The sequence below is a fragment of the Salvia miltiorrhiza genome, chromosome 7 (genome assembly GCF_028751815.1).
Source record: "Salvia miltiorrhiza cultivar Shanhuang (shh) chromosome 7, IMPLAD_Smil_shh, whole genome shotgun sequence".
Taxonomy (NCBI): Eukaryota; Viridiplantae; Streptophyta; class Magnoliopsida; order Lamiales; family Lamiaceae; genus Salvia; species Salvia miltiorrhiza.
This window is the reverse complement of record NC_080393.1, coordinates 34,128,909-34,189,856: the sequence shown is the minus strand read 5'-3', so window position 1 is coordinate 34,189,856 and position 60,948 is coordinate 34,128,909. Positions and strand designations below refer to the sequence as shown.

Below are 60,948 nucleotides of genomic sequence, written 5' to 3'. Positions count from 1 at the left end.
ATGTATGTATGTATGGTTGAGATCTGGTATATCCTTTCTATTTGATAGTATATATAGATCCAAATTTAGATCACACATTGTGTTTATGCGGACACATAATAATACGACACGTGGCAGAGGCCTTCCAATTTTTTTTAAAAATAATGAAAGGGTATTATTGTCCCCTTTAAAATATAATATTTTAGAGTTTTTATCATTTTTTAAAAATTAGCTCGTTTTTAATATGCATAATGTTGAATATAACTATACACGATATTGCATACAAATATGTATAATGTTGCTTGCAAATGTACATGGATAATATTTTTTAATCTATTATCCTAATTTATTGTATATCTCCACTCTTTCTCCTGCGATAATCAATGCGGCGAGCAGCGGCAATGTCACGACCGGCCTTAATTAAGGATAATTAATCCGGGAAAACCATGACTGGGGAAGGGAAATTAAGAAGCGGGTTTAGAAAGGGGTGCATAAAAGAATACTCAAAGAGCTTGAATACGCGTGAAATATTCCTTAAAAAGGAAAAAGGCATAGTTCGCATAAAAAGGGTACTCAAAGAACTTGTATACGCGTTATATTCCTTAAAAAGGAAAAAGGCATCGTTAGGGGCTTGGCTAAAACATTATCAGAGTTTGCAACGGAAGGTGTAACTGAAATAATCAGTGTTTACAGCGGAATGCATAACTGAGATACATGTATGAAGACATGTATCCTTTCTGAGCCTACTTTAAGTTCGACAAAAACTCTACTCAGCAACAACACTTCATCGCCCATCACAGCTCAACCTGCACAAACATAAACATCGAAAGGCTAAGTACAAGAGTACTTAGTGGGCAGTTGCCAAGCATATAACATAACATCATTAACAATTTCACAACATCGCATAAGAGGCATAAGTTTCTTTCAAATCCTTTGCTCATTAAACATTTCCAAATTCATAAATAGCATGAGCGCATTCTTCATCATCAATAATCATAAACACGCATCGTGTCGTGGAGAAGGCCTTCCCCAACGAACACGGGCATCGCGCCGTGAAGGGGGCCTCCCTCAGCGGTCACGGCATCGTACTATTGAGGGAGGCCTCCCCCAATAGACGCTGTAACACTGGCATACTGGCATCGCGCCGCGAGAGAGGCCTCTCTCAGCGGACACGGGCATCGCGCCGTGAGGAAGGCCCTCCTCAGCGGACACGGCATCGTACTGTTGAGGGAGGCCTCCCCCAACAGACGCAAGCATCAAACATAAGCATAAACTTATCAGCGTAAAGCATTCAAGCGTAAATAAGCGTAATCATTTAATGTGCATCATAATAAAGCTTAACTCATTTAAGCGTAATAAAGCATACCATACTTGAAGATCCAATTTGCATTTTAAAGCATAACACTTGCATAGCATTTTATTTACGCGTAAGAAATTGCCCACCTCAATTGTTCTTAAAGCTGGCGTGGAGTCGTTTCTTCTTCGGCTTCACTTTCTGTCGCCCGGACCTTCATTGATGAAGAGTCGATAAGTTCGTGAAGTAATTGTCATAAGACAAAGTCTAATTCTACGTGCCTAGGGTATCTTTTAGTGTTTTAGGGTTCTAGCATCCATAATTCGTTACATCATTACTAGCGTAACCTCAAATAATTAATAGGCTCAAAAGAGAGTAGCCAATTAATTAAATAAACCAGTGGCTTTAAAGAAATAAATGATAATAGTTCGCTTTAAAGTCCGAAGTCCAAAAACATCATTAAAACATGCTCTGTTTTTACACTGACTCAACTTCAAAATTTAATCTGTTCTGACTCCGACATCTCCTGGACTCGAGACTCATACTGAAAGAAAGATCTTCGAATCTAGTTTCATATAAAAAAAAGTAGAGTCGAAAACTCCAAGTGGTTTGAGAGATATGACGTTTTTACCACGATCTACCATGTTCGGCAGTTTTGAACAATCGAAAACTTGGATTTTTTAAAAATAGTAAACGTTGTCAAACTGGGCTCAACTTTGGTGGATATCTAGCTAACACAATAAGGTGAATACCATAAAAATTTGGAAAGCTAGATCACACAGGAAGCTACTGAAATAAATGACTCTTTCATCTGTTTTCTGAAATTCTCGGTAGTAATGTGCAGTTTAGGTTTTGCATTTTAAAGAAGTATCAAACGAAGTTGGAATGGCTTGAAATTTTACCAGGGTACTCAAGACTCATGTCAGGACTTGCTATAAAATTTTCAAAGCTATTAGACATCGACAAACCGTCGATCACAGTAGGTCAGTAGGCCTACGAAATTCATATTTATAAGTCCTTAAAAAAATAATTTATATAAATCAAGAAATAAGAGTTTAATCCCAAAAATATTCATTAAAAGTCCATCATAATTTAAATAAAGAACGGACCTCATTTAAAATAAATAGTCCCAAACTTGTTACGCACATATACGAAATCTTTCATGAAACATCCTTTAAAATAAACTTTGATACATAGAAAATAATTCAACAACTTGAGCTCTTAAGGGGTTGTTTTGCAACAGACACCAAATCTGCCTCGGATCTCCAAATGATGCTCCAAAATACATTCTGGAAACTAGACATTTCAAGGATCATTCTCCAATTTGAATCGAATGAAAAACAATTCAAACGAGCAAGATATGCCCTCTCAAAGATGGGTATTTAACAAGCAAAAATCTGAAAATTTCAGATTTCCAGATTACAACCAAGTCAGTGGGCTTTCTTTAAAAATTCATATCTCCCTTTACAAAACTCCACTGGGAACCCCAAGGGTCAATCTGGAAACTAGGGAGAGATCATAACACTCTCCAGTTGGATTTACTCTAAGAACATTCATGGTTTAGAAGATATGACTGTCTAAAGTTCAGTGCACAAAAAGCGTTCAAGTTTGGCAGATTCATAACATAAATCAGAAAACCAACTTTAGGCTTCACCAAAAATTCTAAAACTAAGCAAGTAAGTTCCCAACATGTCATTGAATATTCAGTAGAAAGCTAGGCTTGAGAATCAAAGATTTAAGTCGGGCTTTGCCACCTCAAAGTCGTAGGTTTGTAAAATCTACTGGATGGTACATGGAATAAGAACTAGATTTCAAGAATTTATACCGGTTGTTTCCCTTATTCAAAAATGGTGAGGCCGATGTCAAAAGAAAGATACGGGAGTCTAGAGTGACATATTCAAGTTTCAAAGGTTTTCACCGATTGAAACTTTACTTATGGCCTCCCAAAGATTGTTTACCAAAAATGTATTCCAGATGGGCAGTGATGTTTACAAATTCATAAATAAATCATAAGAGCTTCAAACCTTCTGAAATTTTGCCAAAGTATAGAAAACATATGAAAGATGATACACAATTAATTTGGGAATTTTTGGGAACCTTTTGGATGGCTGGAATCGCCTTGCAAAACACTGCCGGAGCAGTGTGCTTATGGCAGAACTCGTGGCTGCTCTTCGGTTCCTTAGTGAAGAATGAAGATGATGAAAAGATTGTTGCCTGTATAATGGAATGTTAGATGCATTCTTGCGTGTGGTGGGGAAGGGAGTAGGTGGAAAGTTTGGTGTAGTGGAATTAGTGGAGTGGAAAGGGTGGTGAGAAAAAATGTAGTGGAAGAAAGCAAAAGGTGGTGGAGATAGTTGGTGGAGTGGAGAAGTGGAGATTATGCGTGTATAGTGTAGGAGACATTAGGGAGTGGAAAAAAATAATGATGATTGTATGCTTACATATATGTCTAACATATTCATGTATCTACTTCATAGCATTGATAGGTGAAACTGTAATTGGTTATAAGAGTTTGTAAAGTATGAGAATGAGATTGATGAATAAATGAATTATATCCTCATGCCTTGGTGATGCTAATACAGTAATATGAATCTAGATTAAATCCGTAGATTAAATTTGCGTTGCAGTCGGAATAATTTCTCGACTTCTAGTAGCACTAATAAAATATAACTGCTTCTGTTTCTCGATTAATAAATAACATGACTTTGCTAAGTCAGTTATAACTTGGAAATAATAATTATTGATTGCTCAATAATCCTCGTCGCGTTTTTTTTTTTTTTTTTTTTTTTTCATACGTTATAAAAATATAACGCTAGAATAATAACTCTGCCTCTGATAAAAAAAATCAGAACCATAAACTGGATTCATTTATAAAAAATTGCATTTACTAGTTTTTATCATAAATAAAAGAGCGGGCTACTACATACTACCCCTCTTAACAAAAATTTCGTCCCGAAATTTGCATATCTCTGCTAAAACAATTCGGGGTATTTTTCCTTCATCTTGTTTTCAAGCTCCCACGTAGCTTTTCTTGTCTGCGGTGTCTCCATAAGATTTTCACTGATGTGATTGAGGCTGATTTCGCAAGTGTCCACGTATTGCTGGCAAGGGGGTGCGGGTGTTCCCAACTGCTGAACCTCGTTGTCTATTGGGGCATTGCGTGGAGTAGTGACCTTTTTGGCCACAATTGTAACAACCGTTAGTTCCAGCCCGACAAATACCCCTATGCATCTTACCACAATTTGGGCAAGGTAAAACTCCTTTCTGACCTTGGTTACCCCCAGTTCGCTCGAGGTTAGTCTGTGCCTCGTGCCTTGGTTGAATAAACTGTTCGGCCCGTTCATATTCTTGCCACACTTTCTTACTAGTCTGATTGATATTGTCTTCGTTGTTGTCCCACTTGCGCTTCCCTTTGAGAGTATGTGAGGCTACTGGTGGATCATTTGGCGTTGAGATCAACAATGGGGCTGACTTGTCCGACGGCATTGCAGCTTCAACGTCAAGTGCCCTGTTCAGAGACTCCGTGTATGAGAGTCCTCCGTGGCTTGCTAGAGCCATCTTAATTTCGTACCGTAGACCGGCACAAAATTTCTCTGCCATCTTCTCATCTGTGTCCACTTGTTGCGGAGCAAACCTAGACAGGTTGCAGAATTCCTTGTCGTATTCAACCACAGATTTATTTCCTTGCTTCAACTCGTAGAACTCAGCTTCTTTCTTCTTCCTATAGCTTTTCGGAATATATTTATCATATAATCCCGTCTTAAAATCTTCCCAAGTATAACTTGCCCATTGTTCAGGTGTCAGAATTTTTCGACGTGCTTCCCACCAGAAGTCAGCTGATCCTGTTAGTTGGAAAGAGACGCAAGATAGGCGCTCCTCATCAGTACAACGTAGAAAGTTGAAAATGCGTTCCATTGCACGCACCCAAATCTCAGCTTCAGCCGGTTCACTCGTTCCGTCAAACGTAGGTGGATTTTGCCTTAAAAAGAGTTCTTCGACTCTCCTAGTCGGAGGCGGAGAGGATGGGTTATGTCCTCGAGCATCTTGTGGTTCTTCGGGTACAGCGTTACGGTTTCTGCGATTGTTATTGTTTTTCGCAGGGCGTCCTCTCTTAGGCGGCATTCTGATAGCAAAGATGTGCCAATTAGTACACTCTAGCATAATCTAATACAAGCCTCATAAGAATTCTTGTAAATGTCAACTTAATATAACTTGTAAACAAGTCATGACTCCAATGACATCATTGATCATTGATGTAGTAAGCTTTAAGGGTCCTTAGCATCTCAAATCTATGAGTCATAACAATCCTTAAGCATATATTATCACATCATCTAAACTGGATACTTAAGCATAAGTCATGGAGATTTATAGTGGCTATAATATCATCAGCTTAAGAAATTTTTTTTTTCTATACGTATCACTTATCTTGCTTCCTTCACTATAGCCACCAAAAGATACAATCTAATTTTTTTCTATGTTTGCTTCTATGTTCTGTCGTAGTGGTGATCTCATATCTTAATAGCTCTATGTTCATAGGGATTCATTCCATAGGCATACTTAATCGCGCTTGCGTAAATCATTTCATTCAATAACAACATAACATAGTTATTAACAGTTACTCACTTTGCTATTACGATAATTTTCACTTTTTGTAAACATTAACTCAAAACTTGGAAGAGCATACCATTCTGCTTCGTTGAGTGTGATACGATGAAGTGCTGAGCTTTGTCGATTGAACTCTAGACACTTTAGTGATCCATTCTAAGTTTGGCTTAAATAAACTCTTAGGCTCAGAGCAAACGATCTGCTCTGATACCACTCTGTCACGACCGGCCTTAATTAAGGATAATTAATCCGGGAAAACCATGACTGGGGAAGGGAAATTAAGAAGCGGGTTTAGAAAGGGGTGCATAAAAGAATACTCAAAGAGCTTGAATACGCGTGAAATATTCCTTAAAAAGGAAAAAGGCATAGTTCGCATAAAAAGGGTACTCAAAGAACTTGTATACGCGTTATATTCCTTAAAAAGGAAAAAGGCATCGTTAGGGGCTTGGCTAAAACATTATCAGAGTTTGCAACGGAAGGTGTAACTGAAATAATCAGTGTTTACAGCGGAATGCATAACTGAGATACATGTATGAAGACATGTATCCTTTCTGAGCCTACTTTAAGTTCGACAAAAACTCTACTCAGCAACAACACTTCATCGCCCATCACAGCTCAACCTGCACAAACATAAACATCGAAAGGCTAAGTACAAGAGTACTTAGTGGGCAGTTGCCAAGCATATAACATAACATCATTAACAATTTCACAACATCGCATAAGAGGCATAAGTTTCTTTCAAATCCTTTGCTCATTAAACATTTCCAAATTCATAAATAGCATGAGCGCATTCTTCATCATCAATAATCATAAACACGCATCGTGTCGTGGAGAAGGCCTTCCCCAACGAACACGGGCATCGCGCCGTGAAGGGGGCCTCCCTCAGCGGTCACGGCATCGTACTATTGAGGGAGGCCTCCCCCAATAGACGCTGTAACACTGGCATACTGGCATCGCGCCGCGAGAGAGGCCTCTCTCAGCGGACACGGGCATCGCGCCGTGAGGAAGGCCCTCCTCAGCGGACACGGCATCGTACTGTTGAGGGAGGCCTCCCCCAACAGACGCAAGCATCAAACATAAGCATAAACTTATCAGCGTAAAGCATTCAAGCGTAAATAAGCGTAATCATTTAATGTGCATCATAATAAAGCTTAACTCATTTAAGCGTAATAAAGCATACCATACTTGAAGATCCAATTTGCATTTTAAAGCATAACACTTGCATAGCATTTTATTTACGCGTAAGAAATTGCCCACCTCAATTGTTCTTAAAGCTGGCGTGGAGTCGTTTCTTCTTCGGCTTCACTTTCTGTCGCCCGGACCTTCATTGATGAAGAGTCGATAAGTTCGTGAAGTAATTGTCATAAGACAAAGTCTAATTCTACGTGCCTAGGGTATCTTTTAGTGTTTTAGGGTTCTAGCATCCATAATTCGTTACATCATTACTAGCGTAACCTCAAATAATTAATAGGCTCAAAAGAGAGTAGCCAATTAATTAAATAAACCAGTGGCTTTAAAGAAATAAATGATAATAGTTCGCTTTAAAGTCCGAAGTCCAAAAACATCATTAAAACATGCTCTGTTTTTACACTGACTCAACTTCAAAATTTAATCTGTTCTGACTCCGACATCTCCTGGACTCGAGACTCATACTGAAAGAAAGATCTTCGAATCTAGTTTCATATAAAAAAAAGTAGAGTCGAAAACTCCAAGTGGTTTGAGAGATATGACGTTTTTACCACGATCTACCATGTTCGGCAGTTTTGAACAATCGAAAACTTGGATTTTTTAAAAATAGTAAACGTTGTCAAACTGGGCTCAACTTTGGTGGATATCTAGCTAACACAATAAGGTGAATACCATAAAAATTTGGAAAGCTAGATCACACAGGAAGCTACTGAAATAAATGACTCTTTCATCTGTTTTCTGAAATTCTCGGTAGTAATGTGCAGTTTAGGTTTTGCATTTTAAAGAAGTATCAAACGAAGTTGGAATGGCTTGAAATTTTACCAGGGTACTCAAGACTCATGTCAGGACTTGCTATAAAATTTTCAAAGCTATTAGACATCGACAAACCGTCGATCACAGTAGGTCAGTAGGCCTACGAAATTCATATTTATAAGTCCTTAAAAAAATAATTTATATAAATCAAGAAATAAGAGTTTAATCCCAAAAATATTCATTAAAAGTCCATCATAATTTAAATAAAGAACGGACCTCATTTAAAATAAATAGTCCCAAACTTGTTACGCACATATACGAAATCTTTCATGAAACATCCTTTAAAATAAACTTTGATACATAGAAAATAATTCAACAACTTGAGCTCTTAAGGGGTTGTTTTGCAACAGACACCAAATCTGCCTCGGATCTCCAAATGATGCTCCAAAATACATTCTGGAAACTAGACATTTCAAGGATCATTCTCCAATTTGAATCGAATGAAAAACAATTCAAACGAGCAAGATATGCCCTCTCAAAGATGGGTATTTAACAAGCAAAAATCTGAAAATTTCAGATTTCCAGATTACAACCAAGTCAGTGGGCTTTCTTTAAAAATTCATATCTCCCTTTACAAAACTCCACTGGGAACCCCAAGGGTCAATCTGGAAACTAGGGAGAGATCATAACACTCTCCAGTTGGATTTACTCTAAGAACATTCATGGTTTAGAAGATATGACTGTCTAAAGTTCAGTGCACAAAAAGCGTTCAAGTTTGGCAGATTCATAACATAAATCAGAAAACCAACTTTAGGCTTCACCAAAAATTCTAAAACTAAGCAAGTAAGTTCCCAACATGTCATTGAATATTCAGTAGAAAGCTAGGCTTGAGAATCAAAGATTTAAGTCGGGCTTTGCCACCTCAAAGTCGTAGGTTTGTAAAATCTACTGGATGGTACATGGAATAAGAACTAGATTTCAAGAATTTATACCGGTTGTTTCCCTTATTCAAAAATGGTGAGGCCGATGTCAAAAGAAAGATACGGGAGTCTAGAGTGACATATTCAAGTTTCAAAGGTTTTCACCGATTGAAACTTTACTTATGGCCTCCCAAAGATTGTTTACCAAAAATGTATTCCAGATGGGCAGTGATGTTTACAAATTCATAAATAAATCATAAGAGCTTCAAACCTTCTGAAATTTTGCCAAAGTATAGAAAACATATGAAAGATGATACACAATTAATTTGGGAATTTTTGGGAACCTTTTGGATGGCTGGAATCGCCTTGCAAAACACTGCCGGAGCAGTGTGCTTATGGCAGAACTCGTGGCTGCTCTTCGGTTCCTTAGTGAAGAATGAAGATGATGAAAAGATTGTTGCCTGTATAATGGAATGTTAGATGCATTCTTGCGTGTGGTGGGGAAGGGAGTAGGTGGAAAGTTTGGTGTAGTGGAATTAGTGGAGTGGAAAGGGTGGTGAGAAAAAAATGTAGTGGAAGAAAGCAAAAGGTGGTGGAGATAGTTGGTGGAGTGGAGAAGTGGAGATTATGCGTGTATAGTGTAGGAGACATTAGGGAGTGGAAAAAAATAATGATGATTGTATGCTTACATATATGTCTAACATATTCATGTATCTACTTCATAGCATTGATAGGTGAAACTGTAATTGGTTATAAGAGTTTGTAAAGTATGAGAATGAGATTGATGAATAAATGAATTATATCCTCATGCCTTGGTGATGCTAATACAGTAATATGAATCTAGATTAAATCCGTAGATTAAATTTGCGTTGCAGTCGGAATAATTTCTCGACTTCTAGTAGCACTAATAAAATATAACTGCTTCTGTTTCTCGATTAATAAATAACATGACTTTGCTAAGTCAGTTATAACTTGGAAATAATAATTATTGATTGCTCAATAATCCTCGTCGCGTTTTTTTTTTTTTTTTTTTTTTTCATACGTTATAAAAATATAACGCTAGAATAATAACTCTGCCTCTGATAAAAAAAATCAGAACCATAAACTGGATTCATTTATAAAAAATTGCATTTACTAGTTTTTATCATAAATAAAAGAGCGGGCTACTACAGGCAAGACGGGTCGCATAGTGTAATACTTTTTGTGTACAATGGTATGCATATTTGTGTTCAATTATATGCATTGTATGCCACCGAGTAAAAATAAAAAATTTAAAATATATATGTATATATTTTTTAATGTCTAATATTTTATTCTCATTTTACTCATGCGTGTATTTTTTGCTTTGAAAATCCTTGGAAGCCCTCTGCCACATGCACTGTCGCGTTCTTAGTGCGCCACATATATGCAATGTGTGGTTCAGATTTGATATTACATACTACCTAAGGACGCGGTACTGCCGAAACTCAATGCTATATATATATATATATATATATATATATATACATATATATATAGGGAATGGATCAAAAAAGAAGGCTACATATAGGGAGAATGAAGAATGCATATAATCCGTTGGATTTGAGAAATCTAACGGTGATTAGGAGTTGTTTTAATTAATGCGTAAATATTAATAAAGGCTAACAAGGTAATTATCCTTTTCTTATAACCGTCCCATTCATTATATCCATTGACCATATCTCGTTAATTTCGGAAGTTAGATTCCACATCTTTAGTTGTGCTAATATTTTTAATATTTTTTCCTTTTATATTATTAAACAATTTCGTTTGCGTATCAGTGCGTGTGGAAGATATTACTAGGTTTGATGTTTAATTTATCATAAGAATAAATAAATAGGAAGATTTTTATCCAAAATTAAAATGAAATCCATTCCTTAGAATTAGGATTACGTAATACCATAGGAGAGAAGGGAATCAGTAATACCGTAAATAAGGGATTAGTAATTCCCATGGGAATAGCTATTCCCAACTGAATTAAATCACCAGCCGTAAGTTTAGGAATTAATAAAGGAATGGGTATTCCATTCCCACCTCATTACTAGTTACCAGCCGTCCCCTAAGTGTATTCACTATTCCTCACCACCCGTTTGGTTACTTTCCAAATGTTCTAAAAAAAATTGGAAATTAAAATTGATTTATTTATTGTTAAATTATTTAATGTCTTCTATTAAAATGCTGCCGGTAGTGATATTTGTTAATAATTTTTTTTTTGTATTTTATAAATTATTCGTTAAATGCAGAAAAGTATCTTGCAAATGTAGACAGATTACTATCATAAATAAATTAAATATTTTATTTAGATGTTCGCTATTTTTTTATGCTTATTCGTATTTTTTAATGTTAAATATTTTATGTCAGTAAAAAAAAATTGAATATTTTATTTAAATGTTTGTAATTTTATTACGATTGTTCGAAATATTCTATGTTAAATATTTCATATCATCAAGAAAGACTTGAATATGTTATTCAAATATTCATAATTTTTTACCTAATTTATATGAATAAATAATAGAATCTTCACCTAATTTATATTTTTATTAGTCCAGTAATTAATTATTCATAATTTAACTCTTAATCGCTTAAATAAAATTAGTAATTCATGTAGCATTTTATTTTTTTCATTATTTCAAAACCTGTACATATTAATTTGGTTCTTTGTGTGATAATAAATAATTATATTGTATTTGAATATTGTTCAAAACGTACCCAAATAAGAATTATATTTTTGCGAATAGGAATACTAATTTGCAGAAAAACGTAACTGTTACTCATAAATTGTGAGTAAAGAAAATATTTTGTTGAATAAAGTAACGTTATTCATGAATATATCGTATTCGAATATTGTTAATGACGTACTGAATAAAAATCATATTTATGCGAATAAGGATAATTGTTTGCTGAATAATTTATATGATACTCATAAATTGTGAATAAGGAAACTATTTTGTTGAATAAAGTAGCATTTTTCATGATAAATCGTATCTGAATATTGTGCAACATTTACCGAATAAACATCATATTTATGTGAATAAGGAATCAATCGCCTACAAATGTGTAAATATGGACGAAAACATCACATAAGCTAACTGCATAATTCACTAAAATTATAGAGAATAATATTGAAAATTCATCGAATACCACTTTGTTATAAACCGAATAAGTAAAACAAGAAACTGAATAAATTAACTAATACTCTTGTTGTTATATATGCTTATTATTATTTTGAATAAGTCATGAAACTTAATGAATATATTTTAAGTTTAATTGAATATTACAACACGAGAACGAGTCAATAACAATACTTGAACTTTCACCCGAACTTTCTTCCCCAGACGATCGTTCAACACCCCCTCAATCATGTTTGAGTTCCTCTGCAAACCTCCTCAATCAGTAAACTTCCCCCATTATATCATAATCACTCACCCAATTTCTAACATAACCAAACACAATAATTCAATCTTCATTAATGGTACAAGAATGCTCTAACACAGCAAAAGTCGAGAACAACCAAATAGAAGCAAAAGTTCTTGAATCTCCACATTCTTCACCCTATTTCACTGCACCCAAACATCAACGAGGTCAATTAGTGTCGACTCGAGCAGGCAGCAGAACAGAGCGGCAGGGTGCGCCGTGCTCGTGCACCACCAAATGTGGCCGACGACCGATCCGAACCAGATGTAGTCGGGCCAGAGGCGTTGTGGAGCACATGTTGTCCTTACTGCGGAGAAATCCGACGAAAACTGGAGGGTGGCGCCGCTGCCCACTTTCGATTCCCTGCGGCATCGCCACCACTTTGCTCAAGGACAATCTCTCTCAAATCTGTACGAAAAAAATAGAAAAAACAAGGTTTCAATCGAAATCATCAAAAAGAACAAAATGAAAACTAAATTTGTTGAACAAAACTAGATTTTATTTTTGGAAAACTTACCTTTTTCCGAATCGTCTCCCATATGAAGGAAAATATTCATATGTCGCCTTCAATCTGCAGGAAAAACTTTGGAAATAAGATTATGGATGTTCGAAAAAAACCCTATTCTACAGAAGACGGTTTGGAGCGATTTGAGAGAGTGAAAGTCGGAAACTTCCAGATTTACCTTAGTGGTAAATTCCCGAAAAAACCCCTCCGTGTAGTCAAATGTTGAAATCTTTAATTAACGTGATTTTCCTTCTTTTTTTCTGAATTTTTCGAATTAAAATCCGCCTTCTGATTGTGTAGATCTAAAGGCCTAGATTTATTCTCTATTCTTTACTAAGGGGTGATTCTCTATAGATCCCTCCCCTATATATATATATACTAGATTTGCCATTCGTGCGATGCACGAAAAATATTTTATGTTTTTAAAATTTTAAATTATATTTATATAAAATTATATGAAGAGTGTGTGTAAGGAACTTAAAATTATATGAATAGTATAAATGTGTAATCGTGTAAAATATCTAAAATTATAAAATTTTTAAATGTTGATAGAAAATATATATATACCAATCAAATTATTAAATATATTAAAAATTTACCAATCTTTAATTTTATAATTTTTGGCTTAGTATAAAATACATGGAAATATGTAAAATGAAGGCTTAGCACATACTAACTTATAGTCACCTATAAAAAAAATTAACGGTTTGTGGCCACTAATGAACGGTTATTTGTTTACATAATTAATAATTAATGAATGATATTAATAATAACTTGTATTAATGTAGTTATTTGAATTTTACATAAATTATAACTATAATTTCTTCATAATTTACAAAATTGCCATCTAAATCAATTTCAAATTGAAAACTCCCTTTTTAATATAGTATAGACTTGTAGTATAAAATACTAAGAGAAAGGAGAGAGAAAAGAAAATAACTTTGAAACTTTTAATTTGAATAAAATTCTTATTTTAAACTTATTTTTTATATATTATATATCAAATTAAAGTTTTTGTCATGATCTTTAATTTGATATGTATATTGAATACATTTTAATTAATCAAAATGCATAATTTTTAGAAAAAACGAAAATTCTTAAAATGAAAAGAAACCGAAAAATAATTTAAAAGAAATTACAACAAAAAAACAAATAATAAAAATGTAGAATGAAAATATGGTCAACCCATCATCTCCATTTTTTATGCAACACGTTTTTTTTGAAATTAATGGAATTTTTTGGTTATATATAGATTTGAGTTTTGCAAAAAGTATGACTTTAATTTCTTCATTATTTACAAAATTGCCATTCAAATCAATTTGAAATCAATTTCTAATTGAAAACTGTTGTTTTAATATAGTATAGATATAGTTAGGTTATAGTGAGAATGCTATTTTTTGTGAGAACTGAGAATAATGAGTAAGTCAGTATAAATCGATAAATAAGCTGCTTAAAATGCATGACTAATGTATTCAGATAATATGGTGAAAAATTGTCGCCCCATCCCAGATTTGAACCTAGATTTAAATGATTATTTGTATATTACAAAAAACTTATTAAATAATTTTCACAAAACAAAACATTTTTACTGGATCATTTCTCTCCCTCTATCTCTCACTATTTCCAATGAGAATGATCATATGTTGTGAGAATGGGAATTGATATGAATAAGCCAATATACATGATTGAATAAGCTGTTGTATTTGAATCTTAGCAAGCGAAAAATTTACTAATTAAAGGAATTGTGGCTATTCATGTATTAATAAAATAAATTATTTTTTAGAAACATCTTAATTATGTAATGAATATGAATTTAATCTAGTAAGAAAAAAAATAATTAGATAAGATTAGTATACATCATGACCTCATAAAAAACCACTTGTCCAATTTTAACCCGCCAAATAATGCTATTTACTATTTAGTAAACAAATCGGAGTCGAATATGCTATATTAATCAAACTTGTCGAATCTTTGTTGAAATTAATTATGTATTTAACCTTTCTTAAACGTATGTTGAATCGGTTTGAGCTAAATTGTTGCCTGCTCTTTTAAAGTGTTGTGCATCGATATATATATATATATAGGGTGGTGAACAGAAAAGAACTGGTCTAAGAGCACCCATAGTAAGTGACTCGATCGGCCCCACTCGAGTCACCCACTGATCGAGTCCCCCACTGCAGCATGGGGAGACTTGAGGGAGACCCAATTTATCGGGTGAGACATGATGGGCGAAATGTATGGCGCGTGTGTGACACGTTGCCGACCTTTAAAAAAAACGGTAATTCAACCGTTGTCTTCTATTTTCCTTTTTTTTTTTTTTCCTTTTCTCTCTCTCTCTCTCTCTCTCTCTCTCTCTCTCTCTCTCTTCTTTATATACGCATTCCTCTTTCTTCCTCAAACACCACAATCATCTTCTTCTATCTTCTTCCTCATTCTCTCTCAAATTCTCTCAACAAAAATGGATCTCTACAATCCAAACTATTACGACCAAAATTGGGTTCCCGACCTCTCCGGCGATTATCATCCCAATTTTTCGGGTTTCAACTTGGAGGAGGAACCTTGTCAAAGCAGCGAGGAGGAGAAGGAGGCACCGCCCGCCCACAGTGCATCGAAGCCCAAGCAAGGAAGGCGATGGCCTTTAAAGAGAAGGTGTCAGCTCCTATGTCGGAGGAAGGAAGGACCCCCGTCACACCTACATGTACTCCCGAGGAGACGGACATTATTGTCTGAATTTGGACGGAGGAGACCAACGATGTCGTCTGGGGTGTCGACCAAAAGGGGAAGGCCTATTGGCAATAGATTCTCGATCGGGTGAACCCCCTCATCAGCGCCAACCTCAAAAACCGCCAAATAAAGGGACACTTCGCTCGGGTGAGTTCGGATGTGAAGTTATGGAAGAATATCAGCGTGGAGACGTGCGCCAAGTGGCCTTCCGGCCATTCTGACGACATGCTCCAACAGAAGGCCCAAACTATCTTCGCTGCTAGGAGCACTTTCGGCCCCCTTCACCTACTGGAATGCATGGAAGATGCTCCAAGTTAACCGAAGGTTCAAGTCTATGTACCTCGAGGGAGACGTGCATGCCTCCAAGAGGACGAAGACGTCAGAGACGGACGACTTCACCACCTCGGCATCGGGCGAGGAAATCACGTCCTCCCCACCGATCGGAAACAAATCGACGAAGGCAGCGGCGATGGCGGTTAAGGGGAAGGGGAAGTCGTCGGCATCACAAGCCTCGGAGGCTTCACCCGAGGCTAACAAGATATTTGAGAAGTCCGACAGCAAGATCACCCTAATCATGGAGATGTGTGACAAAAAGAATGCCCTCAAGAGGGAGATCCATGACGATCGGGTCATGTTCATGAAGACTTCCGACATGACTCCGGAGCAGCTCGAATGGCACAAGCAACGGGTGACGGAGATCCTAGCTCGGCGAAGGGGCAGTGGAGATTAGATAGGTTTTTTAATGTAATTTTTAAGTAATTTTAAATTATGTCTTTATGTTTTTTTTTTAAATGTAATTTTTAGGTTTTTAAAATTAATGCAATTTATTTTTTAACACTACAAGAATCTGGCCGATTACCAACGGAAAATTCCGTCGGTAAAGCCATAAATTCCGTCGATAAAGTCATATACCGACGGATCACCGACGGCTGCCGTGTGTCGCCGTGAAAGTGGTCGGTAAAAAATTACCGACTGAATTTCGCCTCCGTCACTAAATACCGACGGAAAGGATGACGGAGTGTCCGTAGGCGAGCACGCGACGACGCTGGCGTCGTCTGAAATCAGCGATGTAAATAACGACAGAAATGACCGTCGGTATTAGCGACGGAAATAATTCTGTCGCTATTTTTTTTTCCTTTTTTAACGAAAAAATAATATTAATATATATATATATATATATATATATATATATATATATATATTATCAATCTAGCTTTATACCCCACAGGTGCGTTCACTTTGATGGATGAAAAAAGAAGGGATAACTAAAATTTATGCCTTTAAATATCTCATTTCTTATCCCACATTTTACAAAAAAGAGAAGTTCATCATTTTTTCTTCCTTATTTTCACTTCAAGGAGGGATAATAATTTTTTTTATCCCTCTGGTGAATTATAAATGAACAGGTGTGGAATTAATCGGTGAATTGTCGTTGAATCGTGAATTATATCTAGTGTTTAATCGGAAAAGTGAGAGAGAATTGCTAAATTGCTGAGAGCACAAGTAAAACTATTGTAGTATTCAAAAGTGATGATAGCGTAGGTTACAGAGTGTGTATGCATGGGTATTTATAGATTACATGCTAGGGGTAAAATAGTAATTTCGCCTCAAAAACATGCTCCCCGCGTGGTCGAGGGCATAATAGTAAATTTACCCCCAAGCGGGCGAGGGCCATTCTTCTAGCAAGAGCCATTCCTCTGACGAGAGCCATTCTTCTGCGAGAGCCATTCCTCTGGTAGGAGTGACTTCTCTGGCAAGAGTGATTTCTCTGACGAAGGCCATTTCTCTGGTGAGGACCATTTCTCTGACAACATTCGTTCCTCTGGCGAGGTTCGTTCCTCTGATAAAGATCATTGCTCTGCTCTGCACATATTACTCCTCATCAGCTACTCCCCCCTCTGGTCTGACTAGTTTGCTCTGGAACAAGGTAACTAGTCAGAGTATTCGTCCGCATGGCTGACGTCATCCGCATTAAATGCCCGCCCCTTTGCAGTGTACTTTTTCGCCTTTCGAGGTTACTTTTTAACCTTTGCGTCTTTTCGTCTCTCCGTAAAAATCCTTGACCGTTGATTATTTCCCTAGTGCCACGTGTCGTTCATCCCGCTAGTTGGTAGTTCCCCGCGTACGTTATACTTAGGCGGTTCAAATTCTTACTATTTATTTTCCTCATTTTCACTCCGCACAGTTTCATTTGTTCTCTCAGTTTCCGGCGATCTTCCTCCTCCTGTTCCGGTGTATATCTTGCGACCCTTCCGCTCCAGTCCCTTCCGTCGACCTTAAAGAACTTTCAACCTAGGTAAATCGTGTATCTTCCTTTCCCGGTACTTGTATTTAGTGTAGAATAATTTACGTCTGTTGGTGCTCTGATTGAGCGTGAAAGCCCTAAGTTTTTATTTTTTCTTTTTCCCGGCTATGGCTTCTACTTCCGGCGCCCCACCTGCCTTCTCTCCCTCTCCCTCTCCTTCTCCCCAGGCTTCTCCGCCTCCTTCTCTTCACTTCCAACACCCTCCGGAACTTTCGGCTCCGTCCAGTCCTCCCAATCCCCAGGATTCCCCGGTTTCCTCCGAGTCTCTTCCCCCTACTCCCAAAATGCCCAAGACTATTCCCGCGTCCCGGTTAGGTATTGTGGATATGCATAAGCTGTTTGATAGGCGCAGATGTCCTGAGGGCCTGACATTTGAGCCCTATTCTAAGACCTCAGAGCCTTTCCCTAAATTGCATATGAATAAAATACCCATTTTTCGAGCCCAGGTAGAAGCTGCTCTTAGGCTTCCCACTCCTGCCCTCCTAATGAATGTTTGTAATCATTTCCACATCCCCTTTTTTCAAGTAGCCCCCTCCGCTCTTCGGAGGTTGTTTTCCTTCCACATTTTCTGCACGGCCCATGGTGTTCAGGACACCACCAAATTATTTCTCCAAACCTAGTCCCTCAGATGGCAAGGCAACCCTTTGTATAGTTTTGCCGCCCGCAAAACCCATCCCACCACCTTCCTTAACTCTCTCAACTCCCATGGCAAGGGCTTTATGTCCTTTTACTGCTTCATGAAAACCACCAGGGGCACCTGGCGTCAATATGATGCCCAAGAACTGCAATGGCACGAGACTCGGACCAGATATAAGCCTCCTGCTCTGGAAAAGCCCAGCAATTTTGACTTAGGTGTAATAGGCTTCCCTAATACCCTGAATAGGGAGGATCCCCTCCCTTGTAAGGAGCTAGCTGAGAATAATTCGGCCTTAGCTGCCACCGGCTTATTTCCCCTATTTCCAAGCAGATCTATAGGTAAAATTAAACGTTAATAGGTATGCATAAATTACTATTACCTTGATTCTGTTGATGAAACTGTGTTTGTTTGCAGGGATGTCGTGGAGAGAAAAGTGCAGAGCCACACTTTTGTCTGACCGTCCCTCTGGCGATCGGGAGCAGGGCTCTGGAGGTACCAGCTCCAGAGTCGACGCTGCAGAGCAGCCCGCAGACTCCGGGGTAGACACTTCCCAGATGGTGTCTGATGCCGCTGGGGTGGTTACTCCTGGACAACGTTTCCCCCCGGGCAAGGGGAAGGACATGGCAGTTCTGTCCTTGTTCAACCCTGACAGCCAAGGGGCTGGTGGCTCTGGCTCTGACCGAGCCGAGGGAGGATCCGCCATTCCTGTGGTGGACATCTACGATGACGTTCCTATTCCCGCATCAGTCCAAGACATCCCGACTCCCGCCTTCGCTCAGAAGAAGCGGAAGGCTGCTGTGCTTGCCCTCGCTGAGAAGCGGAGGAAGGCTAGCCTGCAAAAGGCCAGCAAATTCGTGGATCCGGAAGCTGAGCCAGCAAGTGAAGCGGAGACCACCTCCGTGGATGCTGAGGGAGGCAAAGCTCTGGCCCTGCCCGCGGGGGAGTCAGAGGCTTCGGGCTCCAAGCCAATCTCGTCTCTGAAGGGGCGAGACTTTGTCCGCACATTACATTCCCATATCCATCCCTAGGATCGGGAATCGAGGAAAAAGATGAAGCGAGCGGCGCTGGCTAACAACCTCGGCCAGCTGTGTCTTCAGGTACCCTGCATTTTTTTACCCTGTCTCAGTAATTTTGTTACTGGTCTTTTTATTTTTCTGCTCTGACATTTCCCTTTATTTCCCTGCAGCTGGAGTCCCAGGTTGGAGAGGCAATCCGGTGCATCGATGAATACGGTGCATTGGAAAAAGACTTGGAGGCGGAGAGGGAGGCGCAAGCGAAGCGCGACGAGGAGGTCGCGGGCATGGTGGAGCGCTACAGCAAGGCTGAAGCAGATATGGTTGCGCTGCAAGCCCACATTGCCCAGATGGAGGTGGAGAAGGCCTCTCTAACCTCTGAGCTGGAGAGAGCCAAGAAGGAATGCTATGACAACCTCATTCGGTTCTGGGTGAGGTACGAGGAGGAGCACCGGGAGTCCAGGCGCAACTGGAAAAGGGCCTGTGAGGGTGCCCAGAATCGGGGCTATGTGATGGGGGCCCGGGACCAGCGCCTGGAGTTCTTTCTTTCTCCCCAGGGCCAGCATTTCCTGGGCATGATGCTGAAGGGTACCCTCTCAGCCTTCCAGAGGACTCCCGATTATCTGGAGGGGTTCTCCCAAATCTTCGCCCATGTGATAAAGGAAACATCTATGAAGACGGCGGAGTTATTGGGAGCATCAGCGGAGCAGGCCGCTGCTCTGGACATGGGGGCCTTGATGGACCATATCAAGGATGAGGATCTGAACAGGCTGCTGGGCATCACTGCTGAGTCCCCGAAGAAGCCTGGGTGGTGGTACCCGGTCTTGGAGAAGGCCCTTCCCCAATTTGCCTTTGGGCTCTGCTCTGAGCCGGTACCTATTGCTCCTGTGTATCGGCCTCCCTTCTGCACTTCCCTGGCGAAATTCGTGGACCAACTGAGGGGCCAGGCTGGTGCTAGCGCTCTGGGATTCTCGCAGTTCAGCATGGAGCCCCCTCTGCCTTCTGGCTTTAAGGCCTCCGCCTTTGAGGACCCTACGTCCTTCTCTGCAGCTGTGGATCAGCTTTATGCCCTGTACAAAGATGAGACAACATATACCCAAGAGGCATTAAAGCTGTTAGACGTAGAGCAGCGTCTTCCTGTGGTGAGGGACTCAGACACTCTGCCAGTGTTTGAAGAAGGAGGTCCCTCTGGCGAGGCCTCTGATGTTGTTGCCCCTGCTGGTCCGTTGGCTCCGCTTTCCTCAGCCCCTGCTCCTCCAAACTCCTCTGGCCTTGCTCCTCCCTCTTGACTGCTTCTTGTTATTTCCTCTCCTTTTTTGTCAAGATTTTTAAATTTGTTCTTTGTAAATGTTTCATTGTACTGGATTGCTGCTTTGGGATGATTTTTCCCCTTAGCTTTCAATGTTATGAATTTGCCTTTTTTGATCCAACTCCGTGTTTATTTACTCTTCGTGCTATCTTGTTGTTGTTGCTTTGCCTTTGATGTGAACTTGTATTTTGAAATCTTAAGATGTGGCAATTATTTCCTCTGTGTAGCGTAAGATTTTTGTTTTTTGTTGAAGTGTTTATGATTCCTCTGGTCAGCTTCCCTCTGGGCGGTGCCTCTGGGTGGTTCTTCTGGATGGTTCCTCTGACTCCGGCCAGACTGATAACTTTGACTTGACAATATGATCCCTCTTAATGAGTTGTTGGGACCGTTGCTCTGATCTTCTTCATAGTGCGCATTTCTCTGGCCTTTTCCTCTCTGAGCGTTCCTCTGACACTTTGATTCTTGGCGTTCCTCTGACGCTTCCCTTCTGGCCATTCCTCTGCTGTTTCTCTTCCAGCCATCCCTCTGCTGCTCCCCTTCAAGCAATCCCTCTGCTGCTTCCCTTCAAGCCATCCCTCTGCTGCTTCCCTTTAAGGCTGGAACACTCTGCGCGGAGCATGGATGATCCGGGGGATGCATCCAACTTTCGTGGCTTACGATTAAATAGTAACCCTCTGCGCGGAGCATGGATGATCCGGGGGATGCATCTAACTTTCGTGGCTTATGATTCAATAGTAACCCTCTGCGCGGAGCATGGATGATCCGGGGGATGCATCCAACTTTCACGGCTTACGATTCAATAGTAACCCTCTGCACGGAGCATGGATGATCCGGGGGATGCATCCAACTTTCGTGGCTTACGGTTAAGTAGTAACCCTCTGCGCGGAGCATGGATGATCCGGGGGATGCATCCAACTTTCACGGCTTACGATTAAGAGAACACCCTGCACGGAGCATGGATGATCCGGGGGATGCATCCAACTTTCGCGGCTTACGATTAAGAGAACACCCTGCACGGAGCATGGATGATCCGGGGGATGCATCCAACTTTCATGGCTTACGGTTAAGTAGTAACCCTCTGCGCGGAGCATGGATGATCCGGGGGATGCATCCAACTTTTGCGGCTTACGATTAAGAGAACACCCTGCACGGAGCATGGATGATCCGGGGGATGCATCCAACTTTCGTGGCTTACGGTTAAGTAGTAACCCTCTGCGCGGAGCATGGATGATTCGGGGGATGCATCCAACTTTCGCGGCTTACGATTGAATTGAATCCTCTGCTCTTCCCTCGGTTCTTGATGTTTGTTTTTCCTTTGACTTTCTAAGTAGCAATTTTGATTTGTTTTTCCCTTGACTTGCTAAGCAGCAATTTAGATTGAATTTGTGAATTGTGGGTATATACCCTACTCCCCCCTCTGGTGACATGTGCAATGCTCTGCATGAACATGTTAAGTAAAATATGTAACTGGAAAAGAAATAACTTAAAGTAAATGAGTCAACACCAGGGAATTCCCTAGAACCACGTATCCGATTTTATTGATATCATGGCCCCGAACCTCGTTAAAACTCCTTTGGGGAAAAAGAGTATTCGGTCTACAATTTGTTATATTGTCGGACAATATTACACATAAAACTTTTTCAGAGTGTTGATATTCCATGGTCTGGGGAGAGCTCTGCCGTCTGGATCCGACAAGGTATACGCTCCGCCACCCAGGACCTCGGTGATGATGAAGGGCCCTTCCCAATTAGGTTCAAACTTGCCCATTGGCTTCAATGCATCGGCCCTCTTGAGGACTAGGTCGCCCTTAGATAATTTTCGTGCTCTGACCCTCTTGTCGTATCCCGCCTTGATGATGCTTTTATATTTCGCTGCTTTGACTTGGGCTTCGTCCCTCTGCGCTTCCACAAGGTCGAGCTCTGCTCTGCGGAGTTCTGTATTTTGCTCCGTGTTGTAAGTTGTAATGCGATATGACTCCAATCTGGCCTCTGTTGGTATCACTGCATTGGATCCATATACCAGGGTAAAAGGCGCCTCTCCGGTTGCTATCATTGGGCTAGTTCGGTAGGCCCAAAGTACAGTGTCCAACTCCTCGACCCACTTCCCTCTGCTCTGGTTCAGCCACTTTTTAATCCCTTCGCAGATTGATCTGTTCGCCAACTCCACTTGCCCATTTGCTTGCGGATGAGCCACTGACACGAATCATTGTGTTATGTACATTCGTTCACAGAAATCAGCAATCCTCTGCCCTGTGAATTGGGTTCCATTGTTTGACACAATGATTCTGGGGACTCCATATCGGCAACATATGTTTCGCCAGATGAACCGCTCCATTGTCACCTCATCAATCTTTGCCACAGCCTCAGCCTCAACCCATTTGGAGAAGTAGTCCACTGCCACGATGAGAAAACACTTACCCCTGGTGCCGTGGGCAGTTTCCCCACGATGTCTATCCCCCATTTATCAAATGGGCATGCAGCATACATTACTCCCATGGTTTCCCCCGGAACGTTGATCCTTCCAGCGTGCCTCTGGCAAGCTTCGCATTTACGGACGAACTCCCTAGCATCTTTGTTGATGTTTGGCCAATAGAACCCTGCCCGAATAATTTTTCGTACGAGATCCCTAAATCCCGTATGCCCACCACAGCAACCTGCATGAATTTCATTTAGAGCAAAGTTAGCTTCTTCGGGAGATAAGCATTTTAATAGAGGATGGATAAAAGATCGTTTGTAAAGTTGGTCATTTATCAAGCAATAATTCTCATATCGAGCCCTCTGATTAGATTCTTTACTCAACCGCTCCCCTGTCTTAAGAAAGTGTATAATTGGGGCCTGCCAATCGTCCCGAATTTCCACTGCAAAGACCTGTGAAGTCCCCATTTCTCTGGTATCGCTGAGCAGCGTAATCTCATCGTTCCACGTTTGCTCCACTGCACTGGCCATTCGCGCCAGTAAGTCTGCTTTGGTATTCTCTTTCCAGGAAATCTGTTCGATTTTGACCTCCATGATTTTTTGTTTCATTTCGTTGATCTTACAGTGGTATGCTTTCATCCGGTGTTCTTTGATATGATAGCCCCCTGAGAATTGCTGAGCCACTAACTGTGAATCAGTTCTGATGATGACGCACTCAGCTCGCAGCTCTGACAGGATGTGCGCTGCTCTGACCACAGCTTCATATTCAGCCTCGTTGTTAGACATTGACTCATCCAAAAACACCTAACGGATGGACTCGAATTTATACGAGGTCGTCCTAGGGTGGTAAGGTGACTCAAGTCGTCTCACAAGGAAGACTTAGCAGGGCTCTAATCGTATTGCTCACAAGAAACTTAAAAGAAATCTAAACACTCTAATCGGGTAATTGGGTCTGACACTTTCTCTCCGATTAACTAATGCGTAATTAAAATAAAGCATATAAAGTTAACTAGGCAAAAGATAGGAAGCCAATAAGAACGCAAGAAGGAAAACAAAGCTAAGGTTCTAAACTAGCAATCTAGAAAGCAATCATCAATTCAACACCATAAACAACGATTATCTAGGCGAAATAACATATTAACATTTAATCAAATGAATGTTAAGCAAACACACACAATCCAAGAGAATTCCGCAAGCAACTCAACGACGAACTAACTAGAACATGGTATTTGAACATTAACGAAATCAACAAGAGTTTCCAACTCCAACACTAAACCAAACGATCATAAACTTGTAAACATCAAAGATTAATAACTACCTAGGCAAGAAACTAAATCAAGCATAAGATTCGAATGCAAAGAAAATCTTAATCTCCATAAAAAGAAATCTCTAAACTTTCACCAACAAGAAGGGAAAAACGTAAGCAATAGCAACGAACTACGAATCACGTAGATTATCTAAACTCAACAACAATCATCTCTAATCCTTACATCCATCAAAAGTATAAAACAAGGATTCAATTAACCAAAGAATTCATATAATCAAGATTATCTAAACTCAACAATAATAATCTCCAATCATCACATTCATCAAAGCAAAGAAACAAAAACTCAAATAACCAAGGGATTCATAAACAAAGAGAATCAAAGGGAGTTCTTACAAAACATAGCAATCCAAGGAAAACCAATCCGATGAAGTGTTAATTGACATCCAAAGCAATCCAATGAATCCACAATCGAAAGTAATTGATTTGAAACTCTAAAAACCCAAGGAAAAATGTGGAAATCGCCCTTGGAGGCTGCTGGGTTCGAGAGTATAAAGTGAAACCCTAGAAATGGGTTTTAAACTAAAAAAATTCGTAACTGCCAGATCACGCAGTAGGCGGCCGCCTAGAGAAGGCGGTGGCCTAGAAGTAGGCGGTGGCCTAGAGAAGGCGGTGGCCTAGAAGTAGGCGGTGGCCTAGAGAAGTAGGCGGCCGCCTACTACCCCTTTCGTAAATCCAAAGTAGGCGAGCGGCGAGGCTAGGCGGGCGCCGTGCGCGCGGCGTTTTTGTTTTGGTCCGTTCTCCCTCGTTTCAAGTCGGATTTTAGATCCGTTTTCGCCTACGAACTCGTATCGAGACGAACTTTGATTCTTCATCAGACCATTCAACTAAATTCTGACTTTAATTTTTTTCACATATCAATCAATGTGAGCACAAAATCCTGAGACAACAAAATTAGCACAAAAGCTCAAATCATTCAACTCTTAAGTGAAAGAGACCAAAATAAAAGTCAATATAACACGTAAACACCCAGAGATTCATCACAAAATAGGGCTAAACAACCCCCCCACACTTGATCCTTTGCTTGTCCTCAAGCAAAGTCACGACACCAAAAGATAGTTCACAAGAAAACTTCCTCACCATTCACATCTCCAACCAATCTAAGTCTCTTAGCCATTCACATTCCTCACGAGATGTTCATTGTTAAGATTTTAAGAAGCAACAACCACATGATACAATTCAATCCGATCAGACCCAATTCTCCGCTAGAGGTGAATTCCCTAATGTGATTGCCTTTATAATCAAATCCCATTTTCCTTGAAGATGATAAACAATCAAACCAAAAAAAAAATTTATACATCTTTCTTTTAAAGGTGATGTTATTCCATTCTCAATAGATGGGCCAACTTTCGTGAGATCAACACTTTTGGAGGTAATCCAAAATGTTCTCACGTGGTTTTCCATGCTCATAACACTACCGTCAGAGGAGCAGAGACCCAGAGCTATAGAAAACTTCACAACAAACCAACATTCAAACTCAAGGGATAAGATCGTAGGCTATCACAATGAAAACACTCCCTCTAGCATCTACCGGACAAATCACGTCAAGAATAGCTCATAAGGGTGTTGCATCCAAAACATTAAACAACTTACATTAAGAGAGGAATATGCATAGCCTGAGAGACAAAGATAGCAACCAAGCCAACACAAAGCATGAAATTTACTTGTGAACAAATCATCAAAGTGTGCATTATTACTTGAAGCCAAACAACAATCAAGATAAAGGAGACCATTTGCCCCACACAAGAAAGCCCAAAAACACAACAAAAAGGCACCCATAGGATCACAACTACCAACAAACACCCCCCCCCACACTTAAACTCTGGCACTGTCCTCAGTGCAAACAAAAAGAGGGGTGAAGGAGGAAACTTCCCTAAATATCGATCCAGTGGTGAGTCTGTAGTGTCCCACGATGTTTGCCTCTCTCTCATCCAAAGAACAAGCAGTCTCCAACGCAACAACCTGCACCAAACAACAGATGCAACAAAACACAACACAAACAAAACGACAGAAAAATGAAACCAGAAAAAGCAAGAAAACATGGGTTGCCTCCCATGCAGCGCTAGTTTTTAAGTCGCCAGCCCGACTAAGAAGGTCCCTTAACCAAAATCCGATTGGAGCTCCAGCTGCCTTAGCGCCCTTGTAAACACATCTTTTTGAATTGCAGCTGCGGGTCCTCCAAATGAGCGTTCCATGCTCATATCATGAGATGCTCCTCTATCCACCCATCCAAGGAGATTGAGTGACACAACCTCATCGAGCTTCTCTTCCAGTGGCAAGGCAGACAGGAAGCCTTGCTCTATGTCATATTCCTCGTGCAGCTTATCCAAAGATTCCTGCTCAATGTCAGCCTCATCCTGCAGGTTAGCAAGGAATTCCTGCACAATATAGTTCTCATCCAAAGCATCAAATGCTTCAACATAAGAGCAGGTTTGAATTAAGCGAGTGGGGGTAGTAGGTTTTTGATCAAAAACAGAGAATGTTACCGCTCTACCCGCCCCTACCATACTTACAGTTCCCGTACCCACATCGATGCGAGTACGGGTGGTAGCCATAAAGGGTCGGCCAAGTAGCACGAGATGCCCATTCTCGCCTCTAATCCCTTTTTCCTCATCAAGTACAACAAAATCAGTGAAAACACTAATCCCCCTCACGACCACCTCAACATCCTCAACAAGGCCTCGTGGGCCGCTAATGGAGCCGTCAGCTAGCTCTATCTTAATGTTCGTGCATTTCAGCTCTTTATTTCCTAACCTCTCAAAAATATCAAGCGGCATCAAATTGACTGCCGCGCCCAAATCAAGCATTCCCAAAACCTTTTCAACCCCACCTAAGCTAATATCAAAAATAAAGCTACCTGGATCTCCTTGCTTGGGTGGTGGTTGGTCTAGTGCAACAGTGACGGGTGGCAGTGGCTCACTGGGGCATTGGGTAGCCTTGATTGCCTGCACAGTTTTGCTTCTCCATCTCCCCATGGTTATTGGGGCCTTGTCCTTGACTACCTCAACGGCATGAGCTTGATGCGGCTGTTTAGTCCTGGTTTGGGAACTTTCCGGTCGGCTGTTCTTGCTGCAGCTGATTCAGGGCTCCTGTAAGTTGCCCAACTGTAGTCTCGAGACGCTTGATGGTAGCACTCTGAGACTCCATGTTCCGTTTGGTCATCTCCATGAAAGACTGCATGGTGTCCTCGAGAGACGGCTTCTGTGGTTGAGCTTGCTTCTGAAACTGTTGGGGAGCATTCTGGTATTGCTGCTGCTGCTGCTGAAAATTCCCTTGTTGTATAGGAAACTGTTGATACTGCTGATACTGCGGGGGCTGCTGTTGCTGATAAGCTTGAGTGTAGTTCTGCTGCTGAGCTCTCCAACCCGAGTTGGAATTTTGTTGCCCTTGATTAAACACGGGCCTCTGTTCAAATTGAGGCCTCCCCGGATAGCTCTGAGCAGCATAGACCTCTGCTTCTCCTTCAGGTGTGCATTCCCCCATGCGATGGCACGCGTTGGTTCCATGACCAAAATCGCCACATATGCCACATCCTTCTGCTGGTGGCGCATGAACTAGTGGAGCCTTCACCTGGTTCATCGTGAGGTGTTGTACTTGCCTCATCAGGTCCGCTACTTGCTTCTGAATCTCATTGTTGGGAGCTACTGCATTGGCTTCAACCCTCCTTCCTCTAACTGATTTCTGTTGAGAACTCGCGGCAAGTGTTTCGAAAATCCCTTTGAGCTCATCAGCTGTCTTCCGGGCAATGTTGCCCCCTGCTGTACTGTCCACCATAAACTGTGCCGTCTGGATCAATCCGTCATAGAAGAACTGCATCAACATGACGGGTGCAAGCTGGTGCTGCGGGCACTGGCGGAGGAGCTCTTGGAATCTCTCCCAAGCCTCGTGGAGAGGCTCGTCAGCTCCTTGCATGAAGTTCATTATTTGGCTCCTAATCTCTTGAGTCTTGTGATTAGGGTAGTACTTGAGCATGAACTTCTCACACGCCTCTCCCCATGTAGTGATGGAGTTCGGCGGTAGGGACAGCAACCACGTTCTCGCCCGGTCCTTGAGTGCGTAGGGTAAGCACTTGAGTCTCAACTGATCCTCGGTGAGTTCCAGCAGTGGGAAGGTCTGCACTTGGGTGCAGAAATCACGGATGAACTGCAAGGCGTCCTCACTGGGCATCCCATAAAAGAGCGGCAACAGGTTTGAATCATTGGGCTTCAGATTATAATTCCGGACCGCCGTGGGAAGCACTATCGCAGAAGTGCTAGTGGTCCCAATAACTGGCCTGGAAAAATCTCCCATGTACTGGACATTCTGCTCCGCCATTGCTTCTTGGTCAGGATTAGGCCGAGCTTCTTCTTTTTCTTCTTCAGAATGCACTGAAGGCGTCTCCTCCACGGCTTCCAAGATGGGATCGGAAGCAATTCTCTCTTCACAGTTTTTCTCTTGAAACTGTGATTCCACAAAACTTCTCGAACTGGACTCGGACTCCTTCTCCAGGCTTGAAAGAACCTCCCGAGGTCGATGAATGTTGTCGTAGTAAGGTGCAAGCTTTCTCTTCAAGCTTCTACGTCCTTGCATACACAACACGAACAAACAAATCAAACGCACCTGGAGGGAGAAAATAACCGAGTCAAAAGAAATAAACAAAAATAAACACGGAAAACAATGCAACACAATCAAATGCCTAAAGCCTTCCCCGGCAACGGCGCCAAAATTTGACTCATCCAAAAACACCTAACGGATGGACTCGAATTTATACGAGGTCGTCCTAGGGTGGTAAGGTGACTCAAGTCGTCTCACAAGGAAGACTTAGCAGGGCTCTAATCGTATTGCTCACAAGAAACTTAAAAGAAATCTAAACACTCTAATCGGGTAATTGGGTCTGACACTTTCTCTCCGATTAACTAATGCGTAATTAAAATAAAGCATATAAAGTTAACTAGGCAAAAGATAGGAAGCCAATAAGAACGCAAGAAGGAAAACAAAGCTAAGGTTCTAAACTAGCAATCTAGAAAGCAATCATCAATTCAACACCATAAACAACGATTATCTAGGCGAAATAACATATTAACATTTAATCAAATGAATGTTAAGCAAACACACACAATCCAAGAGAATTCCGCAAGCAACTCAACGACGAACTAACTAGAACATGGTATTTGAACATTAACGAAATCAACAAGAGTTTCCAACTCCAACACTAAACCAAACGATCATAAACTTGTAAACATCAAAGATTAATAACTACCTAGGCAAGAAACTAAATCAAGCATAAGATTCGAATGCAAAGAAAATCTTAATCTCCATAAAAAGAAATCTCTAAACTTTCACCAACAAGAAGGGAAAAACGTAAGCAATAGCAACGAACTACGAATCACGTAGATTATCTAAACTCAACAACAATCATCTCTAATCCTTACATCCATCAAAAGTATAAAACAAGGATTCAATTAACCAAAGAATTCATATAATCAAGATTATCTAAACTCAACAATAATAATCTCCAATCATCACATTCATCAAAGCAAAGAAACAAAAACTCAAATAACCAAGGGATTCATAAACAAAGAGAATCAAAGGGAGTTCTTACAAAACATAGCAATCCAAGGAAAACCAATCCGATGAAGTGTTAATTGACATCCAAAGCAATCCAATGAATCCACAATCGAAAGTAATTGATTTGAAACTCTAAAAACCCAAGGAAAAATGTGGAAATCGCCCTTGGAGGCTGCTGGGTTCGAGAGTATAAAGTGAAACCCTAGAAATGGGTTTTAAACTAAAAAAATTCGTAACTGCCAGATCACGCAGTAGGCGGCCGCCTAGAGAAGGCGGTGGCCTAGAAGTAGGCGGTGGCCTAGAGAAGGCGGTGTCCTAGAAGTAGGCGGTGGCCTAGAGAAGTAGGCGGCCGCCTACTACCCCTTTCGTAAATCTAAAGTAGGCGAGCGGCGAGGCTAGGCGGGCGCCGTGCGCGCGGCGTTTTTGTTTTGGTCCGTTCTCCCTCGTTTCAAGTCGGATTTTAGATCCGTTTTCGCCTACGAACTCGTATCGAGACGAACTTTGATTCTTCATCAGACCATTCAACTAAATTCTGACTTTAATTTTGTTCACATATCAATCAATGTGAGCACAAAATCCTGAGACAACAAAATTAGCACAAAAGCTCAAATCATTCAACTCTTAAGTGAAAGAGACCAAAATAAAAGTCAATATAACACGTAAACACCCAGAGATTCATCACAAAATAGGGCTAAACAGACATTCTACAAGTAAATAACTTAATGGCGAATTGATACACCCCTGAGCTCGGAGAGACGATATATACCCCGATCCCACATCCCTCCTTCGTCACAAATCTATCCACGAAGGCTATCCAAAACTCTTGTACAGGATGACGAGTGGTTTCCGGAATAAAGTCCGCAAGGGCTTGTGCTTTGATAGCCATCCTTGGCTCATATTCGACATCGTATTCTCCCAGTTCCACAGCCCACGTTACCATCCTCCCTGATAAATCTGGTCGCCCCAGCACCTGCCTGAAAGGTAAAGCAGTTCGCACCACTACCCGATGTGATAAAAAAATATGGTCTCAACTTTCGTGCCGTGACCATGACTGCGAGAGCAGCCTTTTCAATTTCTGAATAGTTCAATTCGGGGCCCTGAATGATCCTGCTAACAAAGTAGATTGGCCTCTGATGATTTCCCTCTTCTCTGATAAGTACAGAGCTGATTGATTCCTCTCCCACTACTATGTATAGATACAATACCTCCCCGGGGACTGGCTTGGTCAGAGTTGGGAGCTCGGCTAAGTAAGCTTTGAGATCGTCAAAGGTTGTTCGGTATTCCGCTGTCCACTGAAATTTTGTCCCCTTCCTCAGGATTTTAAAGAATGGCAGGCTCCTCTCTACTAATCGTGAAATGAACCTGCTCAGAGCAGTGATACGCCCGTTCAGAGTCTGTACCTCTTTGATCCCTCTGGGCGGCGTCATATCCATGATGGCTTTGACCTTATCCGTGTTGACTTCAATTCCCGCGGGAGTAACTTTGTATCCCAAGAATTTTCCCATAGTGACCCCAAAGGTGCATTTCGCTGGGTTGAGCATAAGCCGATGATCCCTGATGACTGTAAAAACTTCCTCCAGGTCAGAGACATGATCCTCTGCTCTGACGCTGCGCACGAGCATGTCATCAACATATACCGATATATTCTTGGATAATTGTTCTTTGAAAAATTTTTCCATCATCCTCTGGTACGTAGCCCCCGTATTTTTCAAGCCGAACGGCATGCTCCTCCAGCCGTAAACCCCGCAGCAGACGGCGAAAGCCGTTTTAGCAATGTCCCCTTTGTGCATCTTCACTTGATGATATCCCTGGTACGCATCCATCATTGACAGTAGCGCGCAACCAGAGGTAGAATCCACTAGCTGATCAATCCTCGGAAGAGGATAATGGTCCTTTGGGTAGGCGGCATTCAAATCTCTATAATCCACACACATTCGCCAAGTGTTCGTTTTCTTTGCCACCATTACGGAGTTCGAGATCCATTCTGGGTATTGTACTTCTTCAATATGACCCGCGTCCAGCAGCCCCTGGACTTGTTCCCTGATTGCAGCATCTTTCTCGGCGCCAAAGTGCCTTGTTCTTTGTTTCACTGGTTTAACGTTGGGATCCACATTAAGGCAATGCTCTGCCAACCCTCTGTCTATTCCCTTTAAATCGGCCATGCTGAAGGCAAACACATCCGCATTTCTCTGAAGGCAGCTGATTAGCTCCTATTTGGTCTGTTCGTTCATAGAGGACCCGATTTTGGTCTGAAACCCCTCTCGCCCTAGAAATAATTCGATCATATTGCAAATATCACTGGTGGATATTAAGGCGGATTTCTCTGTATTATCCCAATCGTTCATCAACTCTATTAGTTCTCGTCGTTCTTCTGCCGGAGCAGTGACATTGCCCACCTTTCCTTTCTTCCGGGTGTCTGGTCCCTCTGCTGACCTCTCATTTTTCTGACCTGATGAGTGCGTAAGCATCCGCACATGACACTCTTTTGACATTTTCTGATCGCCCCATTCTTCTCCCACTCTTCCCCCTCCGATGGGGAATTTCATCTTCAGGTGAAACATCGAAATGACTGCTCTGAACGCGGTCAGAGCTGGGCGTCCCAGTAACACATTATAGGATGGCTTTGGCATATCCACCACCAAGAATCGGATCACCCTGGTTTTTCTGGCATCCGTCCTGCCCAGAGTTATTGGAAGCTTTACAAACCCTATTGGCATAACCGTTTCTCCCCCAAACCCAAATAGAGGAGCATTCGTGGGCTCTATGTTGGCCTCGATCCCCATGTTCTGGAGGCACTCCAAATATAAGATATTCACTGCGCTGCCCGAATCCACAAAGATACGATGTACTATGCAACTTGCGATATCAGCCCTAATGACGAGTGCATCGTCGTGGGGGTACATAAGCATTCTCAGATCCTCTGATCCGAAGGTGATGGCTGGCTCTACTGCCGTGTCCGTGATCCCCATTACTTGTCTGGGATAGTATCATGATTTTACTGCACGCACAACTTGTTTCTTGGCTCTGTTGGATGTTGGTATCCCATTCTCCCCAAAGATCATGTGTACTTCCCTTCTATACGGGAAGGGAGGTGCCTATCTCTCCGGCCCTTCTCTGCGGTTGTCCCGGTTTTCCTCTGGTCTGCGATCCCTGTTGTTCCCCTGATCTTGTCTCCGATCATTTCTCTATTCTGGCCTCTGACCCTGGCCTTCATTTTCTCTGGCGATAAACTGATCCAGATTGCCCTGACGCACCAAAAGCTCCAGCTGCTTAAGATGCCCACAATGTTTGGTATAATGCCCATAAGAATTGTGATACTCACACAATTTGTTGTTAGGTCCTTGTTGTGGTTGCCCATCTCTGTAAGTCCCCGGCGCCCTAAAAAATGGCTTGTTCTTGATCAAGTGAAAGATCTTCTCCTGAGGTTTGTTCAGTGGGGTGTATTCATCGAAACGATTAACTTCGTTTACGGTGCGCTGCTGGCGAGGTGGCACCTCTGCTTGGGAAGGAGGTACCCTTGGGGGCAATCCTCTGAAGGGAGCCCGATCCTGGTGTCTATTGTTCCGCTCCGGTGCTTCTTCGGACCTTTTTAGCCTTGTGCTTGTCATTTACTGCCTTTCGTGCCATCCTGGCATCCTCCAACTGCAAGTACCCTGGCAATCTAGCCATGATATCATCGAAATCCCGAGCTGGTCTGATTTGCAGCTCATCGAAGAAGAGCCCCGACTTTAACCCTCTTACATAGGCACAATTCTTGATCTGTGACTCTGCCTCTGGCACCTCCAGAGCAACGAGGTTGAACCTAGAAGTATACTCCCGTAGTGTTTCATTTTGATCCTGTTTTATGTCCATTAAAGAAAGAGCTGACTTCCCAACCCTTCGCGTGCTCACGAATTATCTCAAGAAACGTGTCTGTAAATCCTCAAACGAATGAATAGAATTTGGGGCGAGCGTCCCAAACCACAACTAGGCAGGTCCAGTTAACGTGGTGGAGAATATTCGGCATTTGATGCCCTCAGTGTACATGTGGAGCGTAACCAGTCCCTCAAACCGGTTAAGATGTACCTCCGGGTCGGTGGTACCATCATAATCCAGCGAAATGGGCTTATAAATGCGTGGCAGAGTATCCGCCAGAATGTCAGCGGAGAAAGGATTCCGGCTAATAGTAGTGGGGACCTTCTGGCCCGCTTGTCATCCTTGTGCCTCCCATGTTCCCTTCTGTCCTTCGGCGAATTATGGGCATGATGGCGCTTGTGGACCCGGTGTTCTTGCCTCCCAGAAGAATACTCCTGTTCCCGTCCCTCTGACCGTCTGGTCTGATGTAATTTCTCTGACCGGTGCGATTTCTCTTACCGGTATGACTTCTCTGCCCTGTGAGATCTCTCTGATCTCTGCACCCTTTCATCCCTCTGAGATTTCTCCCTCAGAGTATCCTCCAGATCCCTGAGCTGATTTTTCAATTGTGACACTTGATTTTTCAGTTTTGCGTTCTCCCTTGGTCTTTCATCCTCAAACATAGGAGTGATAGAGTGGCTGCCGGACTCGTCGACCCCCTCCTTCCTGACGATGCTACCTAGCCTGACGCGGCTCCCCTCTGGTCTTCTTTCCAGTTCCTTCTCAGCAGGGAACCTCTGTGTTTCCTTAGTCGGCACAGCCTGTTTGTTAGCAAGTTGGTTATTCACCTCCAGAGCAGCGGGAGGCGGGACTTCAGTGCCCTGTGGGTTGAGCACTCCCATCAAAGGAGTCGTGGCGGGGACAGTTGATAGCAGCGGGGTTCCTAGCGCTTGGCGCACAACAGCGTAGTTGAGCAGAGCCATCATATGCTCTGCCAACACAAAGTTCAGCGGGCCACCACCAGACGTGGGGACCAAGCTTTGCAGTTCTGATTCAGGGGTCACCAGAGCAGATCTCTGGGTAGTGACATTCTGACCCGTCAGCGGGGTAGCAGAGACATTGTGGAAACCCGGCGGCGTGGTGAAGACAGTGCTGGCTGGCAGACTGTTGAGCAGCGAGGCGGGAATCTCAGTAGCGTGGAAACCAGAGCTGAGTCCGGTGTTGTCAAACTCCTTCTCAAGAGTGCGGCGAGCTTCAGAAGAGTCCATAGTACCTACATGTGAAAAATGTGAGAAAACATTTCAAATAAAAAATAGATCGAACCGTCCGTTATTAGAGGAATCCCTAACATAAGGCGTCCCGAACACTGGCGCGAAGGCCATTATGAGATCCCACTAGAAATACCCCCGTGCACTAGGAAATAAACCCAGGGCACAGATTAAAACGTAAACAGAGAGAAGGATGGAGGTTTCCCCACAGATTCAGAATCAAACTCGGAAGAGAGAACGTATTACCCGATAAATCAACCATGAAAACCCAAAAACACAAAAAACAGAGCACCAATCAACAGATCGTTAGTGAAATACGTAAGATTCGTAAGAAAAACATAAATTATGCGAGAAAATGTAATAATCGCACACAATTATCATGGCAACACGTAAGATAACCACAAATTAACACCCGATCTTCGGCTTCCACCGCCTTCCCAACATGCACATGCAAGGAAAATCGTAAAATCACAGATCTCATAGGTTTGTAGACAGATTCGCTTGGGTATTCGGATCATCGGCTTAATTGGGGCATGCGCACGCAAATTCGATCGTAATTACAGATCTGCATGCGCAGGTGGTCGAAACTCACGCCTTAACTCAGATTTCCCACAGACGGGGCCAGCTGGTGAATTATAAATGAACAGGTGTGGAATTAATCAGTGAATTGTCGTTGAATCGTGAATTATACCTAGTGTTTGATCGGAAAAGTGAGAGAGAATTGCTAAATTGCTGAGAGCACAAGTAAAACTGCTGTAGTATTCAAAAGTGATGATAGCGTAGGTTACAGAGTATGTATGCATGGGTATTTATAGATTACATGCTAGGGGTAAAATAGTAATTTTGCCTCCAAAACATGCTCCCCGCGTGGTCGAGGGCATAATAGTAAATTTACCCCCAGGCGGGCGATTCCTCTGCTCTTTGGTGACTTCTCTGGCGAGGGCCATTCTTCTGGCAAGAGTCATTCCTCTTACGAGAGCCATTCTTCTGCGAGAGCCATTCCTCTGGCAGGAGTGACTTCTCTGGCAAGAGTGATTTCTCTGACGAAGGCCATTTCTCTGGTGATGACCGTTTCTCTGACAACATCCGTTCCTCTGGCGAGGTTCGTTCCTCTGATAAAGATCATTGCTCTGCTCTGCACATATTACTCCTCAACACCCTCCATTTAGAGGGATAAAAAGCAAACACTCCCCACAAGTATTTTGGTATTTATAATGTATTTTGAACTTAATTGCATACGTTAAGACGAACTTTTCAGTGGGTCATCCATCTTAGTTGTGCTCGCACGCTTAACCTTGAAGTTCTTTTCGAATGGTCACCAGTACAGAACACGCGTATTATTGATGTAACTAGCACCTTTAATTCATTTAAACTCTATTTCAATATACAATATATTTTATTCATAACCTTATAATATATCGACATGATATCTAAGACTTGTGGTGCCGACGAAAAAATTACGGTAAATATACGATCGAATTTAAAATAATAAAAAAATTAATATTATCGTTAATTAAAAAAAGAAAATATTATTGTTGAAAATAACAATAAATTTTAAAATATTCTCAATAATTTAAAAATAATACTCCCTCCATCCCATTAAAGTTGGCCACATTTCCTTTTTGGACGTCCTACTAAAGTTGGCTACTTTCCTTTTTGGGTAAAAATTACACCAAATTAAACTCTATAATTAATCAACTAATCTACACCTAATTAAACCTATCTTCTACACTCATATCCTCACTCATATTTCTCTCTCTCACACCGCGCCTCCCTCTCTGCCTCCCTCGCGCCGCTCTCTAAGATCTTCTTCTTTCTTCTTCTCCGGCGAAGACACCGCCGCCGGCCGTCGGCTCTCGCCCCGGCCCCGACCTCTCTCGCCTCTGCTCTCCCTCTCTCTCCTCTGCGCCCTCGACCTCTCTCGCCTCTGCTCTCCCGCTCTCTCTCCGTCGGACGCTTCTCTACTCTCTCTCGTCTGACCGCCGGCTTCCCCATCTGAATCTGTCGTCGTCTCCGGTGAGCAAGGCAACAATCGTCCAGATCTGAGGTGGCGCCGTCTGTCTGTCTGCCCCGCGACCCCATGGCCGCCGCCTCTCTGGTCTGCGCCGCGACCACCGCCGAACCTTTCCCCTCTCTGAGGGTGGCGCGATTTGGGTGTGATTTCAGGCGGTGGTTTGAGGGTGGTGGTGGTTGTTCGCCCAGATCTGAGGGTGGCGCGATTTGGGTGTGATTTCAGGCGGTGGTTTGAGGGTGGTCGTGGTTGTTCGCCCAAATCTGAGGGTGGCGCGATTTGAGGGTGATTTCAGGCGGTGGTCGGAGGGTGGTGGTTGTTTTCAGGCGGCTGGTTTGAGGGTGGTGGTTGTTGGCTACGGTGGTGGTGGTTGTTCTCAGAGGGTGGTGCTCTTAAATCTAAAAATTAAGGGGCTGCCGGCGTCGGCGTCGGCGTCGCCGTCTCCCTCTCCTCTGCTCAATGTTTTTTCAAGAATTTGGTTTGATTTTTTGGTGAAAATTGGATTGATTTTTTGGAATAGAAAATGGTTTGAATTGATTTTTTGGTTTGACAGCCAATTTCTTGGTTTGGATGTTGACAGTCGTCGCCGGAGCTGACAGCACCGGCACCGGTGCCGGCGCTGGCTTGAAAAATGGAACAGAAACACTTGGAAGAAAAATATGGACCACAATTAATTAATTCTTTATTTTTGATGGACTTAATTAAAACATACTTAAAACATAACAATCTTTTTCTTAATCTCCGTGCCGAAAAGAATGTAGACGACTTTAATGGGACGGAGGGAGTAATAAAATAGAATATTATTTAAAAAATAAAAAAAAAATTAAAAAATAAATAAAAATAAAAAAATTAATACTCCCTCCGTCCACGAAAAAGAGTCTTATTTCCCCTCATTTTTTGTCCACAAAAAAGAGTCCTATTTCACTTTTTATACAATTATACCCTTTATAACTTTATGTATTTACTTCATTTGCCATTGAGGACCCACCTCAATAATTAAAAACTCTCCTCACTTAAACTTAATTAAAGACAATTAACCATAAAATTCTCTCACTCTAATTTCTTACGCACGCACACCTCTTTTCTCTCACCAAACCTACGCCCTTCTTCCCCTTCCCCTTTCCCCTTCCCTTCTTCCCCGGCGTGGTTCCTCCTCCGGCGAGGCTCATACCCGACCTACGCCCCTCTTCCCCTTCACCTATCCGGCAGCAGCTAGGTCGTCGCCGCCGCCGTGCTTCGGCTCACCGCCCCCATCAACTCTTCAAACCCTATCTTATAGATCTCTCTAGAGTGGTGCGGCGTCTCTCTTCTTGTTCTTCATCGTCTGAAAGCACCGCCTCACTGATCTCGTTGCCTCGCTCCCTCTGAGCTCGAAACCCTAAGGCGCCGCCTCCCAAAAATTCGCCGACTTCCTCTGAGCACGACGCGCTCCGCTCCGCACCACGGGATTTCGCTCTTGCCATTGTTTGCGACGCCGACTCCTCCTCTAAGTCAAGGCAATAAGAGTTGTTGAAACTGATTATGTAATGATACACTCTGTAGCGTCTGTAAAATCTACTTCCCAAGGCAAAAGGAAATAGGAAAATAATGGAAAGTCTTAATCAACCAGAATAAACTTGACAATCTACCCATTAAATTGGGTATTCATATTCCAAAGAGATAAAATGAAAGGAGGTAAATTGAAAGAGCTTAAGAGTTGCCAATCAAATGACAATATTCAAACTCAGGATCACATAAGTTTAGTTTCATGCTTCAGATAACCAACATTCATTAATCGAATTATTTAAGGGTCAAGAGTCTAAGCTCATCAAAAGATATTATTTAGAGTCATAACTTAAAAGTCTTAAGTCAAGGAAACGAAAGACAAATAAAGGCTAGTACTACAGCGGAAGTCAAAACACGGAGTTGAACCCTAGCCTCAGCTCTCCCCGTCAACACCAGCCATCAACCTGAAAAACATTTGAAAATATTTGGGCTAAGTACTAATGTACTTAGTGGGCTGAAATTTTTAAAACATTTCACAATTCGTAAGAGCAGTTTATCCAATCATTCATGACATAACTTAGAAGGTTTTAAAGTAAAGGAACTTCTAAGCATGTTAAAGCATTTCATTTTATTAGCGCGCTGTTGTCACACTCTGTTCTGTTACTCGCTGTGATCCCGGACCTTTTAGCCACCGACGGATCCCTCATTCCCATGATACTTGCCCTGAGGACGTAACTCAGACAAGTTGAATTGACCTCGGGACGCTACCCAGGCAGGCCTTACATGATACATGCTCCGGAACACATCCAGCCGAGCACCCTTATAACGCCTCTTACATGAATTAGTGCCCGATGGAGATCAACCCACCGAAACAACTAACAAGTGTACATAATTCTCAAACAACGTGTTAGGTCATAAGAGAACCTCGATCGATCCATGAATTGCGAGCCTTAAACATAACAGAGCGCACAAAAATATTTATTGGATAAACAGTTTTCATTTCATTAAATATTTAGAGCTTAATAACTCAATCATACATTTGGAAAGTAAGCCCACCTGATTACAGCTCTAGTTGTGATGCAGTAGCTCTCGTCTAGGTATTACTCTCGCGCTTGACCTTTATTGCGAGAATTTAAATAAGATATTTGCTCGAGCAAAAATTCTCAAATAATGAGAGTGAATGAGTAACTATGCATGATTTATTATTCTTGATAATTCCATTATTAATCCCAACTATCGGATTGATTTAAGCAAGATAACTAACTGAAGCTCGTCTCGTACGATTGGATAAACAACTATGACTAACCCGTTCGTCTAGGGTGTTCTAACTTACAGGGTATCAAAAGATCTCGCTCTATTTAATCGATTAAAAGAAAATAGCTAAGTCGGCTCATTCGCTTAGTAATCTCGTAAGAATTTAATCGTAATTGGGCAGCTGCGTCTAATTAACTCGGCTAAACAAATATGAATTGAAGTAATAGTAATATAAGTCAAATAATTAAAAGGCTCAACATAATACAGCCTAATAATTAATTAGGAGTGCTCGGGTTAAAGTAATGCAATTGGGCTAAAATAATAATGAAGAGGTCCGAGTAATATGATAATTATCTTGGGCCCAAATGATTTAGCAAGTAAGTAGTTGGGCTCAATTAAATAAATAATACAAGGTCCAACTACATAAAATTCCAGCTCATAGTTTTATATCTTAGCCCAAGAATAGAATGATTTATTCTGGGCTTGAAATTAAACAAAAATCAGCCCACATGATACAGCAGCCCAAAAAAATAATCAAAGGCCCAGATAAATAAAATCAGAGGCCCAATTTATGAATTAAAAAGGGGAACCCAAATTCTCAACTCTCTCACTCTCGGTTATCTCTCTCCCTCTCAAACCAGTCGCGCCTCCCTCTCTCTTCCCTTCTCTCGCTCAGCCTCCAGCCGGCTCCGGCGCCTTCTCGTCGCCGGCACGAGCTCCTGCTGCTGTCTCTGAGAGATTTAGGGGAGGCCACCCAAAAATTGAGCCCTAATTCTCCCCCTTCCGAATCGAGCCCTAGCTCTCCCAAATTAGAAATCGCCGTCGCCGCCACCTATGGAAGAACGGCGAACGGTCGCTGGTCGTTGCTCTGCCTAACTCGGACGCTCCCTTCGCCCATCTCCTCTCGGCTTCAATCGTCCTTCTCTCCCTCGAATCTATTGAAGGAACGAAGAAGAAGCCTTAATTTCTGCAGGAGACAAGGATACCGCCGCCGCTGCGACTGGAAGGCCGGCTTCGCCGCGCCGCTGCGCTCGCGGCGGCAGCCGCTGGTCATCAGGCCACCAATCCTCGACTGCTCCCTCCTCACCTCACTACCTTTCTTTCAAAGTCGAGTGAAAAGAAAAAGGGAAGAAACCCGAGTTCCTCAGTCAGAAATAGTAGTCTCCGCCGCCCCTACAATCTCCGTGACATTGTCACCTCAAGCCGGCATCGCTCCGCCTAAAACTCTATCGCTGCCGCGCACCAAGCCGCTGCTGCTACTCCAGAATCGGCGAGGAGCCGTCGCTGGGGTCGGGAGTCATCTGCCCTCCACCGGTCGACGCCGTCGATGCTGCTGTTCTCGGAGTTACCGCCCAGACGTCGTCTCTCGGCCGGACTAAGCAGGGCAGCGCCCCTCTTTTCTAAAAGCTAAGTTCTTAACCTCCATTTTCTTTTCGTTGTTTGTTAGAAATCAATATGCATAGAGACTCCTTCAGGAGAAAATCTGAACTCATCGATCTAATAGTGAGCGTGCTATGGCTGTATTCGTTCATCTATTAGTGACAGTGGTGAGCTAAAGTGGTTCCTTTCTATTTGTTTGTGGAATCGGATTACAAATGCATAAACTGATCATACTCTGAGGATGTGAGGTATGTATATGAAGAGAGAGTGAATCGAGATAACATAAATTACCTTGAGGTATTGGTGTTGGTTGGCTGCTGTGGGTGGATTAAGTGGAAGGATTCTGAAATAAATCATACTTGTTCCTTTCAATAAATGCAGGTTGCAAATGGAAGAAGATGAGGGATAAATGCCAAGGTTTACCTTAAAGCTTTCTGGCAGTGTTACAATGTTCTTTCTTACTCTTGGATCTTTGGGTATTCTCTGCACTGGAATGGCTGGAACAAATTTGTGTTGCTGCCTTTGTAATTGCAGGTGAATAATGAGTGAATAAGGGAGTGTTTTGGCTGAAGTTGTAGGCTAGGAAGGCAAAGGGGCGATGGAGTGCACTTGAGTGTGCTAAGGAGATGGTAGTAGGGTGTAGGGAGAAGGGGATTGGAGGGAATTGGAGGTTGTTGCAGACTGTGCACAGCCCCAACGTTTCATATCTTTTCCCTTTTTTTTTCTTCCATTTATTTGTTGGCTTGTTGGCATATTGCCTACTAGAGCAGGCTGTGTAATAGAGTTGCAGGATGTAGGAATATAAGATTTGGTGGATATACAAGGGAGTCCCTCAGTGTTGGGAATTCTAAATCTGTAATATGTAAAATAATTCTAAATTAAATCCGAAGATTTAATCTTCCTCACAAGCCGGAATAAATTCACGACTTAAGCAAGAATAATAATAGTAGTTATAAATAATAATAATAGAAATAATATTTCTATTAAATAACATGACTTTGGTAAGTCAGTTATGAATCTGAAATAAAAATCATTGACTATCTCAATAATTGTTATCGCGGTTTCGTACGTAAATAAAAATAATAACTCTGCTTCCAAAAATATAAATATAATTCAAAATCATAAGCGGATAAGCCTGTTATCAACCTAAATAGCCACTGGATTTTATTATTGAATGATGCAATAAATAATTATCGCATTATTGGTTTTAATATAATTAAAAGAGCGGGTTATTACAAAACGTACAGCACCGGCTTCACGGTCCCGACGAATGAAAGCCTTCTTCCGCGCTCCTCGTCGGCGACGACGAGGTTGCTCTTCTGGATCACCAATATCCTGAATAATTTGGTTAAATTGTTGTACAAGATTGGAAAATTCTTCAGCACGTCGCTCGTCCTCGTGGCTTGATGAGGAGGAAGACATTTTTTTTAGAAATTGTTTTGATGTGGAGATGATTTTTTGATGTGGAGATGTGAAATGAATGAAAAAGAGTGGTGATATATATAGATAAAAGGGAAATAAAAAAAAAGGAAAAAATTGAAATTCGGCCGTTGGAGGCAACGGTCCATTTAAAAAAAAAAAAATTTAAACGGTCATTTTTTGAAAAAATTAACGAATTTAGAATTTTTTTTTAAAAAAAAACGGACGCCTCCTCTTCAACCCGGCGCTAGGCTTCGCCTCGGCCTCGCACTTGGCCGATTCTCCAGCGCGCGGCCTCCTCTCTCGCCCCGGGTCGATCCCTCCTTAGAAGCGGCCGCTGCGGATGCTCTAAGAAGCTTATTGTTGTGCAATTTCTAGGTTCTCATCCTTTGACAAATTTTAAAAGAAACTGAAACTAACCTACAGTTTATTATGTTGTGAATTTTATGGAACTTTGTATGTTATGTTACATCACAAGTCCTATTCCTTATTGGCAGTCTATAATTAAGCCGCCTATGTTGAAATAGGGGATTGGCTGCGCAAGAACTATTCTCCCAAGTATATTGTTCTTGCTGTTAGCAAATGTGAATCTCCTAGCAAAGGTACCTTACAAGCAAAGAATTAATCCTCACAAGTAAATTGATATTGTTCAACACTATCACATATCAAGAAGCTATAGAGATTTATGAAGGGATAGCACAACATCAATGAACAATAACTAGCTTAAATATGGAGTAAAAGGGCACCTTCTTAATGCTGGTATTTGCTAGCTATGCAAGGCTGATTTTGCTGCAATCAACAAAGCATTAGAGTGATCCAGGTGTGCTTGTGTCACAGCCCGCAATCCCTAAGGATGGCTTAACCGGGGTTATGACTCGGGAAGGGGATTTAGAAGCGGGGAAAGAAAGGGGCATCTTTTGAAACCGTAAATCTTACTTAACTTAAGAAAAATCATCGTATTTACTCATTAATACTCTTTTGAACAGTCTATGAAAGACAACATAAAACTTAATTAATATCATTAATCAAGTTATACATCATATGAAACCATTCTCTTAAGACTCAAAGTATGACATAACATACTATAACATCAACAACATCTTGCAGCGGAAAGTAGCTAGACATATGTATGAAGACATATTCTAGACAGGTTAACTATTTATTAACAACCCTGGAGACTCCGCTCATTGCAGCACCATCATCACATCAGCTCAACCTGCACATTTAGAAAACATATGCAGGGCTGAGTACAAAAGCACTCAGTGGGCACGTATGCCTAGGTATAAAAATACATGCTTCAAAACTGTAAATTGTCATGCCATCATAAACAGTACAGCAAGGGAGTTTTTCGCTAAAAAGGCCCAAGCTTACTAAATTCATTTGTGATTCTTAAAGTTCGACTGATCAGTCTAAGTTCTCTTGTAATCTATCATATCTGGAATTGTGTGCCGGAGAGGTGGCCACCTCTCACGGTCACTTGACCGGCCAACCCGCTAGATGACTCACGGTCACTGGTGTACACTAGCCCTAGCAGGATAGCTATCAACTGCTCAAGACCCGAATTCGATTGCATCATTGGCAAAGCCAAAGCAGATAGATATCATACTAAAATTTAAACATTTTATGGCAAGACAACAGTTGTAATATTTTCCAGTTCAAAGATTTGTAACGAAATAACTTGTTCAAATGTAGCATTAAACTCGTTTGATAGTTATATAAAACTGAAATTAACAGTTAAATCATCTCATGCATTCATTCGTATAAGAGGCCTACGACACGCAGGGGATCTCTATATACGTATAGTAAAAGTAATGCCCACCTCATTCCGTTCCCACTAGGGGCGTAGAGTTACCTCCTTCTTTAGCTTTCACTTCCCGTCTGGACCTTTATTGACGAAGAGTCGATAAGTTCGAGAAGAAAGTCGTGTAAGAAAGGAAGATAGGTCTCTAAACTAAACTATCTCCTTTAATGATTTTAGGGTTCTAGCTTCCATATTAATCTTGTCTCGTTCAAAACCTTAAACTCAAAACATCTATCACATAACTAACATTTAGGTTCGAAACCGTTTATTTGAACATCATCATGCGCATCAATCATAACTCGTTCTACTCACGCCATCAAGTTAAATATTCCGTCATTTAATAACAAATCATATAATATTACATAAACAAATTATGTCATCATAGATCATTCTTTCTCATACTTAAAATAATTTAATCATTTTCAAATAATCCATATTAATAAGTCATTTGAAAAGAATTAATTTAAATAAGAGTTTAACTCAAAATATTTTATTTTAAAGTCCATTTGTAAAAATACTTGAAATAAAGAACTCCATTTAAATAATTAATTTAAAGGTCAATTTATAATTAAATTAATCAAGCTCAATTTAAATTAATAATTAAGAGCTCAAATAATTTAAATAGATATAAGCCCAAATTAATTAGATAAATTAAGTCTATCATGTTTTTCTTTGAATAAGGCCCAAACAATTAAATTAAAGAAGCCCAAATCCTTTAAATAAAAGAAGCCCATCAATTTTTTTAACAAAGGTCCAAACACTTATTAAAATCGGCCCAAGTCTCGGCCCAACAGTTAAATAAAATCGGCCCAAGCATATTGAGGCCCAAGCCCACTTTTAATTCTAAACCTAAATAAAACACACACTATTACACATACACTCACACACATATCAGCCACAACTTCACACACACACACTCCACAGACGCACCCTCTCTCTCTCTCTATCGGTGCTCTGCCGCCGCCGCCCCGACGGCGGTGACCGCCGGACGGAGGCCGGCGTCGGCCCCTCTCCTCTCTCCCTGAACTCATTCCCCCTCTTTTCTCCTCTATCTCTCTCGCTCTCTCGGCCGCTGGACCCAGGCGCAGCAGACGCCACCACCGCGGTGCGCCGCCATCGCCGGGCCGCCGCCTGCTCCCTCATTCTCGCGGCAGATCCGCCGCGACCTGAAGACCACGGCGCCGTCGCTCATCTCGCCATCTCCCTTTCTCCCTCGTTCTCACCTTCTCTCAAATTCTCACTGACTCACACACACACGCACGCAGACACGGCGTAAGCCGCGCCGCCGCGTCGTCCTCCCCTTCGCCGGTGGACAGACGGCCTGGAGCCGCCGCCTCCATCGTCCGTCGAATTTAAAGGTAAGCCCTAATTCCCTATTCTCCTTTTCTTTTTTTTTCTTTTTTTTTTTCTTCCCTCATCTTTTTCCCTTTTTTAAATTAAAAACTGAAATCCCTCTCTCTCCTTTTCCCCTGTGGCAGAACGAAACCACGGCTCCGCCGCCTTCCGTCGACCATCGGCAGCCACCACGGCTGCCGTCCCCTGACCTCGACTCATACACACAGCAGGGGTTCAAGCCTCAAAACAGTCATACATAGCATATAGGATTTATCACAATTTCAAATACTGTAAATTTCAGTTCATATGTAACCTATCTTGTAACTGTAAATTTGTGAATTTGTTACTCATTTTCTACATATATCAAAGCATTTGTAATCCTTTGTTGATGAACGTATGATGGTGTGGTGGTGCTGAGATATAAGTAATTGTTTGCTTTGGTGTTTCTCAGCAAAACTTGAACGAAATACAGGAGCTTAGTTTAGGAAGAACACCTTAATTGATAGTGTAAATTGTTGTCTCTTCAGTGGCTGTGCGAAATTGGGGCTGCATAGGTGAGAAATGGTGAAGATGGTGAAGGCGTGGGGTTGGCTTTAAAGAAGAATGAGGATCGTGGAAATTCAGCTTGATTGGTATGAACGTGGAAATTCTTTTTCAGCATGCTTAGTATGACTGAAATTCTTCAGCATGCTGAGTATGACTGGGAATTTCTTCAGCATGCGTGGTATGACTGGGGAATTTCTTCAGCATACTTAATATGGTTCCAACTTAATCATCAAAATATCTAAGAGATTAATACATTAATCATATGGTTCCACACTCATTTAAATACATTGACACATACAAGACAATTTCTTATTTGAAGTATAAAATCCATTTGGGCTTGTCAATTTAATAAATTAACTAACCACATGGATCAACTTTAGTAATTAATAAAAATTCATTTTTAACACTTCAATGTTAAATCCTCATTAATAAATTAATGGACTCAAAATATATTTTGAGTGCATCGTCCACTGGAAACAAAAATAAAATAACTCATCACGTATATAAATCATCAAATTCATATAAGTCTGTATTTTATTTATGGATGCCGAACCCTAATTATTATAATAAATCCTTAAATCAGTCATTAGAAGAATTTAATCATTAATTAAAAGTCGGGTCATTACATACTATCCCCCTTAAAAGAAATTTCGTCCCGAAATTTGTACCGCAGAAAACAACTCTGAGTACTTCACTTTCCTGTTAGACCGTAGTCTATTCTTGACCATGATATATTCATAGGTCCCTTACTATCGGTATCGACTTAGTCCTTAGTACCTGAACTTCCCGATCTAAGATAGATTTGGATCTTCCTTCGTAACTCAAATATTGACTAATAACAATGTTGTTCTTATGGATCATATGCTTTGAATCGTAAACATACTTCTCTATTCGCGACACAAGGGATACGTTACGCACATTCTCAAAGCTTAGTGCTAACGCTAACCAATAAGTTATTGGGCTCATCCTTTCTACAATCTCGTATGAGCCTATAAAACGGGGTTTAGGTTTACCCTTCACATTGAATCCAATGATTTCTCTTGATGGAGAAACTTTTATGAAAATTATCTCTCCATTTTCACATCATAGGTCAATTCGTCATTTGTCAACATATGACTCTGTCAATCATGACCCTCTTTTATTCACTATCAAATTTTGACGGATGATTTCAATCGTCTAGCCATTTCATCCCAACAAAGTGGTGATCTATATTTCCTAAGGTATAACGCCTCATTTGCCAACCTATCGATAGTCGATTGATAATTGGTATTATATGTCTCACAAAGAGTGGCAAAAACATGTTCTCAGCTTTCACCCCGGTTTAGCTCGGTCGTCTTCAACATATCTTATTAGTAATTTCTATGTCGTTTAAGCGGAACTATAATGACTAATATCTCTAAAGCATTCTTAAGGCAACTTAAACAGTTTGTAAGGAGACCAACCATTTCGAGCATGTAGGCAGTCAGCCTAAAACGCCGTTATAAACTTTTATTCATTCATCGATGGAATCTCGAGTCATGTGGGCATTCACTGCCCCCTTTCGTGACAACCTTTGCTTAAGTCTGAAGGGTTCGAAAAATCCATCTCGACAAAGAAATCCATTGGTTCGTTAAGGGTTCGGTTTGTTCCAAACATGACATTAAGCTTGACTTTATGAGCTCGAAGACTCAAAGTAACGATACGATATGTTGTAAAACCTCCACTTGCTAGCACGCAAGACATATTTCAACAAATGAGGTTACATCTCGTTTCATTTCTCCTAACTAGAATTTTTTTCTAGATCTTAATACATCTTAGTACTTCCTGGTGATAGTATAAGGGTGCCGTGGCTTTATCTTATTCTTAAGTTCATTGTCATGGAGATGCATATCTTCCCTTCAAAGAAGATAGCATTATTTGATTCCTCGTGGTAATTCTTGAAATTTCTTATCCTTATTCTTACTCGTAACTTCTCATCCTTCCTTCGTGCTTCTACCACCATTTTCCTCAAGCTGAGTGGTTTAATCACTTCTATCATCTTATCTTATCTTAGACGAGACCTTCAGGCTCACTGCATCATCTACTACATTGGTCTTGTCCGTGCGATGGTTAATACCAAAATCATAATCCTTTACGGGTTCAACCCATCCTCTTTGTCTCGTCAACTACTACAAATTCCTTATCAGGTTTTAGAATCTCTAGCACTACAATTCAAAATCATCAAAACTCTTTATCATTAAACTATCATTTATACTCGACACCAATTGTTCGAGTGTCAGAGACCAACATTTATGTGCGTTATTCATAACTCTCACACTCACTCCATTTAGACACATAATCGATATCAAACTCAAATAATAAATTATATTTTAACAATTTATCATGCTCATAGTTCTCGATTAAATCTCGGACTTTGTAATTAAATACTAAATTCCAACTATAATTAATTAACGTGCTTCTCTAATTTATTTACCTCATTTAAACTAATAAATCTAATCCATGCTAATTTCTCATACTTAGCCATTTTATATGCATTTCTCATGCAATTCAAAAAAAACTCAATAACTTACTAATCATGCTCATCTCATAAATACTCAAATAATTCATATAGTCTTACTAACATAGCATTAACTCATATGCACTGCTAGTTCACTTACATGACTTCGCATACTCCACATATCTCAATTTAATAAATCATCGAATAGTTAGAAAATTCGTATTTAATGGAAATAAATTCCAAAAATTTAAATACAAATATTTTTAATTATTCTAAACACATTTGCATGCTCAAAATAACTCAATTAAAATCGAGCATCGCTCGTCTCTGGCCTTATGACTCACGGCCTTCATCAAATTTGAACCTTGGTGTTCAAATTAATCTAAGTAAATTATACGTGCAATATTTAATAAATATAAACACACATATATAAACTCAAATCATTCAATATGTTCCAGAAAATGCCACTTCCTTGAGCAAAACTCACACCTATTGATTTGGCATAAATTCGTTCACCCAATAGTACTTGTGTACATGGTCCCTAAATGTTCCTTATGTTCATTTTCATTCTTGGAGTCACTAAGACGAACTTATCCAGGTGAAGGTAGAATACTCTATCAATGATGCCCATAAATATATCTGGGCATTTGTTAGCCTGAATGGCACAACTACAAACTTGTGGTGGTCATAATCCGTTCTAAAAGTTGTCTTGGGTGATGACATCCGATCCTCAATCGATCTTGGAAAACACATTTGCACCTTTGAGTTGATCAAACAATTCATCTACCCTCAGTAAAGGATATTCATTCTTGAGTATTAATTTGTTCCACGCTCTATTGTCTGTGCGCCTTTTTAAAGTGCCATATTTCTTCATAACATACAAATATGCGCTCCCGATGGGAATGCACTAGACATGATCTAACTTAGGTCTAGTAGTTTCTGCAACTGGATCTTTAGGTTCTCCGATTCCTTTGGAGTCATCTTGTTCGATGCTTTTGATCCACATGTCGATCTTGGTACTAGGTCGATGGTAAATTCTACTTGTCTGTTGGGTGGCAGTCTTGGTAAGTTTTCTGGATAATCTTAATGGAACTCACGTATAACTTCTATGTCCTCAACTGTCCTTTCGGTTCTAGCTCCTCCGTTTAGGTATACAAGGAAAGCTTGGTAATGTTTCTTATTTATCACCTTTATGGCTTGTATGTATGAAATAACTGGTATCCGCTCCTTATACTAATCTCGTGAAAACTTAAAGCGTCTATTCCTGGAGGTTTGAAGGAGATTTCCCATTCATTGCATAAATCATAGCATATAGTTCTCAGCTAACCAGTCCATTCTTAGGGTTACATCTACGTTCCATATTGGTATAACATCAAGTTATTCGCTACCACCTTAAGTGATCCTACATTCAATTACAGGTTCATATAACTACGTGCCACTATCGTCGTTCCTTCTATGGGTGAAAAGTTTTTTTTTTTTTTTTTTTTTTTTTTTCATGTCTTGATCGCTTTGTTCAGTTTGTATTTGTGACGGGTGATCCCCGGGCATAACTACCTTAGCGTCTAGAGTTTTGCTGAGCAATTCAAAGTACGTAAACTCATCGTGGTTGGCGAGTGCCATTCTTATCTCATACTTTAGGCCAGGTCGAAACTTCTTGGGGATCTTTTCATTGGTGTCCACCTATTGTGGGGCATAACGGACATGCCACAACAAATGTGGTCATACTAGGTCATAGATATCCTGTTTTGCTTTAGATTGAACATTTTTCGTTTCTCTCCTCCTATCGCAGATATATAAAAAAAAAATATGTAATATGTGTCCGTCTTATAGTCTTACTAAGACAAGTTTGCTAACATTCTTGAGTCATTGCTTTTCTTTTGGCCTCCCACCAAAATCTGTAGATCTAGTCAACTGGAACGCAACACCTGAAGTCGTTTTTTTTTTGTGCGGTATAAAAAAATCAAAGGTTTTCTTCATCGTCTTAATCTAGAGTTTACCCTCAACTGGATTCTTGGTTTCATAGCTATAACAAGCTTTACTCGAGAAAAAGTTTATCCATCTTTCGTAATGGTTCATTTTTGTCCCCATCTCGTTTCTAGCTTCTCATCTACCAGACATTCTATTTTTCAAAGAAAAAAAAAACGATCATCAATACATTCCTTTTCTCATATTACATGCGTAACACTTTTCCATGATTCCATCGTGAAATCAGCATAGACAAAATAACTCAAGTCCTTATTCTCAAACCTTACGGTTTGTACTATAAATTGCTAACAAAATGTATGGTTGATAATAATCATAGGAGAAGAACTAATGTCAACTAATTTTAGACACAAAATGATGGTCAATTAACCATGCTATAGTTTGGGTGACATACTAAGTCAATATACTAACGCTTCTTAGTCGTATACATCAAAAGAATCTACTAGAACAACTCAAAAGTTGCAAAGGCTCAAATCTCGAATGATATCAAAATAAAGTGTTGCGGAAAATTTGTTCAAGAGACTCAAATAAATGACCAGAGGGTAGAAAGGAGTAACTACCAGGTCGAACAAAATGACCTAGAGTGAGAACCCATCTGATTTTTAAACTGAAGTTGAAATACAGGGGTTTATAAACCCAAAAGACGTCTACTGAGATTTGGATCATGTGGACTGGCCAGGTCCAACATAATCACTTCCCAGTTACACGGGAAACATCATCCCGAACTTGGTAATTCTAGGTCTTCTAAATTCTCATCATACTATACATAACAAAACTTAAGTTCACACCAGCAAGCTAAAAGCTTAAACTCAGGGTCCTATGTTCTAGACTCTTGTTTCGAAAGTTCAATATTTTTCGACTCTCCTCTCATGTTGCGGTGGTGGTGGCGGAGAATTATCCCGCCTATCCTTCACATCACACTCTTGATGACATCTTTGAGGCATTTTTGAAATCACAAAAGGAAGACTCAACTCGACCAACGCTCTAAGCATCCTCAAAACTCAAGTTCAATTTACTAACTCAACTTTAAGGAAACCCTCACGGTCACCTTAACATTCATCTGTAAGGCAATAAGCACTCACGAAATGCTAACAAAAAGACCACTCTGGTCAACCTAATATACCCATCAGTAGAATGCCTCTTTTTAGAGGACTTACATAAAGGGGTTATATAAACCCTACAAAAACCATAGTATCTATCGTAATGTCCCTTCTAAACCGACACCATTAATAGTACTATGTCTCGGTCTGGACCTCTTACAGTAATTGCTACCAGTTAACTCATCTAGTTGCTACTTTAGCACACTAGGAACATCCATCTATTTAACATCAGTAGGGTACTATATTCGCATGCTTATCTATCAGCATGTCAAAAGCTCAAGTATCAGTATCTCCTAAGTAAGTTATATACATCGCAATGTAATTGAAACTAATCAAAAACAAAGGTGTACTGCTCATACTCTCAAGATCATCCTTAGCTCTAGCCTACATCGGATTCTTTTCTCATCCTCATCAACTCTAGCCCTCCTCGGCTACTTCTCATCCTTTCAACCCTAGCCTTCCTTGGCTCTTTCTCATCCTTTCATAGTTTATGAACATGTGTTTGATAATCTGCTAGGGTATCTCTGTACCACATACTGTACGCCTCGTCCTCGTATCTGATCTTCCCTGAGTTCGATCTTACAACAGTCATGGCCAACCTATAAGGAGAACTTAAAGGTGACTCCAGGAACTAACTCTACTCGGCTCGAGCAACAGAAATAAACAAAACATAACTTAGCAAAACTCCTACTAAGTAGTACTGTTATCTTAAAACTCAAGCTCAAAATATCTAAATTCTCATCTCGTCCCATCTTTACTTAGTAGGGAATCTCTCTAAACAATGATATTAGATCCCTTAATCTAAATCATCGTGACTCAGTAAGACAACTCAACAATTCTCTCTCAAAGCCATCTCCAAAGACTATGGCTCATGATACCTCCTCAAGTACCATTAAGGTTGCGTGAGTAAAACTCGCGTCACCAAACAACTCAACATATCGTACAATATCTCATTGCAGCATGCTAATAACTCATCATTAATCATGCTATTATACTCAAGCTCATAACTCAAACTCATAACTCAAACCAACAAGTACTTAAAGCAATTGCTAATTCTCTCAAGCTTTAGTTCTAAGTTCTCATTTCATCCTTCTACTTAGTAGAAAATCTCTCTTAACAATGACATTAGATTCCTTCATCTAGATCATCGTGACTTATCACAACTGCTCAAACAATTCTCATCACAAAACATCTCAAATACATCACATCATAACTCATAATTATGCATCTTCAATCATATAACATCATATGATATAAACGCTATCATGATTCATCATGTAACGTCAACATATGCTCTTACAACATAATAACTCATTATTAATCATGTTGTCATCCTCAAACTCAAACTATGCATCTTTAAAGCATAACATCATAATTCATCATATAACCTCAACATCGTGCTCTTCAAAATTTAACGTCAAATAAACTTTGAAATTTTACATACCTCGTTGAGCCTGGTGTGATGGTGCGCTGAGCTCACGGTTGTTAATAACTATTAGTCTAGTGACTCATTCTAGACTAAACTCAAGACTTCTAATTCAGAGCTTAACCTTCGCTCTGATACCACTCTGTCACAGCCCGCAATCCCTAAGGATGGCTTAACCGGGGTTATGACTCGGGAAGGGGATTTAGAAGCGGGGAAAGAAAGGGGCATCTTTTGAAACCGTAAATCTTACTTAACTTAAGAAAAATCATCGTATTTACTCATTAATACTCTTTTGAACAGTCTATGAAAGACAACATAAAACTTAATTAATATCATTAATCAAGTTATACATCATATGAAACCATTCTCTTAAGACTCAAAGTATGACATAACATACTATAACATCAACAACATCTTGCAGCGGAAAGTAGCTAGACATATGTATGAAGACATATTCTAGACAGGTTAACTATTTATTAACAACCCTGGAGACTCCGCTCATTGCAGCACCATCATCACATCAGCTCAACCTGCACATTTAGAAAACATATGCAGGGCTGAGTACAAAAGCACTCAGTGGGCACGTATGCCTAGGTATAAAAATACATGCTTCAAAACTGTAAATTGTCATGCCATCATAAACAGTACAGCAAGGGAGTTTTTCGCTAAAAAGGCCCAAGCTTACTAAATTCATTTGTGATTCTTAAAGTTCGACTGATCAGTCTAAGTTCTCTTGTAATCTATCATATCTGGAATTGTGTGCCGGAGAGGTGGCCACCTCTCACGGTCACTTGACCGGCCAACCCGCTAGATGACTCACGGTCACTGGTGTACACTAGCCCTAGCAGGATAGCTATCAACTGCTCAAGACCCGAATTCGATTGCATCATTGGCAAAGCCAAAGCAGATAGATATCATACTAAAATTTAAACATTTTATGGCAAGACAACAGTTGTAATATTTTCCAGTTCAAAGATTTGTAACGAAATAACTTGTTCAAATGTAGCATTAAACTCGTTTGATAGTTATATAAAACTGAAATTAACAGTTAAATCATCTCATGCATTCATTCGTATAAGAGGCCTACGACACGCAGGGGATCTCTATATACGTATAGTAAAAGTAATGCCCACCTCATTCCGTTCCCACTAGGGGCGTAGAGTTACCTCCTTCTTTAGCTTTCACTTCCCGTCTGGACCTTTATTGACGAAGAGTCGATAAGTTCGAGAAGAAAGTCGTGTAAGAAAGGAAGATAGGTCTCTAAACTAAACTATCTCCTTTAATGATTTTAGGGTTCTAGCTTCCATATTAATCTTGTCTCGTTCAAAACCTTAAACTCAAAACATCTATCACATAACTAACATTTAGGTTCGAAACCGTTTATTTGAACATCATCATGCGCATCAATCATAACTCGTTCTACTCACGCCATCAAGTTAAATATTCCGTCATTTAATAACAAATCATATAATATTACATAAACAAATTATGTCATCATAGATCATTCTTTCTCATACTTAAAATAATTTAATCATTTTCAAATAATCCATATTAATAAGTCATTTGAAAAGAATTAATTTAAATAAGAGTTTAACTCAAAATATTTTATTTTAAAGTCCATTTGTAAAAATACTTGAAATAAAGAACTCCATTTAAATAATTAATTTAAAGGTCAATTTATAATTAAATTAATCAAGCTCAATTTAAATTAATAATTAAGAGCTCAAATAATTTAAATAGATATAAGCCCAAATTAATTAGATAAATTAAGTCTATCATGTTTTTCTTTGAATAAGGCCCAAACATTTAAATTAAAGAAGCCCAAATCCTTTAAATAAAAGAAGCCCATCAATTTTTTTAACAAAGGTCCAAACACTTATTAAAATCGGCCCAAGTCTCGGCCCAACAGTTAAATAAAATCGGCCCAAGCATATTGAGGCCCAAGCCCACTTTTAATTCTAAACCTAAATAAAACACACACTATTACACATACACTCACACACATATCAGCCACAACTTCACACACACACACTCCACAGACGCACCCTCTCTCTCTCTCTATCGGTGCTCTGCCGCCGCCGCCCCGACGGCGGTGACCGCCGGACGGAGGCCGGCGTCGGCCCCTCTCCTCTCTCCCTGAACTCATTCCCCCTCTTTTCTCCTCTATCTCTCTCGCTCTCTCGGCCGCTGGACCCAGGCGCAGCAGACGCCACCACCGCGGTGCGCCGCCATCGCCGGGCCGCCGCCTGCTCCCTCATTCTCGCGGCAGATCCGCCGCGACCTGAAGACCACGGCGCCGTCGCTCATCTCGCCATCTCCCTTTCTCCCTCGTTCTCACCTTCTCTCAAATTCTCACTGACTCACACACACACGCACGCAGACACGGCGTAAGCCGCGCCGCCGCGTCGTCCTCCCCTTCGCCGGTGGACAGACGGCCTGGAGCCGCCGCCTCCATCGTCCGTCGAATTTAAAGGTAAGCCCTAATTCCCTATTCTCCTTTTCTTTTTTTTTCTTTTTTTTTTTCTTCCCTCATCTTTTTCCCTTTTTTTAAATTAAAAACTGAAATCCCTCTCTCTCCTTTTCCCCTGTGGCAGAACGAAACCACGGCTCCGCCGCCTTCCGTCGACCATCGGCAGCCACCACGGCTGCCGTCCCCTGACCTCGACTCATACACACAGCAGGGGTTCAAGCCTCAAAACAGTCATACATAGCATATAGGATTTATCACAATTTCAAATACTGTAAATTTCAGTTCATATGTAACCTATCTTGTAACTGTAAATTTGTGAATTTGTTACTCATTTTCTACATATATCAAAGCATTTGTAATCCTTTGTTGATGAACGTATGATGGTGTGGTGGTGCTGAGATATAAGTAATTGTTTGCTTTGGTGTTTCTCAGCAAAACTTGAACGAAATACAGGAGCTTAGTTTAGGAAGAACACCTTAATTGATAGTGTAAATTGTTGTCTCTTCAGTGGCTGTGCGAAATTGGGGCTGCATAGGTGAGAAATGGTGAAGATGGTGAAGGCGTGGGGTTGGCTTTAAAGAAGAATGAGGATCGTGGAAATTCAGCTTGATTGGTATGAACGTGGAAATTCTTTTTCAGCATGCTTAGTATGACTGAAATTCTTCAGCATGCTGAGTATGACTGGGAATTTCTTCAGCATGCGTGGTATGACTGGGGAATTTCTTCAGCATACTTAATATGGTTCCAACTTAATCATCAAAATATCTAAGAGATTAATACATTAATCATATGGTTCCACACTCATTTAAATACATTGACACATACAAGACAATTTCTTATTTGAAGTATAAAATCCATTTGGGCTTGTCAATTTAATAAATTAACTAACCACATGGATCAACTTTAGTAATTAATAAAAATTCATTTTTAACACTTCAATGTTAAATCCTCATTAATAAATTAATGGACTCAAAATATATTTTGAGTGCATCGTCCACTGGAAACAAAAATAAAATAACTCATCACGTATATAAATCATCAAATTCATATAAGTCTGTATTTTATTTATGGATGCCGAACCCTAATTATTATAATAAATCCTTAAATCAGTCATTAGAAGAATTTAATCATTAATTAAAAGTCGGGTCATTACAGCTTGAGATTTTATTTTCTTTTAATCTGCAGATCTACTCTTTGTCCGGTAATGATGCTAAAGACATGCTTCGTTTCTTCATTTCTAGGATCTACATCCAACATTTTCTGGAACACGTGAGTACATATTGCTAGCGGTATGTGATGGATCTCTCTAGCATTTTTTCTTTCTTTTTTGTTTACGCCCCAGTAAATGTCTAGATGTGTCAAATTTTGTTGTTTACTTTGTATGGAAATTCAGTTAGTTTCAGCATATGTTTTCTTCCATTTCAACATATTTTCATTTCAGCATAATGGTGTGTATATTCTTCTTACTTTTTCAGCAACAGCTGAAATGAAAACAGGTGAAAGAGCATGACTTAAAATACACAAGGAGGCAGAACAAAGAGTACATGTGAAAGAATTAATTTTTTTTACCCCCCTCGATTTCCTTTTTTCCATTCTCTAACATACATAGCAACAAATAAATGTCTTAGCATAACGAACGTGATCACTTAATCTATACATTATTAAAAATTATGCAGGTGAGAGAATTTCTTGAAAGAAAAGGAAAATGAGAAAGCTGCGGGGACGGATGCTAATGAAACATGTTACAAACAAAGCAGGATATTATCTCCAGAGGTTTATTTTGCAAAAAATAAAATTGGTTGTGATTTTTTGCAGGAACAATAAGTTCAATTTCTCCCATATTGTCTACAATCTAATTTTCTTTCGAGTTAGGTATAATTTGTAGTGTTTGCCATTTATTTTTATACGGTTGATAATCACTAAATTATTAAATTATTTTTTATTATATATTTGTAGTGTTGTGCAATTATTTGACCTTCTATCTTTTACAAGATAAAATAAAATTAAGGAATTATTTTTTGCTTTAATATTTGTAGATGGTAGTACACTAGAGAACCATGTTTGTTTGCTCACCGAAAATTATATTTGATTTTAATTAAAGAAACAAATCAAATTGAAATAATCAAAAATTTAAAAATCAAAATCATATCAAATTGAAAAATCGAAATAACCTGAAAAATCTGGAAAAGAAAATTGAAAAAATTATAAAGAAATTAAAAAATAAGAATAAAGAGAAATTAAATTTTATTTAATACTAAAATTATGTATACATATAATCAAATTGAAATTCCAAATTTTATTTTATTGAGCTTCGTTTAGTTTTTAAAAAAATTAAATCAAATTGAAATTCCAAATTTAACAAAAAAAAATGTAAAAGCAATCCCTATATTAATGTTTTTGTTTGGATATGTTCGATTTTTCGATTTCGGATATTCTAATCACCCCTATATGAGCATTTTATTGTGTTTTAATTTCTCAGCAAATGCATTAAATTTGCACGGTAGTGCAGTATTTTTAGATCTCATTTTATTTTTATTTATTTTATAGATTAATATTAAATAAAAAAAATTAAAAACTGCCACAGTGGACTCGAACCACAAAATGTTTGGTCTTAAGCAAGAATCACTTACCGCTTGACCAACACACGCACACACTTAGATCTCATTTTAAGTTCTCTTGTGCTGGATAGAACAAAGCCGAAGAGACGATTTAGAATCTATTGGTATGTGGGGATGAAAAAATTTAGATGTTACTCGAAGCATGTATATCTATCCTCGCCTTTTGGTGTTAATTTCTGCACCTTCGGTTTTTGCAATTAACTTACTTATTGGATCATGTGCACGGATCATGTTTATGCAGTTTGTGGTAGAGGTGAAATTGTTTTGAAGGGCTTCTACTCTGGATTGGTTAGAAATCTGGCTGGGGTTATACCGTAAGTTAGAACCTGATCATTCAATATTTAATCTGTAATATTGTTCCTTTTCTTTTGCTGCTCTATTAAAAGTTTTTTTGTATTAAAAGGGTTATTACTTTGGGTGACTGATTATGAATAAAGATGATCAAGTACTTGCTTCTATTTATTTGAATTTAAAAGATGTTCTTAGTAATTCATTAGGTGAATTTTTTGGTTCAAGTACAAAAGTGGTATAAATCGAACAAGATGCCCAAATTCAGTTCTAACCATAAATGTTATCTAAAATCTTTGGCCATATCTCTAGGTGCATAAACATGTTTACTAGAAGTCTGCAAAACATCTACTCCCTCCGTCCATGAAAGAACTTCCTATCTTTCATTTTCGGAACGTCAACAAAAAAACTTCCTACCTATTTTTGGACTATACCCCACTACTTATAATTACTTATTTTTCACTTTTTCACAACTCCCAATATTAATTATAATACATTTTCACCACTCCCAATACACTCAAAAACTTTTTCTCTACTCTCAATACGCTAAACAATATTTTTCTTAAAACCGGTGCAATTCCCCCCTAAGAAGTTCTTTCATGGACGGAGGGAGTATATGAATACTTACTTGCACAATTTGTCTTGAAACCCACTCCCGAGGCCATTCACTTGACTATTTTGCACCGGACCTAACTTTGAAAATAGTATCTTCTCATCTATTTATTATTTAAAGCCTGAGTAGTGCATTCACATTTTCTGCACACACATTTCCGCCAATTTTAATTTTTGAGCTGCTGATATTGTATAGTTATCGGCTGGTATTGTGAATTTTGATGGATCTATTACGAGATCATATGAAATATATGTGAGATCACTTGTGATGGAAGATTCTAGATCTGAACTTAAGTTTGGAGAAGGAAAGTAGTGTAAGGATTTTTTAATACTGCAGCGCATAAATAGAAGTTGAGTTTCAAAAAGTTTGAAATAAAGATAAAAGGACTTGAGTTGAGTAGCAGGATTTACAATCTGTATTCATTTTTTAAATGGAAAGAGTTAGTGTTCATTGAACCCAAGTAGTTTATGGATCAATTTTTATTTTAGGAGTCTGAATTGGGCGTGAGAGTTGAGGTTGTTTTGGATTAATGTTATTAATTAGTTTGGTTTTGCATTAACTTTTTGTGTTTCCTAACATTAATTAAGTGGGACATTGTGAGGATTTTTTTTATTGATGTTCTATATAATGAAATAAGATTACGTTTTCAACATTTTCTTTTGACGGTAGAAAAATTCGCAAATTTTACTACAAGCAGTGATTAAGTTTATTTAATTTATTTCATGATAAATCTGGAATTATTGGAAATTGATTTAACTTACTCTGAACAATTCATAATTTTTTAAAGTGTAGATTCTTTTTTTTTCAAGAGGTACATATGAATTAAATTTACTTCATGATGAAGAATGAGAAGTATCACCTCCGGTGGATTTGAGAAGAATGAGCACCGGTGTAATACCGTGAAGGTTGAGTGGAACCGTTGAATAACGACTTTTGTTTTAGGGTTTTCACAATTAATTGTATAGATATATTATTGATTTTTTTATTGATGTTTTTGTATCATTTACAAATTATAACTATTTGAATCTGAATTTTGATAATAATATAAAAGTGTGTTTGCTAAGCTTAATTTAAAGACTTTATAAGGTTTAGAAGCTTACAAGATGTTTTAAGAGCTTATAAAATGCAGTTTCTTAAAATCTTATCAGTTCTGAAAATATTTTGATAATTGAGCTTATAAGCTAAAAATATTTTTTGGTTAGACTAAAGAAAATTTTATTAGAGAGAGAAAATTGAAAAGAGATGAAATTAGAATGATATATAATGAAAATAAAAAATATAATCATAATTGAGTTATTTTTATTATAATGAGTGTTACTTATAAGAACATCATAAGAGGAAAAAAAAAAAAAAAAAAGCTAGGGTAGAGGTACTTATTTTTTTGGAAGCTTATAACTTGCTTAATATTTACAGCTTATAAGCTTTTTAAGAACTTATTTTACCAAACACTTTGAAGGACCTTATAAGCTCCTGAATAGCTTATTATAAGTTGTTTAGTATTTAGATGGTATTTGACTGAGCTTAGCTGTAATATACAAAACTTAAATGGTAAAATATATATAATTCAAATACCGTGCGTAGCACGGGTGTAACACTAGCTGTAGTAGCGGTGTAATACCCGGCTTTTGATGACGTGTTTAATTGCTTAAGTTTGAGTAATTAGGGTATAGATCCCTTGTTTGATTACTTTGT

General features: G+C 40.0%; 1 protein-coding gene and 1 long non-coding RNA gene across 8 annotated transcripts; both read right to left on the bottom strand.

Annotated features, from left to right (window-relative positions):
• Positions 1-496: 496 nt before the first annotated feature.
• LOC130996131 (uncharacterized) lies at positions 497-9,563 on the bottom strand. 7 transcript variants are annotated; one of them, XM_057921636.1, is made up of 6 exons: positions 9,084-9,563; positions 7,136-7,200; positions 5,958-6,498; positions 3,371-5,396; positions 1,423-1,487; positions 497-785 (listed from the first exon to the last, which is right to left on the bottom strand). In XM_057921636.1, the coding sequence occupies exon 4, from the start codon at positions 5,393-5,395 to the stop codon at positions 4,331-4,333; it is 1,065 nt and encodes a 354-aa protein (XP_057777619.1). In that variant the 5' UTR covers position 5,396; positions 5,958-6,498; positions 7,136-7,200; positions 9,084-9,563; the 3' UTR covers positions 497-785; positions 1,423-1,487; positions 3,371-4,330. The 7 variants fall into 7 exon arrangements, with proteins under 7 accessions (XP_057777619.1, XP_057777620.1, XP_057777623.1 ...); XM_057921637.1 differs by having other exon boundaries at positions 1,423-5,396; XM_057921640.1 differs by lacking the exon at positions 1,423-1,487.
• Positions 9,564-11,980: 2,417 nt separating this feature from the next.
• On the bottom strand, positions 11,981-13,002 carry LOC130996130 (uncharacterized). Its single transcript, XR_009092409.1, has 2 exons — positions 12,689-13,002; positions 11,981-12,579 (listed from the first exon to the last, which is right to left on the bottom strand). It is a non-coding gene; the product is annotated as an uncharacterized LOC130996130 (long non-coding RNA).
• Between the last annotated feature and the right edge of the window lie 47,946 nt (positions 13,003-60,948).

Bases quoted from the DNA above. Each gene is read 5' to 3' on its own strand.
- LOC130996131 (XM_057921638.1), bottom strand. From the start codon at position 5,395: ATGCCGCCTAAGAGAGGACGCCCTGCGAAAAACAATAACAATCGCAGA.